Source organism: Orcinus orca, chromosome 16 (genome assembly GCF_937001465.1).
Source record: "Orcinus orca chromosome 16, mOrcOrc1.1, whole genome shotgun sequence".
NCBI classification, from domain to species: Eukaryota; Metazoa; Chordata; class Mammalia; order Artiodactyla; family Delphinidae; genus Orcinus; species Orcinus orca.
The window spans coordinates 48590555-48662463 of record NC_064574.1 but is presented as its reverse complement, the minus strand read 5'-3'; positions in this window follow the sequence as shown (position 1 = coordinate 48662463).

The window sequence follows — 71909 nt, the reverse complement described above, 5'->3', positions numbered from 1 at the left end:
TCTCTTCCCACAGCCTCTCTTTTCCCAGTGCAATAGGAACAAGGTGGCAGGCTGCGAACGGACGCAGACGGGGTGGAGTTAGTTGTCTAGGACAGTGGAAGGATGGGTGGGTTTTATAGAGGGATTCATTTGTGTACATAATATAGATAGATAGATGGATAGGAGATCAGATAGATAATCACTTGAGCTTTTTATTAGTAAGTATTACTTCTGTGATAAAACAATAGAAGACATTCCATTTTGGAACACGAAGAACGAGAGCTCTAGAGACAGGTGGACGAGGCCCTTGGGACAGCCATCCTGTGCATCCAACACCCCATCCTTCCCCTGGATTCTCCCATACGGCTGGTCTCACATTCCAAACTCTGTGCTTCTAGGCAGAGAGAAAGCTCCACTTAGAATTCTCCAACTTGGAGACTTTGGGACCTTCTTTTTCACTCGCTCCCCCTACTCTCTAGTTCCCACCTAACTTCCTAAGGTCAAGGTTACCTTGGAGAACGGGAAGAGGGTAGTTGTCTTTCTGGATCCATTTCTACCAGATTCTCCATAACTGTGCATTGTTTTCCCGTCTGGTTTATTTTAAGGACAAACCTTCCTGCACAAACTGTGCTCTTGGATTGCTTGGCCTGGTCCAGTGACTGGATCTTCTTGGACCAGACTGAGGGTCTGCTGTGGCCAGGACACTGGGCAGAGATTCAGAAGACCTGGATAATGCCACTAGCGGGTCTGAGACCACAGCCAAACCCCTTGACTTGTCTGTGAAATGAGGGAAAGATCTGATTCTCCTATCTCTCAGCTTTGCTTTAAAGAGAATGCAGAAATAGACAGAAAGCCATCTGAAGTGGAAGGGAGCTGGGGTGCCCTCCAGCAGTGCAGCGTGTAGCCACGGCATTATTTTATCGTGGCGGCAGCTGCAGGCTGGTGGCAGCAACAGCTCAGCCCTCCTTGTTTACGCACATTGGTCAGTACCTGCTATGTTGTGCTGTGACAACAGCAACAACGAACAAGAGCTCAGTGGCTGGAAACAATCAAGCCTTGTATCTCAGCAATATCACAGGCCCATTTCAGGTCTGCTGGGGACGGTTCTGGACGGCCCTCCCTCCAGGACCCGGGCTGACGGAGCAGCTCCTTGTAGAACATTTGAAGGCTGCTGCAGCAGAAAGAGAGCCCTGGGGGTGTCTCACACCAGCAATTACATGGGCTGGCTCAGAGCTGACGGGTCACTTTCACGAACAAATCATTGGCCAGAACACGTCATATAGTTTCACCCAATGCCCAAGGGGACCAGGCAGTGCTGTCTGCTGGCAGAGGCGAGCATGGAAAATTGGGGCAAACATCTCAATTCACTGCTACGGAGTCCTTCTTGGGAGGGGGTGAGATTCACAGAAAGTCCCCGCGAAGGTTCTGTCCCATGCCATATATGTCCCTTTTCTTTGTTTTTTTGAAAATTTCCCACCATTACTCAAATATAGGAGAATGTATAGAAGAAAATTCATAACTCTCCCCCAAAGACGATCAATACCATCCAATATTTTATTGAATTCCTTTCCACTCTTTCTTCGCTTACATAGGTATACATGTGTTAATAACAGCTCTATTGAAATATATTTCACACATCATAAAAGTCACCTTCCCAGAGTGTACAGTTCAGTGGGCTTTTAGTGTATTCACAGAGTTGTGCAGCCACCACTGCTATTTAATTTCAGGATATGTTCATCACCCCCAAAAGAATCCCCATTAGCAGTTCCATTAGCGGTCACCCCCCACCCCCCAGTCCAGCCCCTGGAAACCACTAATCTACCTTCTGTCTCTATGGATTTGCCCATGCTGGACATTTCATCAAAATAGAATTGTACACCCTGCGGGCTTTTCTGACTGGCTCCTTCCACTGAGCAAAACGTTTTCCAGGATCATCATGGGAGAGTAAGTGCATGTGTCCATTTAAATCAACAGATGGAGATTCTATCAAACATCAGTTATCCTGTTTCCTTCATTTATATGTTTTAAACATTTCCTCTCATTATGAAATCTTTGAAAAATAGTATTTCCTGGTTATACAACAATTCATCCAATTTATGTGCAATCATGTACTGAATAGTGCCCCTAGTTTGGGACTTTTAGGTGGTTTCTGTGAGCAGGTAACCATGTTTTATTGAATGAATGAATGAATGGAGACTTAAATATAAATCTTTGCCACATTCCCCATCTTTCCTTTAGGAAGATGCCTAGAAATGGATCGACAGTGGGAAGACGGACATCTTCAAAGCTTTCGATTCTCACTGCAACGGCTTTTCTGCAAAGGTCGACCCAATCTGCTGAACGTGGCTTTGAGTGGGTCTGACCACATCTCACTCCGTTTCACTCAAGACAAAACCAGATTCCTTATGTGGCCCAGAATGCCCTACAGTCTGGCCTGTCCCTCCCTCATCCCTCTGTCTCTGCCTCACTGGCTCTCACCGCCCGGCCAGGCCAGCCTCCCTGTTGGTCCTGAAACACATCACACCACACCCTCTTGCTGGCAGGGACCTCTGCACGGCTGTTCCCTGAGCCCGGAGCCCCTTCCCCAGTCCCCGCCCAGCTCACTGCTACCCTTCAAGGCTCTGCTTTCGAGACCCTTTCTAAGCAAGGCCCTCCTGTTAGAAACGTCACCCCCAGCATCTCCTCTCCCAGCTTTATTTTTATGTTTCCCCAGAGCATTTATCACCTTGTAATATACTGTATAATTTGCTTATTTTGTTTATTGTTTCAACCCCCTGAAATGAACAATTAGGGCCTGGCCCAGGGCCTGGCATGGGGGAGGCGCTCAATAACCGAGTGTTGAATTGAGCTGGCGGCCAGCACGGAGGGTCTCCCTATAAAATTGGGGACCCTGACCTCCTCCTCTGGATGTGAGTGCAGGCTCTGGTCTTCCCTCAAGTCCTAGTCAGTGTTCTTTCTTGATTCAGCTCGGGAGCCAGGTGGACAGGCGGCTGGCTTGAGGGCTGTTGGGTCTGCCCTGTAGTGAAACTGGAAGGGGTGGCCCCCGACAGACTAGCCCCCGTGACTGGACAGCACAAAGGCATGTTTGGGGAAGGAGCTCAAATCTTGGGGCCCACACAGAGCAAGCCCACCAGTGACCCACCCAGCCCCCAGTCCTGGAGTTTGGGCCTCACCAGGCCTCCAGGGAGCAGGCTCCCAGCCTGGACACAGACGGCAGCCCCTGGTCTCTGCAGAGTGGGCGGTCTCCTGCACAGGCACCGGGACAGCACCGTGAGCGGGGAGAGGAAGCTCCCGCGGGAAGCTGGGACTCCCCTCTCGGCCAGGCTGTCAAAGCAGCAGGGCGTCCCTAGGAGCCTCCCATTTTGGGCTACTTCTGGCCAGGCTCCTGGGGCTTCCAGGGTGGGCGGAGGATCAGAAATGGCCCCAATCCCGGAGCTGCCCCCAGGTCACCTCCACCAGCAGGCTGGGCCACCTCAAGGGCCAAAGGGCTTCCCTCCTGATCTGCCCCATGAATCCCTTGCCCACCCAGACCCCTGGGATCCAGCCACTATGGGGGGAGACACCCAATCCTAGCCAGGAACGTTTCTGGAATTCTGCCTTCAGAATGACTACTAACACTTAAAATGTTCTCTTAAATATTCTCAATATGTCAAATCTGTCTTGTGAGGGTCCATTTGAATTTGGGGAAAAGTAAAGTTACTTAAAGTCTTACGAATTTGATGGGTGATCGAGTTATGGAACATGGTCTTTTAAAAATTTTTTATTGACGTGTAATATACACGCAGAAAGGCGCACAAATCATAAATAAGCATCTTGGTGAGTTTTCAGGAATGGAATACCGGCCCAGGTGGAGAACAGGGCACTACTAGCAGCCAGGAGGCCCCTAACGCCCCTTCAGACAGGTCCACCTCCCCAAGGCTATCCTGACATCTAGCAGCAGACGTAGCGTATCCTGTTCCTGAACTTGATATAACGGGAGCATGCAATGTGCACACTTCTGTGTCTGGCTCTTTCCATTATGTTTGTAGGATTCATGCATATTGCAGGCACAGTTCTTTCTTTTTCGTGACTGTATACTATTCTGTTAAACAATTGGACTAATTTGTTTATTGACAAATAGTGCTGCAGACAACATTCTTGCACTTGTCTTTTGGTGAATGTATTATCATTTATCTTGGGCATATACCTCAGAGCAGAATTGCTGGCTCATAGGTGTATGTATATTTAGCTTTCTCAGATACTACAAAACATTTTGATGTGGGATAAAGTAATTTAAGTGTTTCTCAAGGGGCTGGGACCTTGGGAGGAGCATGAGAACCTCTCATGCTGGCATTTCAGGATTCCTACAAATGGTTTCAAACTCCCTCTCCCTCCCTAAACCCCGAGATTCCTGAGAGCCCATCCAGGGAACCCTGACCCCTGGTTAAGAAAGTCTGTCTGATGGTGGGGGGTGAGGGGTGGGGGTGCGTCCTTCCTCCAGAGGGTGTGAGTTGCTGTCCTAACATCCCAGGCAGGCTGGAGAGGGTGACAAGGGACAGCCCCTTTTAGGGGCATTGCCAACGGCTCAGCCCGGATGCGATCACCACTGCTGGACCTCAAAGGAGTGGTCTCCCCTTCCTCACATCCCTGTCCAGTTCATCACTTGGTGCTGTCAACCCCAACTTCAAAATGCACGCATGACCTGCCCAGTTCCTTAGCTCCGCGCCACCCGGTACTGCTCTTCTCTGGAAGATGACAATCCCTTCCCCCCTGAGCCTCCTGCTTCCATGTCTGCCCCCTGTGGCTCATTCTCTGCCCAGGAAGATCATTTAAAAACAAGTTTAAAGACCTAAATGTAAGACCAGACACTATAAAACTCTTAGAGGAAAACATAGGCAAAACATTTTATGACATAAATCACAGCAAGATCCTTTTTGACCCACCTCCTAGAGTAATGAAAATAAAAACAAAAATAAACAAATGAGACCTAATTAAACTTAAAAGCTTTTGCACAGCAAAAGAAACCATAAACAAGAAGAAAAGACAGCGCTCAGATGGGAGAAAATATTTGCAAGTGAAACAACGGACAAAGGATTAATCTCCAAAATATACAAACAGCTCATGGAGCTCAATATCAAAAAAACAAACAATCCAATTAAAAAATGGGTGGAAGATCTAAATAGACATTTCACCAAAGAAAACATACAGATGGCCAAGAGGCACATGAAAAGATGCTCAACATCACTAATTACTAGAGAAATGCAAATCGAAACTACAATGAGTCACACCAGTCAGAAAGGCCATTATCAAAACATCTAGAAACAATAAATTCTGAAGAGGGTGTGGTGAAAAGGGAACCCTCCTGCACTGTTGGTGGGAATGTAAATTGATACAGCCACTATGGAGAACAGTATGGAGGTTCCTTAAAAAACTAAAAATAGAATTACCATATGATCCAGCAATCCCACTGCTGGGCATATACCCTGAGAAAACCATAATTCAAAAGGAGACATGTACCACAATGTTTATTGCAGCACTGTTTACAATAGCCAGGTCATGGAAGCAACCTAAATGTCCATTGACAGATGAATGGATAAAGAAGATGTGGCACATATATACAATGGAATATTACTCAGCCATACAAAGAAACAAAATCGAGTTATTTGTAGTGAGGTGGTTGGACCTAGAGTCTGTCATACAGAGTGAAGTAAGTCAGAAAGAGAAAAACAAATACCGTATGCTAATGCATATATATGGAATCAAAAAAAAAATGGCACTGATGAACCTAGTTGCAGGGCAGGAATAAAGATGCAGATGTAGAGAATGGATGTGAGGACACGGGGGTGGTGGGGGGAAGCTGGGAAGAAGTGAGAGTAGCATCGACATAGATACACTACCAAATGTAAAATAGAGAGCTGGTGGGAAGCAGCTGCATAGCACAGGGAGATCAGCTCGGTGCTTTGCTACGACTTAGAGGGGTGGGATAGGGAGGGTGGGAGGGAGACTCAAGAGGGAGGGGATATGGGGACATATGTATGCATATGGCTGATTCACTCTGTTGTACAATAGAAACTAACACAGCACTGTGAAGCAATTATACTCCAATAAAGATGTATTAAAAAAAACACTAGTTATGGCCACACCTCCTTAAAGTTGCAGTGCCCTTTCACTGCACTTAAAAACCATCCAGACACCCCCAGACTGCCCCCCCACCCCATGTGACCTGCTCCCGTTTCCCTCTGGGACTTTGTACTTCTCTCCCTGTGTCCTCATCAAAACTTTTCTGTTCCTTAAGTTAGACCAGTAAGCTGCTGCCTCAGGGTCTTTGCACATTCTGTTCCCGCCTCCTGCTATGCCTTTCCCACTGATATTTGCATTGAGCTCAAAGTCACCTCTTCAAAAAGGCCTTCCCTGATCATTTACCCTAAAGTCCTCTCCTCTCTGTTACTCCCTGTCACATCACCCTGTTTATTTTCTTCCTAGTGCTTGTTTCCTCTAGAGAGATGGTCCTTTACCCTGAATGCCTGGCTCCCAGCACCAACATGTCAAGTGGTGCATCCCGGCACTTCCACGCACATCTGCTGAGTGAAGTGGAACACAATTCCAGTGCAGTAGGCGTGGTCCTCTGGGTTCCCTCACTCACGGGCTCACAAAACCTGTGGTGGCATCCCCACCACTGCTCGCAGGCTGCCTCACTCAGGGGCCCATAAGGGCACACGGGTGCATTGGTCTTTCCCCCTGGGCCTTGGCAACCGCTGGGAGGTGAGCTGTCCCTGCTCACGTGTTTGGGCGGCAAGTCTGTGACTCTGGGGCACCACTCCCCTCCTGCGGACAGTGCCATGTCTGTCACAGACCTGGAACTGCCCCCTCTGATAACTGGGAAGCCGAAGCAACAGGCAACGTTTAATGAGACATCTCTGAGTACCTGTGTGCCAGGTGCAGAGCTGGGCACTGGAGTCAGGAGCTAAAGTTCACAGGCCCTGTCCTCGGGAAGCTTACAATTCAGGTGGGGAAGAGAGGGAACCAGACAAGTGCAATGCTATTGGTTCAGAGGTTGCAAACAGCTCACAGTGCAAAGATGCTGTGAGATGCCTTGCCTGGATGCCCTCGGCCTGCCTCGGGGTCACGGCAGATGCAGTGGACCACCCACCCCCTCAGGCACGCCGCGGGCCACTGCTTCTCTCAGCACTTGTGTTGCTTGAGCGCTTGCAAGCTGAGGGTGGCCTGTAACTGGGGAGCACAACAGTTGGTGGGTAAATACCCCGGCTTCCCCACCCTTGAGGGACCACCCTGAGGCAGGTTCTACAGTGTTTCCCGGAGTAGCCCAGTGGGACAGAGCCCATTTATCCACAGGCAACCCGGCCATCGACATACCTCTTATTGGCTTCCTTTTTCCCCACCTCACTCCTCCAGCCACTCCCTGTGCTGCTTGGATTCCCCTCCCAAATGAACTACCTGCATCCAAGTTCTCATCTCAGAGCCTGGTTTGGGAGGAACTAAGACAGTGAGAAGCAGCTGGGTGTCAAACAATAGGGAGCAGTGGGGAGTGTGGCAAACTGCAGTGTCCACGCCCTTGAAAGGGAGCAACTGACACTCAGCCATATTGTTAACTCCTTCAGGTATTCAAGAGTTACAGAAATCCAGGTTGTCATGTGAAGGCTCCCAACTTTTTAATGTTATAACAAATGCCAGAAGTTTGAAAAATACAGTAAAGAGCAAAGCACTTCAGTGACTGTAATCTGCCTTCCAGCCAGCAGTTTGCTGGCCCTAAACAAAGATGTGTCCAGGCAGCCCAGGCACCCAGCCCAGAGGGTGCAGGAAGGGGAGAAAGCTTTCTGAACGTGGGATCCCTGAGTGGGGTCTTAAGGAGACAGCAAGGGGACGAAGGTGAGAAAGAAAAGGAAGAGGAGGTCAGGCAAAGGGAGAGGTGATGGGCTGGGCCACACATGAATAAAAACGGAGGCTTGGAGCTTTGGGGGTGTGTGTGTCTGGAGAGCAGGGTACATGTGGGGATGGAGAGAGAGACCCTAGATTGTCCATAAAGGCGAGAGTCCACTATATGCCAGACCCAGTATTAAACACCTGTGTGCAGTTTTCATTGCATCTTCAAAAGTTGGAATTACTGTTTGCTTATTTATGGAGAAGACGAGGCACAGAGAGGTTATTTGCCTAAAGTCACACAGCCAGTGTATAGAGAAGTCTGGACTCAATTGGAGCCTTGCTACTAGGTGGGTGGGGCCAGGTCTGTCAACACATTGTGTGTGATTCTTGCATCTTTAAATTTTATCCCAACCACAATAAAATGATCCCAAAGTGCCCGTGAGCATTGGCAGCAGGATGCAGCCTTAGTGAGGACCCTGCAGTGGGGACAGAGCAGACTGGGGTGCGCTGGGGCGTGAACAGGAGGTAGGGGCTGGGGGACAGTGAGTGCAGAAATGATGCCTCACCCAGGGCCCCTGGGCGACCTCCGAAGCTGGAGGCCTCTCAGCTTTCAGGTCGGTGCCATGTGTGATGGGCTCACAGGCCCTGGGCAGCAAAGGCAGCGGTGGGTGATGACCTTTCACCTTTCAAGGGCTGCTCCAGGGGAGGGTGTGGTGAGGAAGAGTCTGGCTGGGGGAAGTGGCAACCAGATGAGCTGGAGCCAGAGGGAGAAGCAGGGAGACGGCCTCCCTTCCCTCTCTGTGCAGAGACTTCTTAGAACTCAGGACCACCCCGAGGGGCGTCTGGGAGGGTTTGCATGCCCTTGCCAGAGGGCCTAACCATCGCTCCATCAGATTTCAGCCTGGAGTTTTAAACGCTCCTGGGAGGGTGGATGGGCAGGGGCCAATCTCTGCCAGCTTTTCACTTCATGTGATGGAATCTAGAACAGCACATGCCCGCTGATAATCAACACCCACTTGCTGGGGTCAGAGGAGCCACTGGTTGCCCGTCCACCGTGGGCTGTGTTACCAAGATCGCTGGGACACCCCTCGCCTGGCCTGGGAAGGCCCCCATGCACTGCACCGCTCACAGGTGGTCCAGCATCTGCTGTCAGTGGCTTGAGCAGGAACCCAAGGTGTTAGAAAATTCAATGTCTCCACACACTGTATCGTGTCTGCAGCCAGGGGAGCAAGCAGCAGAGCAGACAGCAAGAAGGACCCTCCGGTCCAGCTGGCCTGGAGGAAAAGCACGTTTATCTAAGGGCCACCCTTTGGAGAGACTCTTCAGGATGAGCTTTGACTCCAGTAACTGATACCTGAGACCAATCACTTAAGAGACACCTTAATATAGATTCATCCATTCATCCATCCAACCAACAAATATTTACTGAGAACTACTGCAGATTTTTTAATGGCCACAAATTATTTTAGATTCCTCTCATCAAGAATTGGGGTGTAGATTCCCTAGTAACTACTTTTCCAACAGAGTAGAGTGGAAGCTCTTCTTTGGAACTTCCGAGGCTGTGCAGCTCTGGTCTAGTTCACTGAAAGGCTAATCCGCCATATAAACAATCTGATGACCCCGAGGTGGCCAGGCTGAGCCCCACCTCCAGCCATTCCAGCCTAGGCACCAGACCTGGGAGTGAGGAAGACCTGTTGGACGTGGACCCGCCAGCCCCAGCCAATGCTTTGAGTCACCCCCAACCACTCAGTCTTCCCAGCTGAGGCCCCAGACAGTGTGAGACAGAAACAAGCCACCCTGCTGGGCCCTGCCCAAACCTGTGGGCATAATCAAATGGTGGTTGTTCTATGTCTCTACGTTAGGGGAGGCCATTACGCACAATAGCTGAGATTATGCTACTGTGTATTAGAACCTGCTATGTATTCAGTGCTATTCCAGGTACTGCAGATAAGCAATAAGCAAGATAGGCCAAGTCTTATCCCATGTGGGGCTAACACTCCATCTGGGGAAGACGGATAGTGCAAACAAACGCTCCGGCAGTGACTCAATGATTCAGAAAAATAAAACCAGAGAATGTGATAGGGACTGTCAGGCTATCTGAGGTAGTGGTGGGGTCAGGGAAGATCTATCTGAGGAGGTGATATTTGGGCTGAAACCTGAATGATAACAGGAGGATCAGGGGAACAACAAGCACAAAGGGGCTGAGGATGTTGGAGGAGCAGACCAGCCCGTGAGGGTGGAAAGTGGTGAGGAAGGGCAGGATTGGAGGAGACAAGGCCAAAGTGGCAGGCCAGTCACAGCCATGTGGGTCATGGCGAGGAGGCTGGATTGTATCCTAAGAGCAATGGCAAGTGACATTAAAAAGATGGCTCTGGCTGCTACGCAGGGAGTGAATTGCAAGGAAAAAGGGAGGAAGCAGGGACTCCAGGGAGGAGCCTTGTGTATAATCCAGGCCTGAGCTGGTGCGGGGAACAAGGAGGTCATGGTGGAGATGACCAGAAGCAGATGGAGTGAGACTTTGTTTCTGAGTTGGGCTAACAGCTCTCATGAATGGATTCATTGTAGAAAGAAAGGGAGAGGGAAGACTCAAGGATGACCCCTAGGTTTCCCTATGTCAAATAATTTTGGATTGTATTCTAGGCATTGTCAATGCTATTTTATAGAGCCTCTGGATTCTGTTATATTCCTCTGAAGAGTATTGATGCTTGTTTGTCTGCTTGTTTACTTGTTTTATGAAGCAATAAACTTGGCTAGACTCAAACTGCAGATTCTGCCTTTTGGGCAGCAGTTCAAACCTCAGTTCAGTTCTCTTAGCCTCAGCTGGGCCATTGGACATCTTCCCCACGTGTGCATGGTGCACAGTCAGCTGGAGATTTGGACAGAGTCAATACACAGGATAGGGGGATTTCCTTCTGTAGGCCTCACCTTTCTGAGGTTCTCCTCTCACTTTCCAATAGCTGTGGTTGCCCAGACTCTTATCTTCCAGTTCTACAAGCCAAGAAGACTGCAGGTTTTCTATTGGAGTTTTAGCTGCTCTGCATAGTTTAGTCTGGGAACTGCCCTTGGGCTAAATAAAAGCCAGAAAAATACAGAATGGGAAACTCTTCTTGTGCCACTCCTTTACGGCCAAGTGCAGAGCCCTTCCAGTTTCTGTCTGCTTTTGTTCACTCTCCAGTGCATTCAGGCAGTTTTTTAGTTTGTAAGTTAAACTTTTAATTTTGAGATAATTCATTGGTAAGAAATAATACAGACCCTTTTACTCTCAATGTTTCCGCCAATGGTAACATCTTGCAAAACTGTAGTACAATATCACAATCAGGATGTCGACATTGATATAATCAAGATACAGAACATTTCACCACCTCAAGGATCCCCCTTGCTGTCCTTGGATAGCCACACCCACTGCCCTCCCATCTTCACCCCTTCCTTAACTCCATCACTACTGTTGTCCATTTCTAAACTTTTGTCATTTCAAAAATATTAATATAAATGGAATCGTACAGTGTGTAACTTTTAGGGGATTGTTTTTTGTTTTGTTTTGTTTCGGTTTTGTTTAACATAATATCCTCGAGATTCGTCCAAGTTGCACGTATCAATAGTTCATTCTTTAACTCCATGGCATTCCTTACTCCAGGGTTTTTTAACCAGTCACCTGTTGAAGAACAGCTGGGCTGATTCCAGCTTTTGTCTATTACAAACAAAGCTGTTATGAACATTTGTATACAGATTTTTGTGTGGACATAGCCTTCATTTTCTGGAATAAATGCCTAGGCATACAGTTTCTGATTTGTATGGTAGTTGCATGTTTAGTTTTTTAAAGAAACTGCCTAACTCTTTTCCAGCACGGCTGTACCGCTTCACATCCCATTGGCCATGCATGAGTGATCCAGTTTCTCTGCCTCCCCACCAGTATTTGGTGTTGTCACTATTTTTCATTTTAGCCATTCTGATAGGTGTATAATGATACCTCGTTGTGGTCTTAATTTGAATTTCCCCACTGGCTAAAAACACTGAGTATCTTTTCATGTGTTTATATTTGCCATCGCCAAAAATATTTGGGTTTGGTGGATTGGGTTTCATTGGAATCCTTGGTGTGCACATGGCAGAAACCCACTTAGAGCTTTCAGGGCCCAGAGCAGGAGTTTGGTGGAAGGAGCCGTTTCTGAGATACCGCCAGAGAGTGGGGGAAGGGCAGGAGCCAGCCTGGGTCTCAGGCGGCTGGAATCCTTAATCCAACCTTGTCGCTACCCTCTCTCTGCCTCTCTCTCTGCCTGGCTGCTTTATTCTCTTCAACCACAGACTGCAACTTCCCAAGGCAGAGCACACAGTCACCACCAGCCCTGGGGCCTCACGTCCACAGCACCCAGAAACAGGGGGCCTAGCCTTCGGTTGCAGGTTTTAAAGTTCTGGGGGAGGGCAATGGTCCACATTGTGGTGGCCAGGGCCACAGGGATTGGCAGTCAGAGGGGACAGTTCCTCATGGTGGGCAGCCTTGCAGACCCAACCACAGGTATCCCTGCCAAGTTTACCGCTAGCTTCAGAGGTCCGGACGAGACAGCTGGAAGGCACAAAAAGACACGCTTTTTTTGTTCTTCTCACACTCAGTCTGGAAGTTCTGCTCCGCTCCGGCCCAAACCCCATCCAAGCATGACAGACCATTCAGGCCAGCCTTTCTGGGGTTTCTCTAACTCCTGATGACTTCCTCTGTGAGTCAGAGCAAAGCTGGCTGCTATAACAAATAAGCCCCTGCGTCACAGTGGGCCACACAGTACAGGTTTTCTTCTGGCTCACTTAAGAAGCCCGTGTGTGTGTTTGAAGTTGAGGTGGCCTTCCACATGTGGGGATCTAAGTTCTCCTTTCATCCCCAGCCTCAGAGTCCTCTGCGTTCAGCCAGGAAGATGGGGAGAGGTGGGATGGGGAAGACACACCCATCACTTCTATTCGCATTCCCATTGGTGGGAACTGGTCATGTGACCCTTCTGGGATGCAAGGGCTGATGGGAAATGTAGTTACTGGCTGGACAGCTCCTTCCCAGCCACCAGTTTACACTAGGGAAGGAGGAGCACGCATTTTTTGTGGTCTGTTGGCCATCTTGCCATCCCTCCTCCTGCCCGTGCGCCGGCCGCCCACAGATGAGTCCCTCATTGTCCTCTGTTTCCTGCCTGCCAATCCCAATGTCCATAACACCCGGAACCCTTGTCTCTGCTGCTCCCAGGGACCCAGCAGGCTTCATGAAAGATGGTGAGCCTCCCCCAGTAGTTATAGACGCCAGCTCGCCCAGCTCCAGTCTGCAGACCAGCTGCCTGCGTCTATGAATTAGGTTTTATGGGCACCAGGGCCGTGAGCAGAGTGAGGAAACGCAGGGTCAGGCTAGGGCAGGACTGGATCCTGCCTTCAGTTAAACTTTTGACACTTTGTTCACCTTGGATTTTTTGTATTACTTTTGAATTTTTTTTAAATCATGTTAAGGTGTTATTTATCCTGATTCCTGAGTCTCTTGGTGGCCCCTTAAACGTGGCGCCCCAGGCAAGCGCCTCCTTGCTTCACTGTAGCCCCAGCCCTGGCCTCGCCTTCCAGTCAAGGTCCCTCCCTCCAAGAGCCTGGCCCAGAGGAGGCGCCCCACCCTGAGTGAGGCTGGGGCAGAGAGGAGAGGAGGGGAGAGGTCTTATCATTGTGTCCCAGAGAAGAACTCCAGTCTCTTCCCTCTGCCCCCACCAGGCCCACAGGACGGGGAGGCCGGCTGTCCGAGGAACGGGGCCTAGGGCAGGTGGCGGGAGGGTCCCCGTTCGTCCCCAGGAGGCCTCCCGCCTCCGGCCAAGGCTCCTGCTGCCTCTGAAGTCGGCCCAGGGACCTGGCTTATCTCACTCCCCTGGAATCATTCTGAGTTGAGTCCTATGAACCTTCCAAACTGAAGCCACATTTCACAACAGTTTGGTAGAAAAACACAATCGTCACCTGTTTGAAGCTACAGAATTTTCCCCAGAGCTGTTGGGTTTCACTTCACAGTCCCCAGGTTTCATTCCTTTTTGCTTTGCAGCTGGTGGTCTCTCTGTCTCTGCCTCTGTCTCTCTCTCTCTCTGGGCAGGTATTGCGCTGGGGGCTCAGTTAGGAGGGGCTCTGGCAGTTTCTCTGGAGGTCAAGGTGTCGGGGCAGGCAGCAGCTTCCTTTAAAATGAAAATCAGAATATTTCCCAGCCAAGCAGGGCACCTTGCATCCTCGTGAGAAGGACCAAATGCCTCAGAAAACCGTAGGCTGCTCCTGGCCCCAAGAAAACAAGCCCTGTTCTATGAATTCACGGAGGCTGACCTACCCCTTCACCCCCTCACCCCACATCCCACAGTTCCCTCCCAGATGCACGCTGAAGGGAAAAGCAAACGAAGGTTCACAGCAGCCTGGATCACAATCCCCCAAACTGGAAACCACCCAAATGTCCATCAACGGTGAAATGGATAAACTGAATCAATGATAACCAATAATCATCATAACGAATAAATAAATGGATAAATGAATGCTATCCAGTGGAACAGCCTGCGGCGATGAGATAAACAATCTGTAACTATATACACAGAACATCACATCAAACAAAAGCAGCTGGACACCGGCGCACATGCTGGGTGATTCCATGCGTGTGAGGCTCTGCTGTCCACCCCCAGCAGCTGCCTCGCAGGGTACAGGCTGGAGGGAGCATGGGGCTCTGGGGCTGGTGTTATAGTGGTTCTTGATCTGGGCCTTTTCCATCTGTGAAAACATGGCAAGCTGTACACTTATGCCCGTGCACATTTTATTTATTTTTTTGGTCGCGCCGCACGGCTTGTGGGATCTCAGTTCCCTGACCAGGGATTGAACCCAGGTCCTCGGCAGTGAAAGCCGAGAATCCTAACCACTAGGCCACCAGGGAGTTCCCACACACGCATGTTTCTATGTATCTGTTACATTTAAATGAGTCAAGAGCAAAAGGCAGCTGTCCCCCCTCCTGACTGTCCTCTTGGACTTGACGAGCCATGAGGAGGCGTGGGGAGCGGAGAGGGTGCACCTAGGCCCCTGAACGCTCCCCTTTGAGGGGAGAGCCCTCCAAGCTGCCCCACCTCCCCGAACTGTCCCACCCCAGAGTAGCTAAGCGAGGCCGGCCACATGGACTGGGACGCCCTTCTTGCTCCTGGGACTCCAGTCTAGCCGGAGCCCAGTGTAGGCCAGTAGATGCTGGGGGGCGGGCAAGCCCGCCTCTCCAGGGAGGAGGGCCTGAGCCCTTTGAAGCAGAGCTGAGACAGGGCTGCTGTCACCTGCCTACAGGGCTGTTGGGCTCCAAGGCCAATGACACTCTTCAGCCGGGTCAGCTCAGCCCCCTGTGGCCACCCGTGTTCCTCACAGCCTCTCCAGAGGCCAGAGGGTCAGGGGCAGCTTTCCTTGATACAGGCAGCACGTGTGTCTTGAGAACCTCTCGTTGGCCAGACACTGTGCTAGGTGCTGGCAATCCACCCCTGTCTGCACAGCACCAGCACATGAAGAGCAAACAAGAGAGTAAACAAGACGATCAATTCAACAGGACAGTGGACAGCAGACTGTCTCCTAACATCTGTGAGCCCCAGACAAGAGCTCACATGGAGGTCACTGGCCTAGAGCCCACCCTGCTTCTCTCCCTACACTGTGCTCTTCCTGCTGCTGAAGGGCCCGCATAGGTGTGAGCAGCCCCAGTGCACACCCCCCTTCCGCCCTACCTCTGCACAGGTGCACACACCTGTGAGAGACGAGGGAAGCGGGGCGAACAGCATTGCCGGAAGAGGGAAACAGTATCACAGGAGGAGGGAACAGCATCACAGGAGGAGGGAACAGCATCACAGGAGGAGGGAACAGCCGCGCCAAAGCCCTGAGGCAGGATGGAGTTCACAAAAAGAGGGCCAGCATGGCTGGAGCAGAGGGACTGGGCAGGGCAGACCACACATTTCTTAGAGAGACAAGTGTTTTACTCTCAGGGCTGTGGGGACCCAGTGGAGGGGTTTTTCTTTCTTTTGTGTCGTATCTGTGTAACTGACACACAGTAAATTGCACCAATTTTAAGTGTAGGGGTCAATAAATTTTACATACGCATACACCCGGAAACTACCACCAGTGCAGGACAGAGAACATTCTAGAGCCCTACAGGTCTCCCTCATGCCCCTCCCCTTTATATCACCAAAGATTTGCTCTGCCTGGTTTTGACCTTCATGTGAACAGAACCGTATGGCCACGTACTCATTGATGTCTGGTTTCTCCCACTCAACGTTCCATCTGGGAGATTCACCTGTTTCGCCACATGTAGAAGCAGGTCATACTTTTTCACTGCTGTGTAGTATTTGTGCTTTTGTGTAAATTTACCATAAAATGTTTATCTCTTCTCCTATGGTTGGACACTTGGGCTATTATGAAGGAAGCGGCTGTGAATGTTCTTGGCTAAGTGTTCAGGGGTCGTGGGTGCCCCTCTCTGTTGGGTGGAGATTCAGGCGTGGAACTGCTGGGTCTAAATTCTGCCAACGGGTTTTCCAAAGTGATCTGAGAGTTTGATGAGGGCCTGGCATGACCTGATCTCTGTGGATGAAAGACCAAGTCTGCCGCTTTGTGGAAGAGAGCTGTGAGGGTCTGAGCAGAGGCGAGGAGACCAGTTGAGTAGGTGATGGAGGGGTCCAGGTGAGCAGGGACAGAGCCGCAGGTAAGGCTGGTAGCAGCGGGAATGAAGCAACGTCATCCCACTTCAATGAGAAGGACGCAGTGAGCCGACTCGCCTAAGCCCCGCGATGGAGCACAGAACCATCCCTGCCGCCCGGGGTTCACTTAGCCCAGCAGTCTACCTCCGGGGCCTCTCCTGGGCTCAGGGCCCCATCCCCTCTCCAAAGCCCGTTGAACTGTGGTTCTGCAGCCCCGAGGGCTAACAAAGCTGGCACAGGAAGCCTCAGAGAGAAAACAGGCCTACTGGGGACAAGCAAACAACTGTCCTCCCTCCCAGCCGGGAAGTCACTTGAAATCTAGTTGTTTTGCACATTTGTTTATGGCCCCTGCTCAGCTCCCCAAACACCCCATCTCCTGGGCTGCTCCCTAGGTTTTCTCTGGGGTTGGGACCCCAGTAGCAAACGCCCAGCAGTTTCTCAAGCCTTGTTCACGCTCCACCCCAAGCTGTCCGCTGCAGTGGGGGACAGGGGGCACAGGCGTCCCCAGCTCACCCACCTGGCACCTTTGGGCAGAGTTGGTGGTCGCCGCATCCATGCCTCCCAGCATGCAGTGTGGAGTGTGGCAAGCCTCCTCCACCCCTAAAAAACATATCTGGAAACCCAGCCACATATGTGTTTCCTGTAGGGACCAGTCAAAATTGGCCAACCACCTAGTCAGCAGTCTAACTGGAAATGAGCCACCTTTATGACTTCACTAGGTGGGGGTGAGGGCTGCCTACGTGTGGTTGGGTCCTCTGGGAGTGTCAACACAGCATATCACCAGGACTATTTGCGGCAGGAACATAAATCCAATCCCAACTGGGTTGAACAGCAACACAACAAATTCACTGGATTACGCACCTGAGAGTTCTTGGGGTTTGGCTTCAGGAATAGCAGGCTCCAGGTGCTCAAAAATATCTTAGGCTCAGAATCCTCAGCACAGCACTCCAGACGAAACTACTCATCATCCTTTTCCAATACACCACCTCACCCCAGAACCTGCCCGCTTCCCCAGTACTGCTCAGCAGACGTGTGTTGACATGGACTAGGTATCTCCCATGGGCTACCCCTGCACTGGGCACATTTGAACAATCAGGTTTTAATGAAGGCCATCTGCTGCTGTTCCCCTTCCCTCTGCCTAAGCTCTGAGGCGTGTTGAGAGCAATCTGTTTCCAGAGTGCATCCACAGACATTTAAGATGGAAGGTCCATGTTCTTGAGGCCATCCCAAGACAGAGACCCTACAGCAGTGGCCCAAATTCGCCACCCCAAAATGTGTCTCTCTGGTATATTATTTTTAGCTGGTTATTTTCTAAGAAACAGCAGGCATGGGAAAAACTGAAAACCAAGTAGGAGTTACCCTTTTGTAAGAAACAAAAATCTCCATTTGTAAGGGTATCTCCCTAACTGTACCAGGCGTAGGAGGATGACCAAACGTCTAGAAACTCTCATCAATGGAGGAGACACCGACTTAAATCCACATAACGCCCATACCCCTGTTCACTGCGCCTCTCCTGGGAACCTCTCCGAACTGACTCGCCCCACCTTCAACATCCTCTTTTGCCTTTAGCTGAGGATGGTATTTAAGGGGAGCGCTTTGGCCATTTTGGTGAGTTGCTCAGTTTTCCCAAGTCTCTCCCATGTATACACATCATTAAACTTTTTTTTTTTTTTTTTTTTTGCGGTACGCGGGCCTCTCACTGTTGTGGCCTCTCCCGTTGCGGAGCACAGGCTCCGGACGCGCAGGCTCAGCGGCCATGGCTCACGGGCCCAGCCGCCCCGCGGCATGTGGGATCCTCCCGGACCGGGGCACGAACCCGCGTCCCCTGCATCGGCAGGCGGACTCTCAGCCACTGCGCCACCGGGGAAGCCCCGTCATTAAACTTTTGCTTGATTTTTCTCCTGTTAATTTGTCTCACGTTAATTTGATTCGTAGTCCAGCCAGAACGACCTAGAAGGGTAGAGGAAAAGTCCCAGTCGGTAGCATTTGCCAACTTCCACGTTGTAAATCCTCCCACTGTAGCCGATTTCAAGCTTCCAGCCTGACGTTGCTGAAAACAGAGCTGGGAAAAGATGCACACGATCCGCCCTCCAGAGCTGACGAGAGCGGCTCCAGCACCCCAGTCTTGGAGTACATCATGCTTCCCATGCGATTCTAGAAACACATCAGATTTTTCTCTGAGGCTAAGATTCACCAACAGTCACTCAAGAACACTTGCTTACAACCCAGGACAGACACCTAAGTTCTCTTCTGCAACTTAGAGCTACTTCCAAAACGGCAGCTAATGTTACTTTAGGTTCTAGAATGAAACACGCAGGGAGAGGCCTTAGCTGACCGTCTGTCTGCAGAGCCTCCTCTGGCACTGGGTCCTTCAGTCACTGGGCTCTGCTCTCATCTGGGATGGTCACATTTAATTCCCTAGTTCACTGACAAAAGTAATACCTTTGTAAATTTTCCCACAAAATGTCACTACGGAAAATGCGCAAAAATCGTACATCAGCATCGTGACCCAACTTGAATTGTGATGAATTGTGACCGATCTTGTTGCATCTCCCCCGACCCATTCTCCACCTCCTGCGTTACTTTGAAACAAATCCCAAACAACCTATCATTTTACCTAAAAGAGTTCAGTCAAAAGCAATGCCGTTTTAACCTGGAAAACTCATTTAAAAGGGGGTGTAAGTAACTGAGAGGTCTAAATTGTCAGCCTTCACTTAGTGGAATTTTTAACTAGGTCAAAGGTGAAGAATGATGCAGGGATGGTGGCGCCCAGAGCATCATTTCCCCAGCGGGGAGGTGGGGGAGGGGAGGCCTCGGAGGGGGCTGCTATTGGTAGGCTGTGAACCTCCACCCGTACACAGCCAGTCCCCCTCATGCCCGCACCGCTCTCAAGGCCATTCTTGTTACTACCCTGCCTCAGATTCTCGCGCAAGAGGGTATTTGAGTTCAATTCAAAGACTGCTCCAATTTTGTTCCATTCCCCTAAGTTTCAAGTATATAGATCTGGATGAGATGGCTTCATTAGGATTTTTTATCTGTGGGTGGAGCCAGGCGGAAGCACCGGCTGCTGCTCTGAGCTCTCTGGCTCTGCAGACCCCTCGTGCTGTTGGGAGGCCTCCCCTCCCGGACACCTGGGAGGCAGCCCCTTAGAGGGAGGGCAGCCGGGTCTTGCCCTCCCCCCAGCGATCTGGAGTCCGCACGCTGCTTGTTCTGATTGGCTCTTGTTGCATTTAGAAAATGTGGGGGTCATTTGCAGACACTAATCAATTAGGAGGTTTTGCGTAAAAATCCCTTGGGGACCACCCAGCAGCTTCTCTACCCAGCCTCCAGCAGTGAAGGTGGGGCCTCACTTCCTCCCAAGGAGTCTTCAACCAGTGACAGGATGTTGGAATAAAGCCCCAGCATCCTTGCCCTGGGGTGGGCAACTCTGAAGTATGGTCCAGGCAGGTTCCCTGGGCCCCAGCACTGCCTGTTTACACTCTGCCCACCTCCTTCCCATCCCTACTCCTTCCCACTCCCCTATTTGTGCTTCCAGGAATCTCCTCCAAATCCTCAAATCCTCTGCTGGCAGGCAGTACCGTCTGCATCTGGGAGATTTCATCCCAACCCTCAGCCCAGTCTTCCCAGTGACGGCTTCTGGGCCCGGCTGGGCAGATTCCTGCGGAGCCGGCTGTGACCCATCCTTGCGCAAGAGGCGCCGCACAGACCTCCAAAAGGCCTCTGCATGTGGGAAAATATTGGGCCAACAGCATGTCATTTCAGAGAAGCTCGAGTACAGCCTTCCCCAGCTCTGCAAGTCCAGCCTCTCTGTACACTCGCTTTAAAGGCCCTGCAAGCAGCTGTTTACTCTCCAGCCTGGGCAGCACTGAAGGGCTCACTCTAAATATATCTGACAAACTCACAACCCTCCGCGGCCCAGATGTGTGTTTGTCAGTCACCCCTGAGCCTGTGGTCAAGTGGCGCCTAGAATGCCGCCGGGCAGAGGCTGCGGTTCAAAGCTCTGCACCCTCCTCTGCGCCCACCCTCCCTGGGAGGAATTTCTCGGGGAAGAAAAATGGCAGGATGTTGAGATTCATTGTGAGGCTGGCTCCAAGGGCTTTGTAGAGTTTAACAAGAGGCCTGGCACTTAAAATATGCACCAATAGGGCTTCCCTGGTGGCGCAGTGGTTGAGAGTCCGCCTGCCGATGCAGCGGACACGGGTTCATGCCCCGGTCCGGGAAGATCCCACATGCCGCGGAGCGGCTGGGCCCGTGAGCCATGGCCGCTGAGCCTGCGCGTCTGGAGCCTGTGCTCCGCAATGGGAGAGGCCACAACAGTGAGAGGCCCGCGTACCGCAAAAAAAAAAAAAAGAAATATGCACCAATAAATATTTGTTAAATAAATTCTGAAGCCATATGGGTGGCTTTCTCTCTCTCTCTCCCTCAGCCCGAAGTCCACACATGATGTCATTGCTTGTAACAGGTAACAACTAAAACCGACCTTTGCATCCAGGGAGTGGGAGGATTAATTCCTATGCTCTCTCCACCTAATGGAATATTCGATGCCTTGTCATGGGGAGAATGTCAAGCTCTGAGCTGGAAGTACCTCCACGATGCCGAACTGTTAAGTAGAAGCGGAGCAGGCCGAAGACTGCTTGTGAGAAACGGGAAAAAATGCTCTTCCCTGCGTGAAACACCTCTGGAAAGATAAACACTGAAATCAGCGGGTGCTGGTGGGGAGAAGTGGAATACAGCGGGTCGAGGTGAGAAAGAAACTTCACTTTGTATATTTTATAATGTATATATTATAAAACATACACACACACACCATATATATTAATGCAACAGCACTAAAAACAAAAAGAAGGCTGTTTTCTAGTCTGAATACACTAAGCACGGCGTGTGTCCCAAGATGGGTTTCAGGATCCCGGATCTGCCCGCCCAGCACTGACTCAGAGCAAACAGTCCCCAGTCTGTCTTGATACGGCCAGTGTGGCCCATGTGTGGCCCCCTCGGAATCAGACCTGCCACCTTCGCCTCCTCCAGGCAGAAACCACAACCAGAAGAAAGGGTTCTAACAAGGACAAGGCAGACGCTGCTTTATTCATTCTGGCCAGATTTGCTGAGCACCTGCCGGGTGCCAGGCAGTGTCCCAGGCTCTGGAGACACAGCAGAACAAGACATAAAAACCCCTGCCCTCCCAGGGCTGGCACTCTAGCCAGGAAGGAGGGGGGACAGATGACGGAGAAGTTAAATAGTGACAGAGGCAGTGTGGTAACTAGTGGCGAGGGCTAAGTGGGGGGAACATCAGGAAAGTGGATCAGAAGTGGGGGGTTGCTATTTTAGGGGGGTGGGGGAGTCCCCACTGAGAGGCCAAGGCCTGAGAAGGTGGGGGCTGGACTCTGAGACACGGGCTGGGGGAAGCCAGTGGGACCAGCGGGTGCAAAGACCCCACAGAGCTCCACAGGGGACCAAGCCCCTCCCCCATTTGGGTAAGGGTCTGTGTGCCCTGGAGCTCCTGGAACGCCCGGGAGACCTGTACGGGGGGTGGGGGGGAGAAGGAGAGGGAGAGGGAGAGGTGGGGCCCAATTTGGAGAAAACAGGCCCCAGTGCCCAAAACAAAAATAAATATTCCAAGGATACTTCGTCCTAAATCTTCCTTCCTACACAGACTTTCCCAGCATGGATTCTTCAGACCACTTGTCCTGCAAAACGATCCCCTGAGAGTAAGAGGGCCTAGGGGTCCCTTGGAGATTCACAGGGTAAGAAAACCTGTCTCGCTTTGTCCAACTGGGGGAGCATCTGGGCTCACCAGACAGGCAAGCACTCTGGTATCGGGGCGACCACCCATCTGTGGGAGCACATGCAGCGTAAGGGAGTCCCACCTCCTGCTGCCCCAAAACCTTCTCTTTCGGGATGGGGATGAGGGGTGGAGGGAGGCGGAAGAGGACTTCCTGAAAGTGCAGCCTGGAGGCCCTGCTGGTGGGGCGGCGCCCATGTTGCTGCATGTGAGCACCCGTGCATGCGTGGGGACAGTCAGGCAGCACTGTTCACGGTGGCCCCAGACTGGAACCAGCCCAGCCCCCCATCAGCAGGATGCATGGAAGATGCACGTGTGTTCACAGGATGGAACACGACACAGCAAGAAAAACAATCAACTACACGACACACAGCAACAGGGACGAACGTCAGACGTCTCACTGAGCAAAGGAAGCACGTCCTGTACGATTCCATTTATGTGAAGGTCAAGGATGGCGACAGGTCAGAGTGTGGCTAATGCGGGGGTGACTGACTTGAAGGGGGAGTGAGGGATGCTGCTGGGAGCCAGGGCTGCCCCGCCTCTCGATCTGGGCCGTACAGCCGGGCACACCTGGAATGTCTGCCCACTTACAATTCCTGCATTTCACCCTCTATGAGTTATATGCCGATAAAGAAGTAAACAAAGTGAAAAGTAAAAACATAAAAATAAGGGCGGGAAAAGGGGGAAGAGGTAGCCTAGAGCTATCCACTTTTCTAGTCCTATTAGGGATTCCCTGGGTACAAAACTCCAGACACAGCCAAGAAAGAACCTCTACATGCGCCACTTGCTAGAGCAGAAGGACCAGCTCCTGTCTGAAAGCCAGGTGCCAGAGTGGTGCCTGGAAGATAGTAGCTGCTCAATAAATATACAGCAGCTAAGGAATAGATTCCAGGCCCATTCTAGGAGCTGGCCTCACAGGGAGCACATGGACACTGCTCTTTGGGAGGAGATCACAACAAGATGATTTTAGACACTAAGTGCATTGAAGAAAATAGGGGCTGTGTGTCGGCGGGGACGGGCTGTGGTGTGGGGGTCAGGAAGCCCCTCTGCACTGAGACCTGAAGGATGAAAACATGCCAGTTTTGGGCAGGTGAGGAGCTGTGTCCCTGACAGAGGGGATGGCCAACACACACACACACACACACACACACATACACACACACACACAACAAGCCTCGCTTATTCCAGGGTAAGGCAAATAAAACAAATAATGAGTGATAGCATGGAATAAACGGTAGAGCATATGGTTAGGAGTCCAGCTTTGCCACTAACTTCCCGTGTGATCCTGATGGTCATTCCTCTCTGGGCCTCCGTCCTTCTTGCTGTGAAACGAGGGACTTGGCTGGAACAGGGAGTGGTGTTTGCTAGCGCCGCTCACACCCTCCTGTGACAACAGACCATGCACATCTCCCCCCCCCCCCACCCCAGCTCCATGGGCAGTGACGTCACATGGGTGGGATGAAATGGGCCATCGAGGGACCATGTACACCATGGATGCTGGCAAACTGCTGCAAATCAGGCTTTTTTTTTGAGAGCTGGTTGTTAAATATTTACCAGCACACACTGGACTAGATGGGTGCTTCTTACACTTCTGCTAAAGTCTCCTGGTGCAGAGGAGAGCTTGTCATACCCCAGACGCCTGGGAGCTCAGCATCTTAGGAGAGCTTTCCTTAAAATCTCCTCTTGTCGTTTTTATTTCACAATTTTACATTCTGTGCCTTCATGTAGCTCTGCTTCTTGTTTCCTCACACGCTCGAAAGTATAAAATGTTATTTTCCTAACCTCGGGGAGACACTTTTCTCTATTCCTTCCAAACCCCAGGCCCCAGACTTGAACTTGGGCCCTGGGGGGCTGGGGGGCTAGCGAGCCAGCCCTGTCAGCCCACTGGCGAGTGCACGCGCGGCCTGCGACTCAGGACACAGGCTGGCAGGGTCCGCCCTGGACGGTGGCCCGGGTTGGCCGGCAGACGCCCGCACCTCTCGTGAAGGAGCAGCTGCCCTGCTCCTTGCAGGTGGCCCCACAGACGCTGCCAGCACCACGGGCATTTCCCCGCGGACGGAAAGGAATGAGGACTCCCTTTTCCTCCCCTGACCCCCTGCAAGTGTGTGGGCTCAGCTTCTCAGGCTGCGGCTGGGCCAGGAGATCTGGTTTCTGCGTCCCAGACCCGAGGCTGCCGCCGGCTTCCTGGCTGACCTTGGACAGATGGCTGTGTTTTGTCTGTGACTCTTTTTCCACCGTCAGCTGCCCTTACCTCACTGCTGGGGACACTGGGGGCGTATCAGCGGCGGCCTCGAGAAGCAGACAATAGTTCCACGCACAGAGCTGGGCGCGTGAACTGAGGGTCCGTATCACTGAGAGAGGGGCCCAGACCCCCCTCCAGGGATGCAGCCCCTGGGGTGCTAGAACGTTCATCATGGAAAATTCCAGAAAAACTGTTCCAAAGCAATGCCATCCCCCAAAGGGTACCAGAGACCTCCATGGAGGGGGGCAGAGTGCAGTAGGAAGTGGGGGGGACACAGTGAAGGCACCCTGTCCTCCCTCCTTCTCTAAGCTTCTCAGAGCCACCGCCTCCCACCTGCGTTCTCCTCCCCCTACCCTGGACCTCGGGAACCCCTGCCCCCCACTCCGCCTAACTGGTGCCCAGGAGGTCACCTCGTCATTGCAGATCCAAGGGCCACTCCCCAGAACGCAGCTCACCACCCTCATCCCGCCGCTTGGACAACCTTGACCTGTTTCACTTAAACGCTCTACCCCACTGGGGTCTAAGTTGGGTTTCAGCCAAGGCAGAGCCCGGGACCGGAACTGGGGGCAGGTAGTTCACGTGGGAGGAGGCCCAGGAGGCAGAAGGGAGATGGTGGGGACAAGGAAAGAGCACGTGTTCTCGGGCACCTGGGGCTCCACTCCCCCTGCTCCCCTCCGAGCAACGTGCAGCATGTGCCCTGGGGTGACCGCTGCAAAGGACAAAAGCTGGGGCGTGAGCTGTGCCCCCACTGTCACTTCTCCAGGGCAGGAGGACGGAGAGCCGCAGTGTGTGCTTGCGGGGGGAACCCACCTGCGTGCATGGGAAGCGTCCACGCCGCAGCCACGGTCAGTGGTGGGCCAAGGGATGACTCGGGGGACACCAGGGTGTCCCCTGGCCTTGGCCTCCCTGACAGCTCGCCCCCTGTGGCCCTCCTCCTGCCCTGCGACACGCCTCTCCACCTGTTTCCAGGGCCTCTGAGCCCCGCCCCTCACAGGCTCCCCGACCCACCCTGCTCCCCGCGGACTCCCGCCCTCTTGACTGTCCGTCCAATGCCCTTGGCTTGTTTCCTTGGCTGCACTAAGCACATTGTGTGAACACTCTTCTGTTTGAGCTTCTTCCTCCCCCAAGAAACTTCTTAAAAGCAGGGACAGGCCTTCCTCTGGTGGCCTGTTACCTAACACAGTGCTGGGCACACAGCAGGAGCAGCTCCAGGCAGCATCGACTGAGGGCACCAGGCAGCGTGTGCAGAAAGCTGGGCAGGTCTGTAGCTCAAGGTGCTCACTGACACATCTAGCATTCTGACGGGGGCTCAGCTGAGGCCGTCAACCAGAGCGTCCACAGGGAGCCCCTCTAGCATGGTGGTCTCGGGGCAGCTGGACTTGCCATACAGAGGCTCAGAGGTCCAGCCAACCAGGAGGAGGCTGCGGGAAGTCACAGAGCATCCCTTCCGTCACACTCCACTGGTAGAAGCAGACATGAGCCCACGCAGATTCAGGGAGAAGGACATAGACCCCGCCCCTTCATGGGAGGAATGTCAGAGTTTGTGGTCATGTTTTTAAACCTCTCCCGTTCTATGTGGTGGGGAAGCAATACAGGAATAGGGAATTGGGGCTAAAATAAAATAAATAAGAAATTCTATGTTGAATGGCGGCTCCATTCAACATGACTAATCCCAGGAACCTATGACCATCACCTTATTTGGCAAAAAAAAATCTTTGCAGAGGAAATTAACTTAAGGCTCTTAACACGAGATCATCCTGGATTAACCGGTGGGTCCTAAATCCAACGGCAGGTGACCCCATAAGAGTGAGGCAGAGGGAGATTAGACAGAAGAGGACGACACACAGGAAGGGCCACACACGGACGAGGCAAGGATGGAGTCATGCAGCCACCAGTCAAGGAGCGCAGGGAGCTGCCCAAAGCCGTATGAAGCAGGGGGGCTTCTCCCCAGAGCCTCCAGAGGGAGCGAGGCCCGGCAACACCTTGGTTTTGGGCTTCTAGTCTGAGGATCTGTGAGATGATAAACTTCCGATTTTTAAAAATTATATTTTATTCAAGTATAGTTGATTTACAGTGTTGTGTAAATTTCTGCTGTTCAACAAAGTGACTCAGTTATACATATATATGGTCTCTGTCATATTGTTTTCCATTATGGTTTATCCCAGGATATTGAATATTGTTCCCTGTGCTCTACAGCAGGACCTTGTTGTTTATCCATCTTATATATAATAGTTTGCATCTGCTAATCCCAAACTACTAATCCTTCCCTTCCCCACTCCCTCTCCCCGTTTGCAACCACAAGCCTGTTTTCTCTGGCTGTGAGTCTGTTTTGTAGATAAGTTCATTTGTGTCATTTTTAGATTCCACATGTAAGTGATATCATATGGTATTTGTCTTTCTCTGCCTGACTTACTTCACTTAGTATGATAATCTCTAGGTCCATCCATGTTGCTGCAAATAGCATTATTTCATTCTTTTTCATGGCTGAGTAGTATTCCATCGTGTGTATATGTGTGTGTGTGTGTGTGTGTGTGTATTTATTTATTTATTTATTTATTTATTTATCTCACATCTTCTTCATCCATTCATCTGTCGATGGACATGTAGGTCGCTTCCATGTCTTGGCTATTGTGAATAGTGCTGCTGAGAACACAGGGGTGCAGGTATCTTTTCGAATCAGAGCTTTGTCTGGATATATGCCCAGGAGTGGGATTGCTGGGTCATACGGCAACTCTATTTTTAAGCTTCCAATGTTTGAAGTCACTGGTTTGTGGTAGTTTGTCACGGCAGCCCCAGGAGACTAATACAAACTGAAACATAATAATGTAACAGGATTTTGTTAAAGGGACTCTTTCCATCTTCGTTTTGACTGAGGCCCAAAAGCCAAGGCCAACCAAATAGGTGGTAAGATGCCAGCACAGCGAGGGGCCCCGGACCAGATGCACAGACACCAGGTGCACGATCCTCTGTCTCCCAACCACCGCAAGGTCACGAAGGGCTGAATCTCAAGAGGCCAGAGGGGCGGAGAGTCCTCTGAAGAAAGTGGCCGGTGGGGGAGAGGCCTGCCCCCCTGGGAATGAGTGGGGATGCAGCCACCTCGCCTCACGCCTGGGAATCTGAAGGCAGGAGGCTGTGGCCATTGGCCCACCGTGAGGGTGAGAGAGGCTGGGATCAGAGCCACTTCAGCTCCCGTCGGGACCGGCCCTTCCCTGGCCTTCACCTCTCCCCTCTGGACTTTCCACGTGGAAGCTCCGGGAAGAGCCGGGTGAGTGGTGAGGAGGGTGGGAGCTCAGGTCTGAGAAATAGCGAAAGAGCTGCCCCTACCCGCTCGCCCACCGCTGGCAGTGCCCACCTGAGCTGGGCGGGACCGCCACATGCAGAGTTTGGGTGATTACACTGCACTGGGCATATCAGGTGTTAAAATGAGTCAATTCTTCCATCTGAAAAGGGGCCAGAGGACATTTTGTCACCTAAGACTGAGCAGATGAGCAGACACCAGCTAGAGGTTTCTTCCTGGGGCCCCACAGGGCACATGGGAATGGTCCCGGGGCCAAGAACAAGGCATGGGGACCACGACGGCTCCAGTTACGGGGACGGGAATATTGACAGCTCCCGGGCACGTCACACCACACCTGGCTGGCATGCTCCCTGGCTGGGGTACTAGCATCTACCTGTGTGTTCTCTCTTTTTTTAATTTTTTTTTAATTGAGGCAAAATTCACATAACACAAAATTAACCATTTTAAAGCAAACAATTCAGTAGCATTTAGTATTTTCACAACGTTGTGTAACCACCACCTCTGATTCCAAAACATTTTCATCACCCCAAAAAGAAACCCCGGACCCATTAAGCATTTGTCCCCTATTCACCCTGCCCCCAGCCCCTGGATGTTTCATACAAATGGAATCATACGCTGAGTGACCTTCTGTGTATGCGATCCCCACCAGGTAAACCACCTGCGCCGAGTCCAAGCTCAGCTCCGCTTCCGAGGAACCAGCAAAGGCTCCCATCACCATCCACAGCAGGGGCCTCGGTTCAGGCGCTCCTGGCCCAGGCCACCGCCCGGCTGACACGATATCTGACCTGGAGGCCAGGAGGGGCCTCTTACCTCTGCTCCGAGCACATCGCAAGAGAAAGCAAACCACCCAGTTCATCCTGATGTTGCCAAAACCCAAGACAAGAATTCCACCTCAAGGCGCTTCCTTTCCCAAGAACACACGGGCAGCTGGGCTTCCGTGAAATCAGTCTCCAGTTCCGGACACGCAAGGCTTTCTGCCCCCGGCACCTTCCCTGTGCACAGACATCACTGGAGGAGGAACCCGGGCTGCACTCTGCCTGCTCCAGGGTTCCGTTTACTCACGTTTGTCCAGATGTGCATGACTCAGACCAAGGGACTGCCCTGTACTCCGCCTCCAGAAACCCCGAGGGTCCCGACAGCCGGGACATGTGAGCGGCTACAGCCTAAAACCCCCGCAGGCCCCAGCTGGCTGTCGGCCCCGCCCCTCCCTCTGCCTCCTCCCCCGCAGGATCCTGACTGCCTCCCAGCCCTGCCCCCACCCGCTTTCCAGGTCCCCAAGCTGCAAGGGTCCAGGGCAGTGTGATTGTGTCACGTCTGGCTTCGCGGTTTGGGGTCTTCCAGGCATTTACTAGGCCCACCGCCCATCCCGGGGCCAGGCTGATAGAGGGCCCGGGCCTGAGGGTGCTGACCTCACAAAAGTGGTCACTCCCCACTTCTTTAAGGAACCTGTCCTGGTCTCCTTTTCCTACCCACCCCATCCCTTTTCGCCTCCACTCGCAAGGGAACACACCCCCACAAACCCCCCCTTTACCTGCTGTCACCCCTGCTAGACCCCAGCTCTCCATCCCCGGCGACCACCTAACACCGGCGGGGCTCAGCGAATGTCTGTTGACTGAATTGCACGCGCGCCATACACACAACACACACGCACGCTCACACACACACGCACGCACACAGCACAACACACAGCAGCCCTCTGTCTCGGCTACATGGTGGAAGCACCTGAGTTGCTTAACAAGGCACTGAAGCTGGGTCATCCCCGGGGATCCTGATTCGGTGGGTCTGGGCTGGCTGGGCTTTCCGAATCCCCCAGGTGAGCCCAGTGTGCGGCCCCAGTGGTTCTCAAGCATCAGGATCACCTGGCAGACTTGTTAGAGCACAGGCTTCTGGGCCCCCGGCAGGCCTGCAGTGGGGCCCTAGGACCTGCGCTTCTCACGGCAGGGGCAGGGGGTGGGGGACCCTCAGGACACGGAGTAAGTGTCTTCTCGGGGCAGAGCTGGGAGCAAAGGGGCAGGGACCAGGGACATGGAGGGGCCTGGGGAGGCGAGGGGCCGGTGGAAGGCAGAGGACAGGGGAGGGGGTTGGCGGGGCAGTAAGCGCAGACCCCACGGGATTTGAGAAGACAGATTAGAGGAGGAGGCCGACTTTGCTGCCATGAGGCAGTGAGTGAGCCCAGGTGTCCTCCGCCCTCGCTCCCGGGTGTCCCTGGGGCCTGGAGTGGGCTGAGTCAGCCACCAGCATCTTCCCCAGACAAGGCACAGCCTCCCCGCCGGCCTCCCCGCTGGCCTCCCTGCCTCCTCTCTGCCCCACCACCGTCCCTTCTCCACTTGGCAGCTCCAGTGATTGTCCCATAAATGTCAGCCAGGCTGTGTCACTCCCCTTGCTTAAAATCCTCCCAAGAGGTCCCCCAGGGCACCTGAACTAAGTTCAAACCCTACGTCCACTGGCCATGCCCTTCTGCAGAGGCCTCGAGACCTCCGCACAACTGAGGGGGCCCCAGATGTGGGCTCTGAAGCCACCGCCACTCGTGCAGAGTCACTGCCTCCCGAGGGCTGCCCCCAGCCCATTCCTGGGGCACATGGGGCCCTCTTGCGGGCCATGTTGACACCAGCGCTCGCTGAAGGCCTTGCTGAACCTTCCGGAGATGCACGGCATCTAGGACACACCCACCCTGCCTTCCCTCTCTTGGGGTTGGACTTACATAAACCCTGGGGAACGTCAGCCTTTGCCTTCATTAACTGATCTTAATATAAGGGGATCCCCTAGTTATAATGCTACACAGGAGCAAAAGGACACCAGTTCTGTTACCCTGCTAAGTACTCCTTTCCACCCACGGAGAGACCCGCTGTCTGAGGGCAGCTTCCCCTGTGCCAAAGATGTGGGACAAGTGATTTAATAGGGAAGCATTCCCAGGGAAAACTGTCCAGGCGCGAGGAGTAGGACAGGGAAGGGGAGGAACTGGCAGGGATGGACGTCAGCTCGACGTCATCTGGGTGTGTGGGATCTTCCTTGAGGCACCCTGACGACCTCGCACGTATCCAAGCGCCATGGAGGCAGAGGCTTGAACCACAGCTGATCTGAACGTGGTGGGAAGGCAGGATAACGCCCCCAAAGATGTCCACACCCCAATCCGTGGCACCTGTGGACATGCTACCTTCTACAGCATAAAGCACTTCTCAGGTGGGATTGGATGAAGATTCTGAGATGGGAAGACATCCTGGATTATCTGGGTGGCCCAATGTGATACAAGGGTCCTTGTGAGAAGGAGAAAGATTCCACTATGAAGACAGGTTGCAGTGGCCCGATTGCCACGGGGCCGCGGGCCGGGGGAACGCAGGTGGCCTCCAGACGTGGGAAAAGGCCGGGAGAAGGACCCTCCCCCTGAGACTTTAGAAGGAGTGCGGCCCTGCAACACCTCGATTTTAGCCCAGAGGAACGCACGGCAAACTTCTGGCCTCCGGAGCTGTGCAGTAATAAATTTGTATTAAGCCACCAATTTGTGAGAGCATCAATGGGAATCTAACCCTGAGCCTAGGGAACGCCTGGATCCTCAGAGCAGGAGAGGGCAGGGGCCTGGGAGGAGGCTGTCCTGAGGCCAGTCCTCCTGGGGTCCTGGCTCTGCAGCTCAGCAAGTCGCATCGCGGTCAGCCGGCCTCTGCTGTCGATGTCCTCCTTTTCTGGTGTGTGGGACAAGGGCCTGGGAGGCTAACGCCTTTGGCTTCTCTTCTCACTGTCTATGTGTGTAATAAACTGTGGAATCTAAAAGTGGGTGGTTGTGTATTCATTAACCCAGTCCCTGAGGGCTTGGTGCTGGCCTGGCCTGTGTGTTTGAGAGCGTGACCCAGGCCCAGCCTCAGCAGACCCGCAGGGGGCTGGGCAGGAATTACACCCGAAGGGAGGGGAGCTGCCCAGCACGGAGACTTAGATCCCCAGGCCCTCCGGGCTCTAAGCGGGGGAGGTGTGGCCGCAGTGCCCAAGGGCAGGCGCCTGAAGCCGCAGGTATGCGCATTAGCAGCAAAGCACACAGGTGCTGGAAAAGGGATCCCAACGGCCGGGGGTGGGGGGTGGGGGGCGGCGGGCCGGAAGAGATGAGGCTGTAGAGTTTACTTTACCCACCGAGAATTACGGAAGACTCGCCTCGGTGATGGACTCAGACCCCACGGACTGAAAGTGGACATGCAGCCCGTCCTGCGTAGCTGTAGGAGCACCACTGAGGTCCCTGCTCCCCGGCGGCCATCAGGGACGCCATTAATACTCCTGCCAACGGCCAGGGAGGCGACGGGGGTTGTCCACAGACCAGGAAAGGTGGTTGTTTCCTTCAGGAAATACAAGGGCCCAAGCTGCACTTTTCATGCCAAACTACTCATGGAAGCCAGTGGGCAGCCGGCCACCCCAGGATTCTCAGAGCCCAGCGCCTCAGAAGGTGACTCCACCTGGACGCCGGGCCAAGCTGACAAGGGTGCCCTTCAGCGACAGCACAAAGGGGACACCTCTGCTCTCGTGTCTGGATGCACCTTTATCTTTTCTTTCTCTAAACCCAGCTCCCCCCCACCTCCATGCACCACCCGCCCCAACCCCCCTGCCCCCTGGGAGGTTTCCATCCCCTGTATCTTCCCTCTGGCTTCTCTCCTTCTCTGCTTCCAATTTAGGGATGCCGAAGCCCCACTCAGCCACAAACGACCCTCAGGGACAATGACGAGTTTCACTCATGATCTGGAAGAAAAGACTGGAGGGAAGGAGGTGGGTTTAAATCGGAAGGTGGCGAACCTTTTTTTGCAAAGGACCGATGGGAACGCTTTTAGACTTCACAGGCCCTAGAGTCTATCACAACCAGCCAACTTTGTCGCTCCTCTGTAGCACAAAAGCAGCCACAGACAATATGTAAATAAGTGGGCCTGGCTGGGTTCTAGAAAACTAATTACGCAAACAGCCAACAGGCTGATTTGGCCTACGGGCAGTTTGCCAGCTCGTGGTTTACATGTTCACAGAATCCAACAAGTTAAAATTAGAAGGAACTTAGCCATTCAGTCCAGGGATGGCAGATGGGCTTCAGCCCACCTACTGACTCTGATTCTCAGTAGTGGCTCCTGGCACACTTGTGTTGAGAAGGATTCTGAGGCCAACACTCAGCTCAGAGGTAAAGGGTCATAACTGAATAGCATCCTATGCCATGGGCAGGGAGGGGGCAGTGGCAGCCCCAGTGCCTTGTATTGACCACTTGATTAACTAAACTCCTGCATTTTATATGTGAATAGCTAGACCCAGAGAGGTCAAGTGACTTTCTCAAGACTGCACAGCTAAACCCAAGGGAGTTGCTTATTTTTTTTTAATTAATTAATTTATTTGGCTGTGTTGGGTCTTTGTTGCTGCATGCAGGCTTTCTCTAGTTGCGGCGAGCGGGGGCTACTCTTCGTTGTGGTGCACGGGCTTCTCATTGCAGTGGCTTCTTTTGTTGCAGAACACGGGCTCTAGGCGCGTGGGCTTCAGTAGCTGTGGCACGTGGGCTCAGTAGTTGTGGCTCGTGGGCTCTAGAGTGTAAGTTCAGTAGTTGTGGTGCACGGGCTTAGTTGCTCCACAGCATGTGGGATCTTGCTGGACCGGGGCTCAAACTCGTGTCCCCTGCATTGGCAGGCGGATTCTTAACCACTGCGCCACCAGGGAAGTCCAAGGGAGTTGCTTATCAGCCAGTTTCTTCATTTTACTCTGCAGCAGAATGGCAAGTTACATTTATCCCATTGTCTCATCTTCACGTCTAAACCAAAGAATTCCCCGAGGCCCCTTTCTACCAAGTTTCCTAGCCTGGCCTCTTGAGAGCTAAGTGACAGAGCCCAGGCCCCAGCTAGTCCTTGATTTGTGAGAATGGACGTTCTGGGGGCTTTCACACCCATCAAAACATCAAATTCGTGATGTTTGAAGCATTGAAAGCCACTCCCATGGAGCGCTGCCTGCCGGGTCCTTGTTCATAGCGGGGCATGAAGTGGCCCCATGATAAGCGGTGGTTTCCCTCCTTGGCAGGAAATGTTTCGCAAGCGTTGTGGACCACTATCTTGTGGTCCCTGCTGGGCTGAGGCTGATCTTGAGCCCACATCAGCATTCTGAAACATCAAGCTCTGGTATTTCTCACCCGTGGGTCTATTTCCTGAGATTCTAAACGGTTATGAGTATCAGATAATAACAGACAGGGTCTTTATTAATGCCAACTAGTAAGCAACTGCAGTAACAAACTCGAAACAGGATGCAGGTCGAACTTTTGGAAGAAACTTGTACAACCCCGAACTCTGTCAACGAGGTTATTTTATTTAAAAAGCGGATTGGGGGCTTCCCTGGTGGCGCAGTGGTTGAGAGTCCGCCTGCCGATGCGGGGGACACGGGTTCGTGCCCCGGTCTGGGAAGATCCCACATGCCACAGAGCGGCTGGGCCCGTGAGCCATGGCCGCTGAGCCTGCGCGTCCGGGGCCTGTGCTCCGCAACGGGAGAGGCCACAACAGTGAGAGGCCCGCGTACAGAACAACAACAACAAAAAAAAAGCGGATTGGCCACTGTTACTGCACATCTGGTATCAAAGCTTTGAAATTGTTTGGGCCTCAGTGGACTTGGCTGGTAAATGGAGTAACACTAGCCCCGTGGCCGTTACAGTGGTCAAAGATATAACAGACTGTGGCATCAGCCCACACCCCCGGGCCGTCAGAGAGTCACTCGTGGCCTTGGTGGACAAGGCTTCCTCCCTCCAGCACCAACGGCTCCCCCTGCCCTGCCCCAGCACGTGCAGCCAGAAGAGGCGGGGAGAGACCGCCCGCAGGTGCAGCCCCCAAGCAACGAGGAATGACGGAAAGGACCCCGGCGTCTTCGCCCCTCAGTGGACACCTCTGTGGAATCGTTTGGTGTGTGAAATTTTATACAGTCTCTCAGAAGGTCCCCAAGGGTGCTTGAGCCCTATTTCCTTCTGTCGTGAACACACCCTTCATTGGTTCTCTTCTCTTCTGTCCCATTAATTCCCTTCCTCCCCATGTGTCCTGGGGTCATCTCTCAAATTAACTACCTATACCCAAATCCTTGTGTCGGGGACACACTTATCCTTAGGCTGGCATGAGAATGTGTGTGCCCCCGACCCCACCCTGACACCAGGAAGGGGATGAGAGGATTAAGCCCTGTGGGCAGCCATGGGGAGCACCTGGTAAATCCCATGTTGCACTATCAGAGTCAGTGAGGATCAGGAAGCTGAAGTGGCCAGTAGCAGTCATCGCAGTTGCTGTCCAGCATGCTCGCCTAGCCCCCATCTGATGGTTACTCTGGGAGCTCCCTCTCATCACATGGTCCTGGTGGGGCTGCTAATCCCTTCACCCCACCCCCTCCTCAGCCACTGCAGTGGGCATGTGACCCAGGGTAGCCAATCAGAATATTTCATCCTCCTGGACATTCTGATTAGCTCAGGCCAGTCCAATCAGAATCCTCCCTGAGGTTAATATGGGACCCTAGGAGAGACTGGATAGGAGGCTTGCCAATCAGAATTGTAAACTGAGAAGGTAGCCCTGGAGTTGGGGATGCCTGGGATTCCACCTGCCATGAGCTTGTGTGCAGAATGAGGATAAATAGAGTCAAGTTGAGATATGAGAGATGGCCCACATCACCAGGGCCACTGGATCCAGCTGTACCTGAAACCATATTGTCTTTGGACCGTGTGGTTACTAGAACAAACATAGTCCCTTTTTTGCTTAATTTGAGTTGGATTTCTGTCACTTACAACCAAAAGGTTTTGGACGAGAGGGAAACATTTTTTAGCTGTGCCTACTTGTGTTACCGAACCAGGTTCGTCTTGACCGACGCACAGCAAAGCCAAAACGCTGAAATGCTGAGGTTCGCAGCAAAGAGAATGTTTGTCCACAAGGCAGCCCAGCGAGGAGACAGGAGAACAAATCTCAACTCTGCCTTCCTGAAGGGAAGGGGCTTGGGGTATTTATGGGATAATGAATAAGGAAGCAGGGTGGGCTGAGGCATGGGGAGCATGGGGAAAGGCGATTGGGAAAAGGTGCAGTAATTGTCATTCTCCACGGGCGTAACTAAGCTACAGGCTTATGCACATTCTGAGGGTGGAGTTTTCAGCCGTTCAATGTCAAAAGGTCACTTAGCGGGACACTCATGCATGCCTGGTTGGACGGCGGTGGTCCTCTCCAGTCTTAACCAGCTCAGCTAGAACTAGACGCAGCTGACCCCAAGTTTCTAAAAAACAACTCTTGCAAACATCTTATTATTTAGGCTCCATGCCGTTTGGAGGACATACAAGTTTTAAAAAGACCTTGCTTAGTGAAAGCAGGTGAAATGGATTTGACTCATTACTCACAGTTTCACCTGGAAGGATTTCTTTTCCTGACAAAAGCCAAGCTGTTCTGCATTCCCCTGTGCCCCTTGCCCCAGCTTCTACTAATGGGCACTGGAGGAAAACAGTGTCCTTTAATTTCCAGGACTGCTCAGAGCTAAGTTGGAATTTATCAACTATCTAGTCAATTGGTCAATACTTTATTAGGGATCTTTAAACAATTGCAGAGCTGCAAACAGAAGATCTGAGAAGTCAACAATTAGTGCCAAGTAACCTTCTAATGTGCAATCAGAGGTCAAAAAGAGAGAATCCAGGAAAACCCCAAATAGATATCCATTAGCCACAAGGGATAGGGATGTCATCAATTACTTAACATGGAGAGACTGAAGTTACACCCATCTGTGTATCCATTCAGTCACCCATTCATCTGTTTATTAACAGACATTTATTTAAAGGTGTTATTTGGATTGTGTTTTATTTTGTGTCCCCTCAAAGCAAACCCTGAGACAAGGATTCGAATGCAAGAGGGTGGTTTCTGGTGACTTGCACAGGCCAGCTCTGCCTTTGAACTTCTCAACCATTCATTCCTTGGTGCTGTTCCAGGTGGAATTGTTTTAACCGCAGATATCAGGACATGCAAGTAATGGTGGCCTAAGAAATAGTGAAACAATTATTTCATAAAATAAGAATCCTGTGGATGTGACAGTTTTGGTGTAGCAGCCTACTGACATCAGGAAAGATCATAGATTTTCCCAGCATTCCTGCACCACCAACCTCAGAGTGTTGGTTTATCACCCTCTTGCTTATCACCTTATGGTCACAAGATGGCTGCTGCAGCTCCAGACATCATAACCACACACAAGTGGGGGAGGGACAACAGCAGATGGTATTCGAGTTGTTCCAGTCTCCCTCCACTTTAGTACTTTAGTGAACTCCAGGCAGTTTCCAACTGCCTTTACCTGAAGACTTTTTCCGAAAACCACAGAAGGCTACTATACCCATGAGCATCAGATCAGAAGTGACAAAAACTTCATATCCCCCAAAGCCACCCCCAACCAATGATTGAGAAGGAGTTGGTATATAAATACCCTAGTTCCCTGGTCCCTCTGAGGGATGACTCCAAAGCAAATGGTTTACACCTTTTCCAAGACTTTCCCTACATGATCAAGCTCCGGTCACCCATAGTAGTGCCTATAATGCACCCTTTGTTAGACACCTTCCCTTCCCTGTCTCAATTCCCTGACCGCCTACCAGTGTTTCCTGTAAATATTGTACCCGCAAAACTGCTTTCCCTCCAGTTCTAATCTCAGGGAATGTTGGGGGTCCCCAAAGTGAGACAGATTTCCCCCTTTATCAGGGAGGGAAGATCTTTCCCCAAATCCCCTGGTAGACTTCCCCTTGGCCAGACTTGGGTCACACGCCTCCCCCACCTGCCTCCAGCTGCCCCAGGGGGAGTTGAAACAGAATCTGACAAAGGGAAGCAGGACAGCTATGCCTCCTGAAGTTGGGCTCACTGCCCCCACCAGCCCAGATCAGGGTTTTGTGAGCAAGATGAACAGAACAGGCAATGATTGTTGAGTGGGCAATTATGCAGCGTCGGGTTCTATTCAGTAGTTTTAAATCAGTGCCTGAGACAATAACACAGAAGCCACGCCTGGAATATTTACAGAAGACAGGACACCAGGAGGCGTAGCAAGTGTGCTGCACAAGAGAATAAGGAACCTCCATGAACCTTACAGAACGATGGACTGTTTAGCGGGGTGAGTGAGGTTTAGTGGGAGTTAGCGCAACTGCCTGTAGCTGCGGCCAAAACCAAAACCAAACAAAAACTAAGAAAACAAAAGTAAGCACACAAGTGTTGGATGGAAAAGTGAGGACTTATCAAGAACACAGTGACGAAGGTGTAGGGATAATTCCGTGTGTCGGCTGCCGGTCTCCAACAGGATCACAGGTTCGCCCCACAAAGGAAGATGCTGAGACAGAGGGAAGTGAAAGTCCTGTGCTCCTTGTCCTGGACTGGCATAGCTGGGGATCGGGCACCACCTGTGACATCCCTTGATAAGCAGTAACCAAATGGAGTGTACTCAGAGGAGAGTGGCCAGGATGAAGACAGACCTGGATGCTGCATCACGGGAGAAGAGGCATCTGCTGGAGGGCGTGGTGAAGAGAAAACTGTATTAGTGCAGGTACTGGAACTATACAAAGATTTCTGCCTCTTCCCGGTGACAACAAATATTTGAGCTTGGCTATATTGTCCTCTTCCGATCTCAATACTCAGTGTCCAGACAGAGAATCAGGAACCTCTTTAGGTATTTCCAACAGGAGAGATTTAATACAGGGAATTTGTTGCAAAGATATTGGAAGGTGCAAACAGGGAGAGATCAGGACACCCAGAGAATAATACCTGCGGGAAGCCATGATCACCTTTGGGGCTGGAGGAACAACAGGGAGAATGGGATAACCCAGGGCCCCTGGAGCCGCCTGAGCAGGAACCTGCGTTATTGCTGCTTCTGCTGGAGGCTCAGTATGCAACAGAAAGAATAAGATTAGCCTCCTCTTTGGCCGCTTTTCAGTATCTGTCCATGCCTCCCCTTGGAGGAAGCTCAGCAGAAGCTGCTGGTAAGAGAGCCTGGGAAATGGCACTTGCAGAATTCCAGCCCCTTGGACGTGGGGCGTCAGGTGGTTCACAGAGCAGGGTGGAAGGTGGAGAGAGGATGTGTGGGTGGATGTAAGTAACGCTGTGTAATGGCAGAACTGGACGAGAGAGAGAGAGAGAGAGAGAGAGAGAGAGAGAGAGAAAGGACAACCCCCCTCTTCCGTGCTGTGTAACGGGCGTTCCAACATCTCACAGGTCATTGGACAAGATGTCCTATAAGGTCCCTTCAACGCATAAGAGTCTCAAATTCCAATTATGTATTGTCCACATTCAATTTCCATGGCTGTCTTCCATGGCAAGGTTTTATGCGTTTCACGGGGTGTGGGGGGTGATTATTTGGCTCCCAGTAGACACCGATCTCCCTGGGAACTGGGCTCACAGCGGACTTCTCATCCTACTGCCTACCTGTCTCCCGGCGCTGCCTTCACCAATGTCATCGCTAGGCTGACGGGCTTCTCTGTGCGGGGCTCATTTAAAACTCCACTCTGCTCTTGAAAGGCACCCGGGGTCTTAAAGGAGAGATCCCTTCCAAAAACTGGACAGGCACCAAAATAAATTATGCAGAAAAATAAAACCTTTTTCTCCCGCAAAAAAGAAATTTAAGAGCTCATTAGCCTTAGGAATAAATAGTATTTTCTAATGTGTGAGGCCAGTGGGCAGAACCATGAATATTCATGAGCAATCTCCCTGCCCCTCCATCCTGAAATGAACGTGTTGGAATTCATTCATTTGAATGTGTTGGAATGAATGGTTAGGTACTGCCCATTTGGGGGAAAGATACTAACTATTGGTAGGCTGATTGACCAAAAATGCTCTATAAACAGGATTTCTGACATTTTCATTAGAACTTGCACCACTTTCTGACACAAGTTAACTCCTGGCAAATGCAGTGGAAAAAACTGGTCAAACTATTGATTTCAGATCAAAAATCTGGATCAAGGAGGCTTCCAGGTAGTTTTATAAACTCTACTGCCCACCCCACGCCCCTCCCCAGTAAATAACAACTCTTCCCACCGTGGCTTTAGTGCTGCTCCTCTGTCTCCCACCATATGAGGAGAAAGTCTCATGGGAACCAAACCAGTGTGGCGAGCAGAGCCTTCTGAAGTCTGATTAGGAACATGCCAGTCCTTGTGGACAAAGCCTTGGGGTCTTTCCCTCCCTGAGGGTCTTTTGGGTTTTTTTCAGGGTTGGATTAAGCCAATGGTTCTCAACATTGATTGCATATTAACATCATCTCGGGAGATTTTCTGTATCGTGATACCCACACTGCAGACTCCCAGACCCAGCAGTGTCTGGGTGTGCACTCGGGGCGCAGCACTTTACCACCTGAGCAATTTCAACGTACAGCCAAGGTCTCTGTGGTGCCTGGTTTCTAAGACACTGCCATCAGTCCCCACCCTTCCTACCATACACACAGCTCCCCCACAGGGAGGGGCAGTGTGTTCCTCCGCCCCCTGAACCTGGCGGGAGTGATGCATGCCACTTCTGGTCTAGCTCACTGCTTTCTTCGCCCTAGAATGTTTGCTCTTATGACGGTTCCCACTCAGAAGCCGGCTGCCATGCTGTGAGATGCCCAAGCCACACACCACACGTGGTGTGGGGTGCTGTCAAGGAGACAGCTAATCGTCAGCTGCCACCTGCGTGGGGCAACCCTCTGGGGGGGTCCAGCCCAGTCAAGCCTTCAGATGCCTGCAGTCCCCGTTGACATTGACAAGACGAAAGTGAAAGCGCCCTGCTGAGCCCAGTCCATCTGTAGAAGCATGAGAGGGAACGAGTCATTATTTGAAGCCAGTAGGTTTGGGGTTATCGTCTGCCAAACAGCAATGGTCAGATGGAACCACTGAGAACCACAGAATCAAGGGGCACCATCCACAGGTAGACACTCTCCTAAGATACCTACTGTCCCCAGGGCATGAGGACTGTCTGCAGCTACAGGGCCCCAGCCCCGTCCACACCCTGAATCCCGCCCACTCCCACAGCCTGCTGGGGCAGGGGCAGCACAGAGAACAGAGGGGAATCACTTCTGTCCAGGGAGAAGCTAACCAACAGGTGTTCCCTTCTGGTCCAAAGATGTATTTGGTCTACTTTGAATTTTACTACCAGTATTATTAATTTTTATATAGTGTGTTATAATTCATAGAGTTCTCGATCCCACTGGGTCCCTCCTGATACTTCTGGAAGGGAAATACGATCAACAGTCCATTTTGCAGATGAGGGAGTCAAAGACTCTGAGAGATTATGTGACTTTGCCCAGATGGCATAGCCGGTAAGTAGAGGGATTGGCCTTGAGGCCAAGCCAGGGCCTTTTCCCACTATGCTACACTGCTTCTCTGTTTTGGAAAAAACAAACATAAATAACATTTGGAGAGTGTGGTAGAAAGTGCTGGTTGCCATTCAATATCTGTTCTCACTTTCTGGCACAATAACAAAACATTGATTATATTCAGGGGAAGAATGTATCCAGACAAACTCACATTTCCCAATCTCTCTTGTAGCCAGGTGTGGACGTGTGACTAAGTGAGATGTAAGCGTGGGTGTTGGTGGGGCTTCCAGGAAACCTGCTTCAAAGACACCTGTCTCAATTAAGAGAACTACCTCTTTTGCCTTTTGTCCTTCTTCCAGACTACAGTTCATACAATGGCTGGAGCTCCAGCAGCTGTATTGGACCACGAAGACACTCTGAGGGCAGAAGCTACTTACTACAGACAATGGAGCAGAAATACATAACAAGCTTGGGTTCTGCCCTGGCTCGCCTACTTCTAAACTTCTTATTAAGTGAAAGAACAAATGCTTGGGGATTTAAGTCATTATTTTTTAGATCTCTGTTACAGTCAACTGCAATTTCAAGTTTATAAAGTTTACATAACTGATTGTTAAATTCTAACTGAAGTTACAATTTGATGGTACAACTAAATCTTAGGACACCAAAAGTCTATATTCCATCCTAGGGCAACAGACGCTTTACAGAAGGTCTTGATTCCAGCAGGCATGTGTACACCACAGGGGGAAAGGTGGGTCTGCCATAGAGTGGATGTGCAATTTATATTTGTTAGATGGACAAAGACTTCTGTAGACAACAATCTGTGCCCATTTCTGGTCACCACAGAAATGTTCCCTGGCATCCTTTTAAGGACTTGAGAAATGTATCACAAGAGTGACCTTTTTTTGGCCCAGGAAGAGCAGGAACTAGGTTTTCTCGAGAAAATCAGCCTCAGCCCTCAGTCCTCAGAAGCCTTATCTCCTGTCTCTCCTGGTGGCCTTGAATTTGCCTTTGAACTTAATGTTATACTCATGGAGATTTTTAAAGATGCTTGCATGGTTGCATTCCTGTGACTTTCCATGATAAGAGTTTGCTGTTTGGGTTGGGATTCACAATGAAGTCAAGTGGAGCATCCTGAACCCAACCAGAAGCTCAGGCCAACCAAGCCCAGCCAAACACACTAAAGATTAACCAACTGCAGCCAAACTACTGCCTCATGAGTATGAAGTTAAAAGGTTGTTGATGTAAACCACTGAGATTGTGGGGTTGTTTGTTATGCAGCATCATCACAGAAGTGGCTGACTCATACACCATCCATTCAGATAGCTGTGCAGGAAACCTGAATGCCACCCTTCTCTCCTGCCTCTCCCTCATGACTCACATCCAGTCCCCAAGCCCTAAATGCTTCTCCAAGCCCTCCCAGCCTCTCCAACCCTTCTGCCCTAGACCAGGCCGCGCCTCTCTGCACTAGAGTTCTTCTCCAGTGGCCTTCCTGCTTTTAAAGCACCCCTTTCTCTCTAGATGCCGGTGAGGTGTCTGAAGTGCACATCAGATCATGGCCCTCCCTCACCTGAGATCCTTCCATAGGGTTCAGTTGGGGCATGACCAGGGACTTCTGTGAATACATGCCATCCCTCTTCCTGGGATGCTCTCCACTCTGAACCTAATCCAGCTCCAGTTTGCACCGTGCAGAGCTGGTGAGCTCCTTCAGACACTCTCCTTGACTCTGCAATGTCTTGCTGAGCGCTGTCCTACCCAGTGCCCCATCCTGATCCCCGGATCACCCTTTAGGACACTGTTAAAATTGCCTGTGGCTTGTCCAACTTGCCCATAAACTGTGAACTCCCTGAGGGCAGGGCCTGAATACATTTCCCCAGAATAAACTCTGTGAACATGTCCAGCCCGAAGGCCTGAGCCACTGCCAGCAAAGAGCGGATCCAACATCATCTCGTTCTGGAGGAGGCACCAGCCCTCCAAGGCAGAGGCTCAGCTCTGCCTGGAAGCAGTGGGTCTGGCTAGAAAACTCAAGGCAGGAGGGGAGGAACCAGCAAGTGAGAAAAAGCATATTTCGGGGGAAGAGGGAAAGACAGAGAGAAGAGGAGGGGCAAGAAGGAGAGAGTGAGAGGGCAGAGCTGAGGCTACAACCAGAAAGAGCAGGAAATATAGGCGGGTTTCCATATCCGCAGGCTCTGCTTCCGAGATTCAGCCAACCGTGGAATTCAAGGCTGGTGGGTCCGCGGATGTGGAACCCGTGGATACAGAGGCCAGCTGTCCTACACCATTTTATATAAGGGACTTGAGCATCTGCGGATTTAGGTATCCACAGGAGTCCTGGAACCAATGTCCCTCAGATGTCAAGGGATGACTGTATAAAGACGGTCATGAGGACGTCTGGGGAGAGAGAAGAGCCGGCAGGAGAGAGGCCTGCTTCGTGGTCAGTCTCCCTTCCAGCTCACGCCTCTCAACTCCCCCACAGAACTGGCTCAGGCCATGAGTGCAGTTGGCTCGGGCCTCCAGTTCTGGTGCCAGAAACATAAACCAGAGAGTGAGAGGCGGGAGCCCAGAGGAGGCAGGCCGGGTGCCCAGCACAGAGGAGGCAAGGCTGTGGGGCTCTGCCGCCCCTGAGGTAGGCCAAGAATTCTAGTCTCCCAAGACCAGGAGAAGCTAAGGGGACATCAGGACAGCCGAGGGCCCTGGTGCAGAGGGCTGCACCATGGCAGGAGGGGCTCCAGGCCAGGCCCCGCCAGGACGTGTGAATCCAAGCTGTGTCCTGGGAAGGGCTGGACCTGCCAGAACATTGTTGCAGAGCCCACAACTCAGGCAGCTCAGGACAGAAGAGGTTTTGTCCCTAAGGAGACTCTGAGTCAAGCTGCTGGACCATCCCAGTGACTCAGCCTGGGGGCTCGAGAAGCACATCTCCAAGGCACACCTGGCTGGAGTGTCCAGATCCATGAATCATCAGAACCACCTGGGGGTTGGGCGCCTTCCAAAACTACAGTCCCAGGCTCCGCCCCGGAGACCCCGAGTCCACAGAGCTGGGGAAGGCCTGGCAAACTGTGTGTATTTTTTTAAACCTCCCGGTGATTCTGAGAGGCAGCAAACTCAGGAATCATTGATCTAGAGCAGGGATCACCAAACTTCTTCTGTCAAAAGCCAGACTGTGAATATTTTAGGTCTCACAGGCCAATGGGTCTCTGTCTTAACTACTCAGTCTGCAGAGCGGTCCCACAAAAGCAGCCACAGATGATGCAGAAATGGGGGGCACGGCTGTGTACACTTTATTTATGGACCCTGAAATTTGAATTTCATAGAATTTTTAGATGTCATGAAATTAAAAAAAAAATTTTTCCCCCAACCACTTCAAAAGTCAAAATCACCCTGAGCACAAATGAAGTGGTGGACAGGACTTGGCCCAAGGGTCGTAGTTTGCAGACCCCAGCTCTAGACCAGAGCTACTATGAAGAATTACGTGTGGATGTTGAGAGCCGGAGTTTAGAAACTTTCAGAGCAGTTTGGCATTGCTGTGGCATCCAGGCATAGTGTGGAGGGCTCTGAGTAGCCGGGGGGTGGGGGGTGACGGCGAACACGCTGGTGAGCTCACGTGGCACGTGCTTCTTCCGGTCCCGAGAGGGAGGTCCACCTGTGGTCAGGGGCGGGTGATGGGTTGGAATGTTTAAAAACTGGTCCTTCACCCCAGAAGTTTTGAAAAGCAGTGATCTAAATTATTCCTTTGATTTCAGGTAGGATCCAAATCCTCCTTAATCTTTACTGAATCATAATCTCTAATTCCCCCTAAAATCTGCAGCCACAACTACAACAAGCAAAACAAATCATGCAAGGAAAGGAAGAGTTGGAAAGGGACGTAACAAATGCTTAGTGAACATTCTTGGAGAAGAGCGACAATGCAGATTATTTCTTTGTATTTGTCTGTTTTCCAAGTTTTCTGTAAGGAACGTGGGTGAATTTTATCATCGAGAGTTTTGGGGGGTTTGGGTTTATTTAAAATAAGAAATGGCTTTACAGAAATTCTCTGAAGACTAATCTCTCCTTTGGACAACGCTTCACAGTGTCTACCAGCCCTTCAGTCAGGAGGTTCTCTTTTTTATTTTTTCCTTAAATTTTTAGTGGAGGCTAGTTGATTTACACTGTTGTGTTAGTTTCAGGTGTACAGCAAAGTGAATCAGTTATACGTACATCCACTCTTTTTTAGATTCTTTTCCCATATAGGTCATTACAGTGTATTGAGAAGAGGAAGTTCATTTTTATAGTTAATCCACGTCTAGAGAATCAGGGAAGAGAAAGACGAAAATGGAAAACACATGCTGTCCCTCTGACTGCAGAGCTCCAGTTCTTGTTATTCTTTGGTATCTTTACCATGAGGTTCATGGGTGGGGGGCAGGGGGGTGTCAGGGCAGAGATGCCGCCAGTGATCAGGAGTCCACAACTGTGAGGCCCGAGGGAGCAGAGAGCTTCCTGCGCTGACTAGCTCAACCCCAGGGCGTCTGCTGGACCCTCCCCAGTGAGTGCCTGGCAGGAGATCTGAGAAAGAGTGTGCTGGAAAGTTCAGGGCAACACCACCTCCTTCTAGGGAAAAACCCAAATGCCCAGGGATCACGGGCCCCCATGGACTAGAGTTCAAACCCTGACTTGACCACTTTTTTGCTGTGAATTTCAGGCAGAGCAGTGGAGTTTGCCGAACCTCAGTTTCCCCTTCCAAGACAATGGGGGTAAATAGTGTGACCCCAGCTCCTTAGCAGGGAGTCATGGAGAGCAAACTCCTGACACGGGTGGGCTCGGAGATGCTAGTTGATTGAGGTCAAGATCATTACTCCAGGCAAAGGGCAGGACATGATAACTTCTTCAACTTGAATTGGCTCTTCGAGAAGACATGAGCTGGGAAGAAGATGCTTGCTATCTGGGCTCCAGCCCTGCACGTGTGTGCACACATTTGACTCTACCTATGTGGCCGGGGAGACCAACAGGCTTCAGGATTTCCTTTGCTCAAGATCTGCACCGTCCAATTTTGTAACCACATGAGGCTACATGTAGCTATTTAAATGTAAACTATTTCGATTAAAATGAAATTAAAAAATTCTGTTCCTTGGTTGCACTGAGCACATGTCAAATGTTCAGTAGCCACATGTGGCTGCCATCATGGACAGCACAGATTAAACCCTGCCACCATCCCAGAAGATTCCATTATTCAGAGCCATCCTAGTGGCTCAGCGGGACCCCAGAGGACAGCCCTAGACAGTGAAGGATTCTGGTGGCGATCTGTGCTCTCATTTCTGCAACAACACCTTCTCTATTTGAAAACAAAAATCTACAGAAGTGCTGTCTCGTGTCTGGCATATTTGGGGGATGAGCAAGCAGACCCCTGGGTGGGTGAGGTTGGCGGCCCCTGCAACCATCAGGCCCTGAAGCCGGAAGAGGCTGCTGCTCACGGGTTGACTGCTCTTAAAAAAACAACCAATAAGGAGGTGGTGCTTTTGTTTCTTTTAACAGAAATATTTTAAGGAATCTGTTTTCAAAATGGTTTGGTGCTATTCACAGGATGGAAAGAGAAAGGGCGGCTCCAAGCAGTGAGGACGCTGAGCCACCCGACAGCTCAGGGGCCAAGAAGGCCTCCGGACGCCCCAGATCCTCCCTGGGGCCCCAGGTTCTTAGCGGTACCCGGACGCGCTGGGGCGTCCCTGGACAGTAGGATGGATCCGGCTCTGCTTCTCCAACCTTCTCCTGAGGGGGCTTGGGAATCTTGATTTCTATTCCTGATCTCAAATGTGGTCTGTTCCTCCCTCGGGACGTGTAGGTGCTGTCAGCGTCCTCAAGCTGTGCCACCCCTGGGAGCTCCAGCCACACCCAGCTGCCAACACCAGCCCAGCTGAGTTGAGCGATGTCTCTGGCTAAGCCCGTTCCACCCACACTCAGGCGTGGCCATCAGAAGCGTACAAATGTTGTTCAACAGTGTACAGTCGAGCAAATACCCCGCGCCCTCGCCCCCTGGGCTGGAGGTGGTGGTATAGCTCCGTGGACTCGTCCCAGATGCTGCAACATGCCTGAGCTCAGCTGCCCACCGTGGTCACTGACCAACCCCACCCCCTTTGTCACCTCCCTCCCTCTCTGTCTCCCCGCACACATCCCTACCGCTCTGTCCTGGGATCACCTCCCAAATAAACGATTTGCCCTCGAAACGTTTGTTTCGGGGTCTGATCCTGGAGAACCCAACCTAAGGCAGAGACCAAATCCCCAAACAGTCCAAGAGCAGCACCAGAAAGTTCTAGAATCAAGAGAGAAACATGTGATTAAGATGGAAGGGGGAGGTGAGAATCCACAGAGAAGTTCGGAGCGATTTCTCAGAGAAGGAGCCGATCGTCTGGGATTCCCACGGCTCAAGGGGATCCCCGAGATTCAAATATATCCTTCTAGACACTCCAGGGGGTTGAAAGCAGAAAGGGTCCCATGCGTCTGCCCTGGAGGGTCAGTTTAAACACCTTCCCCATGAGGGGCCCAGATCCCCAGCAGAGGCCCAGCCCACCGAGCCAGGTCCAGTCAGCCAGGTTAGGGGAGACCCTCACGAGCCTCTGTGGGCACAGCACTCACTGGAAACCAGAAGGGACAGGTGCCAAACGTGGGACAGTGTAGCCCCAGAGTCAGGGGGGTCACGGGAAGGAAGGAGGCCACGTCCTGCCCTGGTCCCTGTGCAGGGGGCCAGCGGGCTGCCCTCGCCCTGTCTCCTCTCCACAGAGAGACGACCCCCTTGCTGGGTGGGGTCAGAACACCCCCCAACGCCTGCACCCCAGGGCACAGCAGGCCGGCAACTGGCAGAAAGGCCTCCTCACGGGCGCATGCATAGCTCGAGAGCAGCCGTCATCTGACAGAGAAGTGAGAGCCTAAAACTGTCCTCCATGTATGAAATAGATAACTAATAAGGACCTGCTGTATAGCACAGGGAACGCTCCTCAGTACTCTGTAATGGCCCATATGGGAAAAGAATCTAAAAAAGAGTGGATATAGGTATATGTATAACTGATTCACTTTGCTGTACGGCAGAAACTAACACAACATTGTAAATCAACTATACTCCAATAAAATTTTTTTTTAAATAAAATAAAACTGTCCTCGTCGGCTACATTTTGGTGTTTCTGCAAAAGCATTCAGTGAACCCAGGGTTTCCTCTTGCTGCAGAGCTGCATTGTTATGTCTGGTCACCCACGGACTTTTCCAGACTGTCTGCATCCCTGCTTCCAGAGTGGCCTGTGGGAGGAGCTGGGTCAACGGCACGGACAGCTCACTGCCTAGATTATTGGGCTGTTTTGGTTTTTAGCTTTGAATTTTGAACTAATTTTAGACTTAGAGGAAAGTTGCAAAAAATAATACAGAGTTCCCGTATGTTCCTCATTCCGCCTCTTCCCATGTTAGCGCCTCACATCACCCAGCATGGTTGTTAAGGACAGAAAATCAGCATCAGTGATTCAAGTTAACATCTGGTAACTGAGCTGCAGACGGTACTAAATTTCACCTTTCCTCCAATAATGTCCTTCTGGTGCAGAATTTTATCCACGATCCCACATTTCATTCAGTGGTTGTTTCTTCTTAGTCTCCTCTAGTCTGGGACAGTTACTCCGTGTTTCCTGGTCTCCAAGGACCTTGACACTTAAGAGTACTGGTCAGTTATTTTGTAGAATGTCCTTCAACTTTGGTTTGTTCAATGTTGTCTCATAGTTGGAGTGAGATTATGCATTTTTTGGCAAGAATTCCATTAAAATGATCTTGTGTCATAATGTCAAGGGGTTCATGATGCCAATATGTCCTAATACTGGTGATGTTAACCTTGATCACTAGGCTAACACTGTGTCTACCAGGTTTCTCCGCTATGAATGCAGTTGTATAAGATATACTCTTGGGTGCCTGGCTTTTTTTTCTCAATACAATAACAAGTTTTTGAGATTCAGCCATATTGTTGCAGGTATTATTTGTTCCTTTTCATTGCTGTATAGAGTGTTTCATTGTATAAATATACCACCACTTCTCTCTACCTCTAGGGATGATGGGAAGCATCAGCATCTCCCTCTCCATTGCCTGCAGCACTTTGGAGGTTGGTGCACTGAGTACAGTTGTACAGTGCACGACCTGTGCAACTGGATGTGGCAAACTGTGATCCAAGGACTACCTGAATTACAATCCAGGGCCTCTGATTTCTTTACCCCAGGAGATTCTACTGCATAATATTATTTGGAAACTCAAGGTGAAGCTCATGCTCTGGCATAGCAGTATGGTATAGTGGTTATACTCATGAGTTTTGAAATCTGACTCCTGGTTCAAACCTTGTTCTTGACACTCATGAGCTAGGTGAACTTGAACGAGTTACTTTTCACTGTGACTGTTCCGTCAGTCAAAGATGTGACGTTGGTAGTACCTGTCCTATAAGCCTATTTCAAAGATTGAATGACATTTTTTTAATAGATCTTTATTGGAGTATAATTGCTTCTCAATACTGTGTTAGTTTCTGTTGTACAACAAAGTGAATCAGTCATATGCATACATATATCCCCATATCCCCTCCCTCTTGAACCTCCCTCCCACCCTCCCTATCCCACGTATCTAGGTCATCGCAAAGCACCGAGCTGATCTCCCTGTTCTATGCTGCTGCTTCCCAGTAGCTAATTATTTTACATTCGGTAGTGTATATAAGTCGATGCTACTCTCACTTTGCCCAGCTTCCCCCTCCCCCTCTGTGTCCTCAGGTCCATTATCTATGTCTACGTCTTTATTCCTGCCCTGCAACTAGGTTCATCAGTACCTTTTTTTTTTAGATTCCATATATATGTGTTAGCATACGGTATTTGTTTTTCTCTTTCTGACTTACTTCACTCTGTATGACAGACTCTAGGTCCATCCACCCCAGGAAAACGATAAACTTTATGTTACGTATATTTTACTACAATAAAAAATATACACGTGTGTGTGTGTGTGTGTGTGTGTGTGTGTGTGTATGTGTGTAGTTTTCTGACAATTTGCTATAGCAGCCCCGGGAAACTAATACACCCTCCATGAATGTTGGCCGAAAAATAAAGGGAGAGGGGAAGATGCTTTTGAAGGTGATGAGTAGCAGAGCAAAAGCTTTGACCTATGTCTGTGCGTCTCAAACCTAAGCCAGCCTCCCCAGCTACGGCGAGGTGGTGTCTCCTGGACTAGACACCCTCATCCCAGCCTCCTCCAAGTCACTTGACCCCGTGGCTCTTGGGGAGCTGCCTGGGAGACAACTCCGGGCCCCCAGGAGGCCAGGGCTGGAATTCGCAGGCCACATTCTCTGGGTGGGCTCCATAGCCCCCACAGGAAAAGGAGTGGCAACCCCCTCAGAGTCCCTGCACGTCGCAAGAGGGTGAGGGTCCTGCTCTGCTGGCCCACCGACCCGAACGGAAGCCGAGTGCCGTCTGCCAGGGACACCACAGCCACCATCCCCCGCCCCGCAGGGAACAGGGCCTGCTGCCTGGTGGCTCCTCCCTGGACGCCTGGCCCTGCCTTTGCTGGTTTGGATCCAGTGGAGGCTTCTCACCGTGGCTGAGAAACCGGAGGAAGGAGATTCACTCCAGCTGTTCTTAGATGCCGCCAACAGCTGTCTCCCCGCCGTCTGGTCTAGTCTCTGCCCCTTCCCCCTCGGGGGCATGAATTAGGGTCTCTGCAGCTCAGCCACGTGGGATGGGTCTACATGTGCTCATTCAGGCCCGGGCACCTGAATTAGGAGGGGCCTCAGCCACTGCATCCCAGTGACCAGAAAATCAAGAAGAATAAACTCGGAGCCTCTCGAGAACGGCCCCCTCTCCACTCTGCGAGGAAGAGGCCGCATCAGCAAGGACAGAGGCTCCTCCCAGGAGGTCCCTGGTGGAGCCAGTGCCCTGGCAACCCCGCTCCACGCGCTTTACCTCATGCGCTCAGAATGTCCTACTGAGAGAGGAGGACACGATCTGAAGTCCACCTCTGGCCACAGAGAGGACAAGCGTCACTGCCACGTGGCTCCCCAGAAGGCTGGAAAAAGCTGGGGCTCTAAATGCATACCCCCTCTCCCCAAAGCTGACTTTGGAAAGAATTTCCCACGTCCCGAGCTCCTGTCTCCCTTTGATTTTCCTTTAAATCATAACCACGTATTTCTTGAATTTTTCCTTTGGCCAAGAAACACAGGCCTCCTGACCAGCACCCCAGCCCTGCCCACCCCTCTGGCCTGGGCCCCAGCCATCCAGGCCCCTTTTTAGCTGGCAACAGGGCAAACAGACCCCCTACATGTGGAATTGAAGCTGCAGCTGGCCCAGTGGGGGAGGGATGCCCAGGCTGGAGGAGGCCCCAGAGCTGTGCCCACAAACAGGGCTGGCTGTCCACTAGTCTCGGCCTCATCATTAGCTCTGGTTACGGGGTCAGGGCGGGGCCCTGAAGACACTTCCTTTCTCTCCTAGAAGTTCCCACCACCTGCTCCTCCAGCAACTGGATTCCCTAAATCCAGCATCCTCGCAGTTTGCCTGGCTCGGCACCACCTGCATTTAGTCCAAGCTGGGAATGAGTTTGAGATGGTCCCATGCTATTAGCCACGCTCCTGAAAGCATGACCATTTTGCTTCTCTCTTAGCATGTCCATCCCCACCTGTACTCTTCTCTGGGCGATAAGCTCAGAGGGAGGTCGTGTGGCTCTCCTGGCTTCAGTCAGCCCTGGGCCCGGGCCCTGGCTCGGCCACTGTCAGCTGTGCCTGCTGGTCTGTCCCTTGCACTCACAGGCCTGAGTCACGGGGGCCAAACGGAGGCCCACGTCCCATGTGTCTGAATATCTAAATGTTATAACTCAAGCTAATGAGCCATTCAGTAAAATATGCTCCATGTCCCTACATTGACTGTATTCTTCCTAAAGGGCCAGGAGGTCAGGTTTGAATTCAGCCTTCTAGGCCTCCATGGAGATCCACTGCAGGACGTGGCCAGGTGGGGAGAGATGACCCAGGCCAAGGCCTGGCCCCTGGCCTGCCCGCAACCACTCTGTCTTGCCCTGCAAAGGCCTCCTACACGTGCACACGACCTCCCAGCCCCGAGTCCAAGTTCCACCAACCCTTCCACAAAGAGCTGCCCCTCGGCCACCCCTGCACCTGCTCCAGTCCTGGGTTGCCTTTGGGGATGTGGTGAGGGTCAGGGAGGAGACCCGCACGGGCCCTGGGAAGAGGCCTCGTGCCACTGGGGCAAGAGATCTAGGGTCCCAGATACACGAGGCTTGGTCCTGGAGGCCTCACAGGCTCTGGGTAGGCATGTCCCCCAGCCCCTAGCCTCCTTACCCCCTGGCGAGGGGCAGAGCAGGGAAGGGCCAGAGCAGAGCCCACTAGAGTACAGAGTCCAAGGCAGTGTCCCCCTCCCTTGCTGAGGTCTAGGCCTCTACTGATGTGACCTTGGGATATTTTCTCAACCTCTCTATGCCTCAGCTCCCTCCTCTGTAAAAAGGAGATTATAATAAGGCTTGCTCCACGGAGGTGGTGTGAAGGTTGACCAGGATAAAGCAAGTAAAACTCCCGCACAGTGTCTAAAATGTAGTAAGTGAGTGAATACTGCTGCATAACAAAAGACTCCAAAGCTTGGCGACCCCAAGCAGCACACCATTCCATGCTCTCTGATGATGTCGTGGGTGAAGCATTCAGGCAGGGCTAGGCTGGGCAGTTCTTCTGCTCCTCGTGGCATCTATGGTGGTTACTCAGTGACCAGCTGGTGGGCTGCTGGTTTGAAGGAGCTTCACTTGTGTTTTGGTACTTTGGGGGGGACAGCTGGAAGGCTGGTCTCTGCTGGGACTATTGCCGGCACGCTCACCTGTGGCCCCTTTAGCATGATGAGCTCAGGGTGGTCAAACTTCTCTCATGGCAGGTCAGGGCTCCCAGACAGGAGATGGAAGCTCCCAGACACATAAGCCCTGGGCCTGGAAACTAGGACAGCAGCACTGCTGCCATTTTCTGCTGGTCGAGTGGCCACAAAGCCTCACCTAATTCACAGAGAAGGGACAGAGGCTCTGCGTTTCAACGGGAAGGACAGCAGAGGATGTATAGCCATCTTTATCACAGATGGCAAAATTATAACTGTTATGATTTTTCAAACAAGGGAGGTAAAATAAGAGGCCAGAAGATGGTGGGGCCGTTTGGTCTACGACATCTTGAGGTATAACAAGATGATTTTTGGAGGCTCAATGTTTAGTACTGTTCTGAAGGCTCTCTCCTCTCCTGACCCCTGTCCCTTGCCCACCCCACGTCCCATTCAGTAGATCCTCACCTTGCGTGAGTTGATCCACTTGACCAAACTGAAGCTCCTACCGAGGGTGATGCGTGTCATGAGGTGCTGATGGGAGGGTAGATGGACGTGCAGAGCGGCTCCACCTTCTCCTGTGAGGCTCACAGTCTAGGGAAGGGAATAAGGAAGATGTACATCCAGTGGGCTGCTGCTAAGCCAGCTCTCGGGGAGGGGGCAGATTTGCAGTGTTTGTTGAGTTTCCTGGCATGAATCCTTCCCCAGTGGTGGATTTCAAACGCCAACATGACTTTACTGAACCTAAGCTAGTGCGCATTGGCTCCGGTCCCCACTGATGGTTTCCAAAGGGTAAAAACAAGGTGGGTGTGGTCAATGCCGAGAACAAGCTGCAGGGGAGACCGTGTCGGGTTGGGGTGGGATGAGGGGTGGTACCTCCTGAAGACGATGGCGTTTGGGGTTTGGGGGGTGGGAAGATATGTGTGAAGACCTCCCAGGCAGGAGGGGCAGTCTGGGGAAAGACCCAGGGCTGGGAAAGCCCAGGGCGCATGGGAGACCCGTCCCAGCCAGAGGCGGGACACATGGAGAAGAATGGTTGAAGATCTGATCGGAAAAGGCAAAGCAGCCGGACTTGAAAGCAGAGCTGAGGACTTCATCCACTGGGCAACGGGGAGCCGTGAAGGCTTCTGCGCAGGGGCTGACCTGATCCAGACAGGGAAGCAGGAGCAAGTGCAGGCAGCCCGGGTGCAGGGGGAGCCCGGCCGGAATGGCGGGACAGGGAGGGGCAGCCCCAAGCTGCACAGCCAGCTCGCTTTCACACAAGGGACACATGGCCAAGGGCCGTGGTACCCTAGGCTCCGAGGTTACAGCTGGGGATTTGCAGTGACTTGTTAGTTTGCTCTGAGGAGTTATCCTCCTATAGAAATGAGAAAAGTTAATGGCCAATTCCTGAAAACCGTTCCATCTTCCAGACAAAGAATGAGGCGCTCTCCAGTGGCCGCTGTAGGGGAGAATTTGGGGACGGGGCTTCTCCAAGGCCTCCCTGCACGAGGCCCAGCATCCTTCATGGACCCTCCAAGGCCTCAAGCCCCTCTTGGTCACCTGTCCCCACAGTGACAAAGGGAAGGCAGGACAGGGAAAGCCAAGAATGTGTTTTGCGCATGAGACGCCTGGGCCCTGGTCAGGCTGGTGGGCCACCCCTCAGCCCTCTTGTGCTCCATCTAGCCTGGTGTCATCCTAAATGAGGGTGGACATGAAAAGTCACCAAAGACCCATGTGTCCCTTACACTATGACGCATTGTCCCCTTTAATCGTCATACACATCCCATCTGAGAGTCGGTATTTATAGCCCCACTTAACAGGTGGAGCTGAGGCCCAAAGAGGTGAGAGACTCTGGCAGGCAGGATGCAGGAGGCCAAAGGCCCCTCCCTGGCCAGGGCTTGGCCTTGGGGTGTCCAGCCTGTTTGGGGACAGAAAACTCACACCCGTGAAATAATCAGAAGGAATAGAGAAGGCTTTCTGTAGTCGTCTTCAACTCAACAACCCCGACGATGCTGGGTCTGCAGAAGCCCTTGGAAACCCCTCAGGACAACACATTTTACCCATGTTTACTGCGTAGAAACAGCCCTTACGGTGACCCAAACGGAACCACCTCCATTCGCGTGTAACCAGAGTACAACCCAGCCTCCTCGGGGCCAGGCGAACAGGGTTGAATTCACATGAAACACGGTCCTCTCCCAAAGCCTTGAAAGTGTTTTTCTAAAGTATCTGGAAGAGGCAAACACAGGAGAAGAAGGGGTGGGGAGGGGGGAAGAGAGGGAATATTCAAAACCCGGGGCGCCACCATTCTTTCTCCCCAGAGCCCCGCAGCATAGGGAGCTCTCTGCTCTCCCCTGCAGGCTCCGCAGCCCTCTGCCTGCCTCGTCCCCTCCTCCCCACTCGCTCTCTCCTACCTCCCTTCTCCAGGAGACTTCCCCTCTGAGAGTAGCTCTAAGTGCTTTCTTAAGAAAATCAGTTTAGCCTCTCGGGCCTCCAGCATCTTCAGGACGCCTCCCCAGCCATTACCCAGTGAACACAACCAAGGCTGGGTGACGAAGGCCAGCCAAGTCCGAGGGAAAAACGTGTTTGTCACTGTCACTCGTTTCATCGCCTGTGATGGGGAAGATTCTGAGCTGCGGCTAAAGGCATCGATGTCACCTCAGCTCAGTCACTCTGTAAGTGTGTGACCTCGATGAATTCTTTAACCCTTGGACCTTGACTTAGAGTAGAAACTGGGAATGGGCACTCCTCCCTGTGGGATGAGAGGTGCCGTGAACTTTGAAACTGCTACGTCTGGGGCTGAGGAATGATCAGCTTCCCGGCAAAAGGCACAACCAAATCTCATCCCCGAGGAAACAGACCCAAGCAGGAGGCCGCTCCCCAGAACAATCGGTCTGTGGTCCTCAAAAGCATCATAAAGGACATAGGGCTCTAGAGAGACATACAGGCTGAAGGCAGTGTGATCTGGGATTGGACCCTAACTCAAGGATGGGGGGGTTTCTATAAAGGACATTCTAGGCACAGCTTGGGGGACGCGTCCTTGGATCACGCAGTAGATCATAGCTCTGAGTCCATGCCATAGCTCGTGAATTTGATAAACTGTACTGAGCATGTGTAGGAAGATGCCCTTGTGCTTGGGAGATACACACTGAAGTATTTATGAGTAAAGCAGCAGGACTCTCCAACATTTTCAAGTGTTTCAGAAATTAATAACAGCGGGACTTCCCTGGTGGCGCAGTGGTTAAGAATCTGCCAGCCAATGCAGGGGACATGGGTTTGATCCCTGGTCCGGGAAGATCCCACATGCCGCAGAGCAGCTAAGCCTGTGCGCCACAACTACTGAGCCTGTGCTCTAGACGCACGTGCCACAGCTACTGAAGCCCACGTGCCTAGAGCCCGTGCTCCGCAACAAGAGAAGCAACCGCAATGAGAAGCCCGCGCACCGCAAGAAGAGTAGCCCCTGCTCATGCAGCAACGAAGACCCAACGCAGCCAAAAATAAGTAAATAAATAATAAAATTTAAATAAATAAATAACAAAAAAGAAAAGAAATTAATAACAGCATGAGAGTTATATGTGCATGTGTATATTATACATATATACTATATATATATGTTTTATATATATGGAGAGAGGACAACGCAAAATGTTAATAATTAGGAAATCTGATGACTTTTTGGTCCTGTTTTTATAAGTTTTCTGTGGAAGTATTTCAAAACAAATAGTTAAGAAGAAAAACAATAGTGGTACACAGGAGCTCTGCGGTTATGAATTTTAAAATATCAAAGAAGCTTGTTACTCAACTCTCTCATTCAACAAGCATTTACTGAGCACCTACTATATGCCAGACAGGGCTAGCAACGGGGACGCAGGGAACAAAAGCCTCAGTGTAGAAGGCCAGACCAGGGTCAGGTGTGCAGTGGGCTCCAACGTGTGCTCACCCATCCCCCTTGGACAATAGGCTCTCATTGCCCCAGGGAAGGCTGGTACCCATTGCCGGCAGGCCCTTCCCGGGAATTGCCCTCCCCTGAAGGCATCCACTTGGCCTAAGGTTGCACCCCCTCCCGGCATCTAATGGCTGGTCGTTTGGGGGTGGGGTAAAGGCCTGGCCCCTTGCCTGGGTTTGAGATAAGAATAAAGGCCTCCCAGATTCAGATCTCCCACAGGGTCAGCTCAGACCCCCGTGAAGACAGTGTCGCAGTTCAACTTCTCCCTTTGCCAAGAGCACACGACCACAGACTCAGGGTTTGTGTCCAAGGAAACATCAACGACAGAGTCCCAACAGGAAACAGATGCCACCGTCAGATTAGGAAAATTCAAGGTGTGTTCCAAAGGGACAACGTACATGAGCGTGGGTGGGGTGGGGTGGGACCAGAGGGACAAAGCAGTGACCAGGGGCTGGGACCAACCAGGCTGCTATCACCCCTATGCGGGACGCCCCAGGAGACAGTGCACGTGTGGAGCAGCATCCTTTGGCGAGACACAGCCAGCCCAAGATGGCCCTGCTGAGAAGGAGCTGTGACCTCCTTGCTCTCCCCGCCCCTCTGACTCCTGCCTGGGCTCCCGCTGAACCCAGACAGATGTCAAGTGCGTGAGAACTACTGATGCTCTGTGTCAGCCCCTAGGGCACGGCGGGGGGGGGAGGTGAGGGTGGGTCTGGGGGCAGATGGGAGACAACCAGCGTAAGGCCCAATACTCCACCTTTGGATTTTATCCCTTCAAGAATCTGATGGAAGTTCTGAACTCTCCCCGGGGAAATGGAACGAACTCACACACCATTCTGCACCTAATTTTGAGGAATTCATGGACGTTCCTCCAGGAAGTCACTGCACCCTCAGTTAAACGATGCGGAGCTCTGGAGTGGTCCAAGTAGAGCCCAAATATGGGCTACAGGAGGGAGGAGAAGAGCAGAAGAACGGGAGGGGGTGCCAATATCCTCATCCTACAAAGCTGGGAATCGAGAGCTACATCGGCAACTGGTGTTGGAATAGGAGGTGCTCCTATAGAAACAAAAATAGTCATCGAAAGTTGACACATTGGGAGTAGGGAGCTGAATCCCCGTCTTAACTATGGTGGGGTGAATAGCTATTGTCTAACGATGGTAATTGAGGAAGGGAGGTATAAGTTTGTGATTTGGAGTCTAGAGGAAAAACATAAACTGGAACTTCCAAAAGATGCTGTCTCTGGGGACTGGGACAGGTGGGCAAGTACGGCAGATGAGATGCAGCTGCTGTCGTTTTCAGCTTTTCTGACATATCTGAGTTGTTGCCACATAATACATTGCTCTTATAAATATAAATATACTTTTAGAAACCTTGCCTTTTTTTTTGAGGGGGGAGGGACATCCCTGGTGGTCCAGTGGTTAAGATTCCATGCTCCCACTGCAGGGAGCATGGGTTCGATCCCCCAGGGAGCATGGGTTCAATCCGTGGTCAGGGAACTAAGATCCCACATGCTGTGCAGTGCAGCCAAATAAGTAAATAATAAAAATAAATAAAATATAAAAACCTTGCTTTTTATCTGCCCTTATCTCTATCCCTCCAAGGCCCCAGAGCCAGTCAAACACTGTATCCCTCCAGAGGCTGGCTCGCTCCCACCTGCAGAGCAGAAACGGCCCTGCTTCCACCACCCAATTCTGTGTCACAACAAAACCAAAATGTGGTGACTCAAAACAATAAAAATGTATTATTTCTCACGATTTTGTGGATTGACCAGGTGGTTCTGGCTGGGAGCTCAGGGGAGCTGCTGACCAGAAGCCTCCGTCCCTCTGTGTGTGTGTGGGTGTGTGTGTGTGTGTGTGTGTGTGGTGTGTCTGTATGGTGTATGTTTGTGTGGGGGGTGTGTGTGTGTGCGTGTGGTGTGTGTGTGGTGTATGTATCTGTGTGTGTAGTGTATATGTGCGGTATATGTTTGTGTGTGGGGGGTATGTGTGTGTGGTGTGTGTATGGTGTATGGTATGTGTGCATGTGGGGTGTGTGTGTGTGTGTGTGTGTGTGGTGTATGGTATGTGTGCGTGTTGTGTATATGTGCGGTATATGTTTGTGTGGTGTGTGTGTGTGTGTATCTATGTGTGTAGTGTATGTGTGCAGTATATGTTTGTGTGTGGGGTGTGTGTGTGGGGGGGGTGTGGTGTGTGTATGGTGTATGGTATGTGTGCATGTGGTGTATGTTTGTGTGTGGGGGGGTGTGTATGGTGTATGGTATGTGTGCATGTGGGGTGTGTGTGTGTGTGTGTGTGTGTGTGTGTGTGTGTGTGTGTGGTGTGTGTCTCTCCAATCAGCGGCATGAGCTTCCTCACAGAATGGTGATTAGGTTCCGAGAAGGAACAATTCAGGAAGCAAAGGCAGAAGCTACAGGTCTCTGCAGCCTTGGCACTTGCATATCATCACTCGCACTGTGTTCTATTTACCCAAAGAAGTCAAAGCCCAGCCCAAACTTAAGAGCAGGGAATTAGATCTCATCTCTGAGTGTGAGGAAGTGGCCAAGAATCGTGGTCATCCCAACGGGCGGAGACAAAAAAGCTTCACGGCAAAGGCTGAAGACCGTCACGTGACCGCTGCCCCTCGCCCCAGCAGTGCTCCCACCGGCCACACCTTGACGGACTGTCTGCTGGCGACTTCCCGCCTGCGCCTGTGCTTCTGCGCGGTCCCAGCCCTTTCGGGCCTGTCCTTTCAGTCTTCTGAGTGCAGTGCCACCCATGGTCCCAGACTGATGTGGTCCCCTGGTTCTCGATTTTTTACTAGTATCCTGGCCTTCAGATTTTAAAGCCCCAGATGACACAAACTAAGTCTTCTAGAAAATGCTCTGTACATTTTAGTGGAAGTCACTTTGCCCTCCCCCTGGAGGGTTGTAGTTAATAAATGCAATCAGTGTTTAAATTATGTACCTATGAATATATACATTACAGAGCCATATCTGCAAGGCTGCCACCTTGCATAACTCCGGGGAGGCCCCATTCACACTATAGGCTGTGTATATGGTGCCCCTGGAGTTACTCAGTGCACAGCTCACACGACTGAACATGGACTCCCTGGGTATGGATGCTTGATAAATATGTGTTTCATTTGACCTCTCCAGTGTATACTCCTTTCAGGGCAGTGGCTCTCAACTTGGCTGTACATTATAACCACCTGGGCAGGCCACAGCCCCAAATAATTACATCTGAATCACTTTGGGGTGGGACCCGGCATCAGTATTTTTAAAGCTCCCTAAGAGATTCCAATGTGCGATCAAGGGTTAGAACCAGTACTCTCAGGGAGTGTGTACAGAACCTTTGAAAAGGCTTGTGGTTTTTATTGTAAAACTATAAAATAGCTGGCATTATTGTAGGAAAAAATTGAAAGTCGCACAGAAACCTAAAAAAGCAAAACAAAAAAAACCACTTCTGTGCGCTATTACCCCGCTGGGATTTTCCTTTCTCTGTGAACCTATTTCCCCAAGGAGTCGTGCGCCCGAGGTTTGCCAGCTTCCATCCTGCTCCTGTTTAAATGAGGAGTGGGCGGGGAGAGTTGGGGTGCTGTTGGTAAACTTCACCTTCCCTCTGGCCTCAGGCTGAACGTGTGAACCCCATTTATCTGCAGAGGTAGTTCAGCTCCTCCTTTAACCTTTCCTAGGGACACTCGGGGTCAAAGGTCACATCCGAGGCCTCCTGGGGCCTCAGTGGGCTCCAGGCGTTGGAGGGAGACTTTCATTACCTGGCTGGGCCTTGCTTGCCCTTCTGTGAGAGGCCGGCCCACGCCGTCTGCCATGGCTCCCAGCCGTGCGGAGCTGGAACCCCGCGTGACACCTCCTGAGCCTTCGTATCTGTCTAATGATCCTCCGGAACACTCAGCGGAGCCCAAGCCCCCGGCCTCTCTTGACCCCAGGACCCCAGGTCTTCCTCCCTGTTTGGTGAGGTCCCTGGTTCCTGATCCAATGCCAGGTCCAAGGCCAATGCCAAGCCTGAGGCCCAGCGGAACAGGGGCCGGTGACCCGCGGGCCCACCTCCGCTGGTCCCATGGCCGACCACTGCCCACCGCTGGGACACGTGGCTTCTTTATCAGGGCCCTGGGTAGGGCCTGTTGCTGCTGAAGCATCCTAGAGAAACTTCCCAAGCACCCAGCCCTGGAGGTCCCTCCACTTGGCCCCCAGCCCTGGCTCAGATGCCTCCTGCCATGACATGAAGGACTCACAGCACAGCCACTCCACACAAACGTTTCCTGAAAGTCTGTTACAGCACGTGCTGCTCCTGGTGGCCGGAGTTACAGCTGGTTCCTCCCTCTTGGAGCAAAGACGGAACAGGTGTCCCGAGGGGCCCTTACGGGGACGTAACCCTGCCCGGGACTGTGGGTGGCTGCCTGGAGGAAGGGCTGGTGGATGGGCCATGCAGGGTGACAAGAAGCGGGTAGGTGAAGAGGACCAGCAGTGTCCCCGAGGGGGAACACTGGGAACGTCCCAGGGCCTGTGGCAGGCAGGGGAGTCTCCTTGTGTGACCGACTCGGCTAGAAATTGGTAAGAGGCCAGACCAGAAGTTCAGGCAAGCTCTACTGGGACTCGTGCTGCACCACGAGGGAGAGAAACAAGTAACAGGTGCCCTTGCTCATCCCCGAGGACGGGGGGCTGGTTCCTTACATGGGGTGAGGGTGTGGGCGGCTTGGTGGGTCAGGCCGGAGGCGTGGCTTAGGTGCCCCCCACCGCGTGGTGCCGTGTGCAGGCGGCGCCCCCAGGACACTGCCTTTGCTCCCGGCACCTCAGAAGTGGCAGCTGCTTTGTGGCCTTTTTGTATCTTATTGCTGATAATTGCCCAGACTGCACATGTGCGGTCCCTTACAGTTTCTTATATAGTTTAAGAAACTTATAGTTCCTTATAGCTTTGTCCCTTATAGGTTCTTTGTATCTGTTACTGGAGGAGACGTTTTTCCGGATGCAAGCACTCAGGTAGAGGGTCCCAGGTCCCAGCCTGTCTCACTTGGAAGGGAGGCCATTGTGACAGGGCCCCTCCGGGCAAGAGAGTGGAACGAGGTGAGCAGAGAGGGGCAGGGCCAGGGCACCAGCTCATGCGGGCCACGTAAGCATCTTAGAGAGCCTTCCGAGGTTTCTAGGCAAGTGAGTAACACAGCAGACAGACACCTGCTGAACTGCCCAGGTAGAGGTGTGGGAGTCATCATCAGATATTGCCCTGTGTTATCTCTGAGGAGACACGGAAATCTGGAACGTGGTTTGCCTCCAGGAAGGGACGGGGAAGGAGGGAGATTGCTGACTGTGGATTCTTCCATATCTTCTGGATTTTATTTCATGTGAGCACATCAGCTATTCCAAAGTAAAATAAAAATTAAGATCGATCCTGTCAAAATAAAAAATCGTAACCTGAATCTCTTCATAAGGAGCAATCTGTCAAATCCAAATTGGGGAGAATTCTGCCAAACGAACAACCTGAACACTTGAAAATATCAGTGTCTCGAAAGACAAGGCAGGTGGGAGAAGGTTCCAGATGAGAGGAGGTTGAGGAGACCCAACAGCGGGGGTGGCAATGGGCCTTGGTTGGGTCCTAGATCAAAAGGGAGAGGCCAGGATTAGGATAACTGGCAAAATCTGCATATAGGCCATAGAGAGAGACCGGATGTGTATCCATGTAAAATTCACTGGGTGTGATAATGGTTTTGTGCTTATGAAGGAGAATGTTCACCATCTTAGAATAGATATGCAGGCATATCTGAGCAAAATGTCAGGACATCTGTAACTTAGTCTCAAATAGTCCAGCAGAAAGAAAGGAAGGAAGGAGGGAGGCACGGTGGGAAGGAGGGAAGGAAGGAAGGAAGGGAGGAAGGGAGGGAAGGAGGGAGGGAGGGAGGGAGGAAATATTACTGATTTTGCGGGGGGCCCAATGTCTATGTTTCTATAGAGAGATAAAGCAAATGTGGCAAAATGTTGATTGTTGGTGAATTTAACAGTTGTTATTCTTGCAGTTTTCTGTGGTTTAAAATTTTTCAAATGAAAAGTTGGGAAAATTAACATAAAATAAAAATACTTTTAAGCGATTGCCTATGAAAGGAAAAAAAATGAGTGTTGGCAGATTTCAGAATGAATGTTGGGAGTTTTCATATTTTAGTCAAAAACGAATCCCTCCCCTGGACTGTGGTGGCCAGCTGACCTATCCCCTCTGCGAGTAACATAAGTTAAAATGCTCCTGCTTCCATGTGCCCTTTTAAAAACACCCTGACTCCACAAAACAGGTGAAACACCTCACGGTGAAGGGGCTGAGGAAGCTACACGTTCAGAAACTTCCCAGTTCTTCTCAAGCGTGTAGACATTTCCAACAGTGTAATGACCTGACCTTTTTCACAGGCCAAGCCCAAGTCATTTTTCTTTGAATAAGCTCAGATTTAGAAAAAGAAAATTACCCAGGTGGCCTTTAAAGAGTGAGTGTGATCATGGGAGCTCCCAGCACTGTGGCTGCAGGAGGGGCAGGGGGATGGCTAGTGACTTGGGTCTATTGGACCCGGTGACGCCCCTCCCTCCACCTGCAGGTGCCGGTCGGTTCACCACGCATCCAGAGTGTGGACTGGCCACCACGCTGCGTTTACGGTAAAACTGGAGATAATGAGGAATAAAACTCATTACCGTCCACGGTTGCCCAGCAGTGAGTTGGCCCTGGTGGGCATCTGAAGAGAGCGTTTTGCTGGTGCAGTGGGCCCCCAGGGAGTCCTGGCTGGCTGGGCAGCGCCTGTGGTGGGGAATCCTGAGCTCTAACGCAGTGTGGAGAACTGGGCGTGCTGGACACAGGTCTTGAGCTTGACCCCAGGCTCTCAGGGCTGTCTGGAGCACCTGTGAGGCCCGGGGTGGGCAGATTTCTGGTGACACCACCCTAGGTATTCAGATTCAGGTTCAGATTCTGAAGTGGCTCCGTCTCTCCAAGCCTCATCACCTTCCTCCCTAAACCGGGCAGGTGAGGGTCCACCAAGGGGTTATGCTCTGAAGGTGAAGCGAGGTGAAGCGTCTCAAGCCTCAGAGCAGAGGATGAGCACAGAGCAGACGTGGACGTGGTAGCCCCCAGAGTGGGCTCAGACGGGCTCCGCGGGACCGGGCCTGGCCAGCACAGGATGTAGCGTGCAATGGAGGAGACCGCGTCCCTGGGGCCACTCCAGCCGCTGTGGCTGCGGAGGGAGGGAAGCGCAGGGGCACGTGGAAGGAGAACACAGTGACCCTGTGGGGAGGGCGGGGAAGGTGGGGCTGAGAAGCCGCCCTCCAAGGAGAGGAGAGAAGCCTCGCGAGCTGCAGGGTTTCTGCCTCCCTGAGTGGAATTTGCAAGTTGGGATCCTGAGGAGAGCTACTCAGGAAAATGGGGCTGAGACTAAGGCAGCACCCGCCGCCCGCCTCCCCTCAGCCTGCTATTTGGCATGCTAAATACATGCCAAAGAAAGCAGTTTCATAATTTATATCCATGGAGAAAAGAGGGATCCTTCACAAGATCCTGATTCATTGGACAACTGGGCGGTCATCTAGGAAAAATAAAGCTGGATCCCCAGCTTACTCCTCACCCCAAAATAGACACGTGAAAAGATGCTCAGCATCACTAATCATCAGAGAAATGCAAATCAAAACCGCAGTGAGATGTCACTTCGCACCTGTCAGAACGGCAAGCGTCAAAAAGACCACAAATAACAAATGCTGGTGACGATGTGGAGAAAAGGGAACCCTCGTGCGTCGTTGGTGGAGCCACTTTAGAAAACATATGGAGGTTCCTCAAAAAGTCAAAAATAGAATTACCCTATGATCCAGCAATTCCACTGCTGGCTATTAAAGAAAACAAAATACTAATTTGAAATATTATTTGATTTGAAATATTTGATATATGCACTGCTATGTTCATTGCAGCATTATTTACAATAGCCGAAATAAGGAAGCAACCTAAGTGCCCATCAATATATGAATGGATGAAGAAGATATGGTTTATAGACACACACACACACACACACACACACACACACACACAATGGAATATTACCCAGCCATTAAAAAGAATGAAATTTTAAAAATAAATAAAAGAATGAAATTTTGCCACTGTAACAACATGGACAGACCTAGAGGGTATTGTACTAAGTGAAATATGTCAGACAGAGAAGGACAAATACTGTGCACAGTATTTTAATTATATGCGGAATCTAATAAACAAACAAAGCAGAAATAGACTCATAGGTACAGAGCACAAACCAGTGGTCCCCAGAGGGGAGGGGATCAGAGGTTGAGTGAAATAGCTGAAGGGGATTAAGAGATACAAACTTCCAATTATAAAATAATTCACAGGGATGTAATATACAGCTAAGAGAATATAGTAAATAATACTAATTTTGTATGGTGACAGATGGTTAATAGAATTATTATTGTGATCATTTCATTATGTATCTGATTGTCAAATCACTATGTTGTACACCTGACACTAACATAATATTGTATAACTACACTTCAATAAATAAATACATTCCAGATGGATCAGAAAGTTAAACATTAAAACTGAAACCCTATAAGCATCAGGAAAAATGGAATAATTTTTAAAAATAATCTCAGAGCGGGATTTTTCTTAGCATAACACAAAACCTGGAAGGCATTTTTTAAAGTAATAAATTTAATTACATTAAAAAAAGTTTAATTCAAATGTCCAAAGACAAACAACAAAGTACAAAGAGTATTTACAACATGGGGGTTGGCAAAGGTTAATTTCCTTAGTATATAAAGCACTTCTAGACATCGATAAGAAAAAGACCAACAACCCAATAAAAACAGATGGCAAAGGATAGAGCAGAGCTCATAAAAATGGATATAAAGCTCTTTTAAAACATGAGAAGATGCTTAACCATACTTGTATAAAGAAGCAAGGATTATAATGACTATTACATACCAATTACTTTTAGTTCCTGGACTGGCAAATATCAAAAAATTTGACAGCATTCTGTGTTGGTGAGGATGTAGAGAAATAGATGCTCTCAAATATTGTTGATGGGAGTTAAAAAATCAGTACAGTCGCTCTAGAGGGCGTTTTGACAATATTTATAAAAATTAAAAATGCACATATCTTTAGGCCAAGTGATACCACTGCCAGGATTCATCCCACAGACACACAGGCACTCATGCCAAGCAGTCTAGTTAAGAAGATAAAGACGCTCACTGCGGCTTAGTGAGACAGAGAGATTGGGAGCAACCCAAGTGCCTGGCAATAAAGAATTGGTTAAACAAATGTACAATCCGACAAGGGATACCAAGCGGCCATTTTTTTAAATGAAGAAGCACTTTCTATGCGCAGATCAACCTATCTCCAAAATACACTAAATGAATTTATATACAGTCACTGCTCCTCGGTGTCCACAGCGGGATTGGGTCCAGGCCCCACCCTCCACCTCCAGGGTACACCCAAATCTGCAGATGCTCGAGTCCCTTATATAAAAGGGTGCAGTATTTGCATATGATCCACCCACATCCTCCTGTATACTTTAAATCATGTCTAGATTACTTATAATGTTGGCCTCCCGTATACCTTAAATCATGTCTAGATTACTTATAATGTTGGCCTCCCGTATACCTTAAATCATCTCTAGATTACTTATAATGTTGGCCCACACAGCAAATTCAAGTTTTGCTTTTTGGAACTTTCTGGAATTTTTATTTTGGAATATTTTTGATCCATGATTGGTTGAATCCATAGACGTGGAACCTGCAGATATGGAGGGCTGACTCTGTGTGTGTGTGTGTGTGTGTGTGTGTGTGTTTGTGTGTGCGTGCGTGTGCGTGCTCATGCTTTGCACATAATATATACATGCATATATTATATACATGTATATGTTATACATTTATACATACCTTGCATAAAATATACATATATATATGCTTGCATGGACTATCTCTGGAAGATGCACAGGTAGCGGTTTCCTCTAGAGAGGGGGAAGGGATAGAGGGGTGAAAGCCACTTATGTTTCATGTGTGATTATATTAATAAGCAAATGTATTACCTATTTTGAAAAATAACATATTTTTAAAGCCTTTACACTTGGGTAGATCAGCCATGTCTTCCTCTTGAATGAGTTCAATCCTTCAAGTCGGAAAACAAACTCCAGGTCTTCGCTGGTGGTCCAGTGGTTAAGATCCCGTGCTCCCAGTGCAGGGGGCCCAGGTTCGATTCCTGGTCAGGAAACTAGATCCCATGTACCGCAACTAAGACCCAGCGCAGCCAAATAAAAAAATAAATATTTTTTAAAAATTGTCAGACTTTAAAAAAAAAAAAGGAAAGAAACCAAACTCCAAGAGGACCCCAAAAGTGATGCAGGCTTGGAAATGGGGAGCCTTAGCAAGTCTGTGCAGACACACTGGAGGGCCCGGTGCACCACGGCAGCTCCAGGGTGGAGCCAGCCTGGAACCCAATGAATGTGCTTTGGTCAAACTGGACAGGCAGAGAGAGGTTGGGCGTGTGTGGAGAGGGGCGGTGGGCTGTCCTGAGCTGAGAGCCAGTAACCTCCAGAAGAATTGAGAAGGAAATTGGGGCCTTCCTCATGAAAGGAGACAGGGCCGGGACAAGACTCAAGGAGGTGGAGGTGCTGCTGAGAGGGGCCTGGCTCAGCCCAGGGTGAGGTGGGGTGTGGAGAGTCCCTTCCCAGCCGAGGACCTGGGCCCAGCAGCCTCTGAGAAACACTGAGGCCCACCAGGCTGGAAGCAGCGCCCCGCCTCCCCCACCAGCCACATTTCCGTCCAGCCGTTGGCCTGTGTCCACTGGCCTCCACACCAGCTGGGCTGAGTCAAGGAATTCCAAGGAACAGGCAGCTCCTGCCTGCACCAGGCTCACCATGCCGCCCTCCCACCAGATGTGGTCAAGTTGGACTCAGAGGTCTGCACTCTGTAACCTCACCCGCTTCTCTGTGCCCAGGTTTCCCCTCTACATCTCAGCTAAGTGTTCCTTTTGGAAATTTTCAGCCCTTTTATGGCATAGTTAAGGGGAAAGGAATGTTTCCAGAACTCAGTCAAAGACGTTGGCTTAGCTGGGTTGGGAGGGGAGGGCGACTTCGGGAAGAAGAACTAGGGGTCGGCTGGGGCTGGGGTGGCGGTGAGGGGACAATGTGAGGCCCTGGGGAGCGGGACTGGGCTCCTCCAGGCCTGGGCCACCCTTCCCGGGGGCCACTGGTCCTGAGCCTCGACTGCCTACAGAGACTACAGCTTTCTAGCCTCTGGTCATCCTGTGCATCTCATCACCCCTCAAGTCTCCTCGCCCACCCAGCACTGCTGACGTACAACACACGTGCTCAAACGTCCCCCGTCTGCCGTGGGCCCCCCGGGGTCCCCCTGCTTCTCCCCGCGGCTTGTCTTACCCTCTGTCCAGCTACACCGGAGAGAAAAAGTTATGGGGAAAAAGAACTCTCGGGGATCCACCCCAGCTGAAGTTGTTGAGAGCAACTCTGAGGACACCAAGCAGATTCCACAGAGACCACCGTCCCACCGGGACTCCGGGGGCTTCCTGCCACTGGGGGTCTTCCGAGCCTGGTCCAGTCTCCCCGCTCAGACCCCTCAGCCCAGACCTCTGCCCGGCATCTGCTTTCCCCATGCTGTCTTCTTCCTCCCATTGCTTGTTGATTTCCTGCCAAACCATTTCCCTCCTGGCTCCAAACTTCTGTCGGGAAAGAAATGAAATCAGCACTTGGAGCACTGGAAGGGGAAAAACAGCTGCTTTTAACACAGTGAGCTCGGGGGGAGGGGCAGCCGAGCAGCTGGATCTTGGTGGAAAAGGAAGAGTCTGGTGGGAGCACAAAGCTCATGGCAGCAGGGGCAAACTCACGTGCCCCGTGGGCCCAGCAGACACCATGATGGGGGCTTCCTAATGGCATCTTGGGCTGTAGTCTTCAGACGCAGACACATCTTGTGTCCACATTAACCATCCTTGGGCCGTGTATTTTCCTCCACTTTAGAGATGTGAGTACAATATCTTTCCTCTTCACTCTCCTATTAAGAAAAATTATAGTGCGTGTGTTTGGGGCACAATAGAGAGCAGTGGGGGCTGTGGCATCAGGGCCACCAGGTAAAATTGCTCAGGATGGGCAGACTCTGTGCCATCCACCAATTGTGGCACGTGGAGTGTGGGCCTCCATTAACAAATCTGACCTAGAGATCTGGATTTTTGTGTAAAAATCGCCTGAGATTTAAATGGTGGCAACCAATCCGGGAGCTTTAAGGCACTGGCAGGTCAGCGCAGTGTGGGCTAAACAAAATGCACCTGAGAGCTGGGCCTACGGGTCAGAGCTTGAGACCCCGGTTTATGGGTGAGAGCTGACGTGTGGACCCGGCTGACTGGGCCACCTCGGCCTGGAGTGGGCAGTGCCAGGGCTCCACCCATCCCCTCAGGTCTCCTCTTAGCACTGTGTGTCCCTGACCCCTTCCGGCTCAAAAGTGCTTTTGCTTTCCCAACAGGGCACCTGGGGCTCGCCTTTGGAGGGCTACCCTCAGGCAACTGGAGCTTCCTTGCCTGGAGACAGTGAGCCTGAAACACCTAGAACTTTACCTTCTGCTGCCACACGCGCCCCACGCCTGTCATTCTTGGTGAAGGAGTAATGGGAAGAGGAGTATGGAAGTCCGGCCCTCTTGCTTTGAATCAAGATCACCCTGAGTAGCCCTCACACTCCAGAGCTCCCAAGGACCAGGCTGACACCGCCCTCCCTTGGGGCTTTACCTGAGATCACCCCTGGCTTGGCCTTCCCCCTATCCTGACCTGCTTTCTTCACTCCCTTCGAAGTTCCTCCTGGGAGAATTTCCTTAATAAATCACAGGCACACGAGTCCTTGTCCCAGGATCTGTTCTGAAGGACCCTCCCGTAGACACAGCCAAGCCAACAGACAACTCCTCCCACGGTGGAAAGAATAACTTTTCCAGGAGCTGATACAACAGTTTGAGAGCCTCAGAGCTGTAAACCTTGTCTGACAATCGACTTAGGAGGCTTGGGGCTCCTACAAACCCTCTGCCCGGCCATCACACCCCACCCCTTCCTTTGCACGTCACCCTTCTTTCAGCCTTGTGATTGCTCCCAAACATCCCCTTCCCCCAGCCCCCGCCCCCCAACCGCATGGCAGCCACGCAGATAGTGTATCTGACCCCACCCTGGGGTAAAAGCCAATTTCAGCAAGTCCCAGCCCCGTTGCGTTGCGTAGCAGCTGGTACAAATAACCCACACTGAAGTCATTTAGCAAAAGAATTCCCAGGGAATGCTGTGGAGAGCAGTGCAGAGGTGATCCAGTTATCTGTTTGTTTGCTTTTTTTACATCTTTATTGGAGTATAATTGCTTTACAATGGTGTGTTAATTTCTGCTTTATAACAAAGTGAATCAGTTATATATATGTTCCCATATCACTTCCCTCTTGCGTCTCCCTCCCTCCCATCCTCCCTATCCCACCCCTCCAGGCGGTCACAAAGCACCGAGCTGATCTCCCTGTGCTATGCGGCTGCTTCCCACTAGCTATCTACCTTACGTCTGGTAGTGTATATATGTCCATGCCTCTCTCTCGCTTTGTCACAGCTTACCCTTCCCCCTCCCCATATCTTGAAGATGGAAATCCGGGAATGCAGAGGCAATCTAGAGGGTGCAGGCTCGGAAAACGAGGGAAGCCAGCTGAGAATGCAGTTGACCTACAAAAGAGGGCAGATCAGAGAACTGAAGAGAAACGGAAGGCAGAGCCTCGTTTCTGTTGGTGGCGACCAAAAGCACCTGGAAGTGAAGAAGCCAGTAAAGGGCGTTTTACAGAGCCAGCTACTGCTGTGGGCAACTGGGCCACCCAGGAAGGAGGTGACCAACAGCAGAGGGGCAGGTGCCTCAGACTTACCCCAACTGAGGGAAAAGGAGCTGGGGTATTTACACATCAGCTCCCGCCAGCCAGAGAAGCACTGCTCCGGTTCACTGGGTCTCAAAATAGAATTCTCTGGGAGGTTTTTCTAAATCATGATGTGTGGGTCCACCTCCAGAGATCCTGAGTTAACGAGCCTGGGTGCTGGGTCTGGTGAAAGCCCCCCTAGGAAATTCGTGTGCACAGAACTGTTTGGGAAGCCCTGGTCTAGCTGATTTCTCAGATCCCTGTGAGCCTGCAAGTTTGGGGCCTCCCTGAACGACTTCAGCTGAGGATGGAAACCCTGAGAAAGCCGCCAGTGCAGCTGGAGATAAATCACTCATTGGCTGGGGCTGCAGCTGGTGGAGGCTTGAGAAATAAGGGTTTTGGCCTCAACTCCACTGTTCATGCTCCCGTGACCATAAAGGAGCCCGACCCTCAGACGTTCTTTATAGAAGGAAAAAAAAATGTCAAGCATATTTTCCGAGGTTTAATTTCCTCCCAGTGTCCTGAAGAAACCCTCCTAAAGCTTAGGCTGCCTCAACCCGAGTCTCTGGTAATAACATCAAAGACTTTGAAATTGAGACCCAGGGTGACTTTGCTAAAGTAAATAAAAACCAGGGGAGGAGGGAAACTAGAAAGCGCCTGGGTCTAGGAGAAGCCGAACCTCCCCTGAGAAGGTGAAAAAAGAGGCTGTTTGGGGTGGGGGAAGTGGGCAGAATTCTGAGGGTTAAAATTCAGGAAAAGGGAAAAACATGAGGGTTGCCAGATTCAGCAGATAAAAACCTAGTTCAATCAAAAACTAGATGCCTAGTTCAATTTGAATTTCAGGTGAACAATGAATAATTTTTTAGTGTATAAGTGTGTCCCATGCAATATTGGGGGCATACTTATATTAAATATTGCATGGGGTAAGTCTGTACTAAAAATATTATGCATTGCCCATCTGAAATTCAGACTTAACTGGGCATCCTGGATTTTATCTGGCAACCCTAAAACACACAGGCAATGAGATTGGTCTCAGCTGGTTAGGACACGCTTAACTAGGCGTGTGAGTTAAACTGGGTGTCTCTTGTGCTTACCTAAATGTCTCTGGTCTCACCTGGGCGGCTGTGGCCCAGGAGGTGCCTCTGGCCTTCGATTTGCAGGTGGAGCGGAAATGCCAGAAGAAGATGTGGAAGGAGATGAAAGGGGAGGGGAGAAGGCAGGAGGGGGTCCAGCTGGGAGGG